This window comes from Rissa tridactyla, chromosome 9 (genome assembly GCF_028500815.1).
Source record: "Rissa tridactyla isolate bRisTri1 chromosome 9, bRisTri1.patW.cur.20221130, whole genome shotgun sequence".
NCBI classification, from domain to species: Eukaryota; Metazoa; Chordata; class Aves; order Charadriiformes; family Laridae; genus Rissa; species Rissa tridactyla.
The window spans coordinates 21756364-21811765 of record NC_071474.1 but is presented as its reverse complement, the minus strand read 5'-3'; the positions used below and the strand labels follow the sequence as shown (position 1 = coordinate 21811765).

The following is a 55402-nucleotide window of genomic DNA, read 5'->3' as shown; positions in this document are numbered from 1 at the left end:
TTGTTATTATTGTTGCTGTTATTGTTTTTCCTTCCTTTTCTGTCCTACTAAGCTGTCGTTATCTCAGCCTACAACTTTTTACCTTTTTTTTCCAAGTCTTTCCCCTGTCCCGATGCGGGGCAGCGAGCGAACAGCTGTGTGGTGTTTAGCTGCCTGCCAGGTTAAACCACGACACCGAGAGCCTCTCTTAACCACATCCACAATGACCCCGCGCACTGATGCGTTACAAGGCTCTCACCACGCCTACTGTGAGGACATCCTGCATTAGCCATACACCGTCACACCCCCCAACCCTCCCCTGTGTCCTCAGAGGAAAGTCTCAAGGCCCACCACACAGGAGGCTCCAACAGCACTGGCTTTGGAGAGGCAGTAGCCAGCACGTCTTGGTGGGATGGCAGTGTTGGCTGCTCTCACATGCCTGAGAGGAAAACTGAGTTCCCCTCCAGAAGAGGGGCTCCCTTTGCCTGTAATTGTGATGCTGCCCTGGCAAGAGGTACTTCTTGGGCCTAGGCATTGGGGCCCTGACCCGGACATCAGGGCCTTCAAGGTGCCCTTGGTGGTGGGTGGTGTTTCAGTCTGTTGTGCTGAAGATCCTTCTTTAAGGCGCCTCAGACCTGTGCCCTCATTGTGGGTCCAGCCAGAGCAACCCTCAGCACGCTCTGCGCAGGGAGAAAGCTCTCAGGATTTGGGTCTCTCAGCTCTCAGGCTGAGTTCATTTTCCAGCAAGAGGAAAGGTCAGTTTCTGGGCAGGCAGGCAGGCTGGCCAGCCCTTTGGCTCCAAGGCAGGTGTGACTTGGATCCTGAGGCACCCGCGACTTTCAAATCCCTTCTGTCAGCATTTAGTCCCAGTGCAGTGTGTGCAAGCAAAGCCCTGGGGCTCACGCATCTGCTGCACCAGCCCGGTCAGGTCCTGAGAGCTCGTGTTCTAGGGGGTTTGAGGTTCTTGTTCACAAAATGCTTGCAAAGCTTTGTGCTGCCACATCAGTCCCACTTCACTGCTTGCCCTGGAGAAGCTATCGAGTCCAGCAAAGGGCCAGCACACGTGCCTGTGCTCCTGGCTTCCTCTGAAAGGTGGTGCAGATGGCAAGATGTGCCCTGATCTTCCAGACTACGCACTATGTTTTTCATTCGGAGCTCAGCTGCTTACCCTTTGTGCTGACAACTGCCAATGTCTTGGCTGGGCCGCTGTGGAGCAGGGGATGCCTGCTTCCTCCTTTCCTTCAGCATGTGCGCAAAAGGTGTGCATGTGGGTTCAGGGAATAGTACCTGACTTGTTACCACGTGTGTGTTTTGCTTCCATCTGGGTTTTGAAAAGTCCCTTCTGGGCAGTAAATGGAGTATCTGTCTCCCATTGAGTTTCCTTTAAGTATACTGAAGGCCAAATTCGTTCCTTATCCTGGTACATAACCTCCAGCTGTACGTGTTCCCCTAAGGGCCTGCAGTGCTGCAGTCTTTACGGCTGTCTTCTGCACGTGGTTCGGATGCGCATCGTGGTGCCCGAGCCACTCAGCTGGGAGAGTGCCAGCTCCTAAATGTGGACGTTCAGGAGGCAGCTGGGCAGGGTGTAGGTGGCAGGAACCTTCTAAACCTCCCCCAACTCCACCCGCTGATGGGGGTCCCCAGGGAGCCGGCCGCTCTTCAGGGCTGCTGATGCAGAGACATTGCGTCACGCACACAGACAGGGCTGAGGGCGGGGGGAGATTCAGTGCTAGCGGACACAGGCTTCTGGGCAAGATGTATGCCTGGCCTGAGGCATAATGACAATGCCGAGCTCAGTCTGTGTAGAACAGGCAACTGGATAGAGAGATGTGCAGTCTGACACATTACCCCAGTGGCTTCCAAGAAGGGAACATGGAACCGCCACCCCAGGCGGTCAAGTCCACCCATTTCATCTGACAAGGGGAAAACTCCATGTGCCCACACGTTCTGAGGGCACCTCCTTCCCCAGATGATCAAGTGGAATAAAGCAAGGAAATAAAGCTACATGTTCTCATTTGCCTCTTCCACCAGACAAAGGCTCTATGCCTTTCCCCAGGGGCCTCGCCGCTTCCATGCTCCGCTCACCAGGGACGCTTGGTGGGAGACCAAGTGAAATCCCGTCTCAAAGCGACTGGCCTGCACGTGGCCAGGGACGGGGCAAGGGCAGCGTGGAACGGCTGGGCAGGTGTCTGTGCATCGACGCGTAGAGAAAATCAGCAGCCCCACAGCGCGCGTGGCCCAGGGGCAGCTGCAGTGTCAGGAGAAAGGAAGACGAGGGCACTCGGGCTGGGATGCAGCATTTCTTTAATGAGAAGAGCAAGTGCGCATTTCTTCAGTGAGAACAGGAGGGGGAAGAGCACTGAGCGTGAGAGGTCGAGGGCTCCACAGGGCACGAGGACGTCGCCCCTCGCAGTGGGATACCAAGCGCCTGCAAGGCACTCCTTTCTCCCCGTTGCAGCTGCAGCCGGTGAGAGTCCTCTCCCATCTGCAGCACGGGCGAGTGAAGTGTGTTGCCTCGGTCAGCAGCAAAAGCTACGAAGCACGGGAGGGAGGATGAGGGGGCTACCTGGCGGTAGCAAGGAAAGCACAGGAAGAATAAGAGCAAGACGGCACGCTGTCAAGGGGTGACACACAGTTCCCTTCCATTCAGGGGGAGAGGCAGGCGTCCCACGCACTGGGAAACCACTGGCGTCTCCCCGGTCCTGGATCCAGACGTCCTTTCTCCGTTCCTGGTGGTCCTCTCCAACGTGAGCCATGCCCTGGCCCTACAAGCACACGTTGCATGAACGCAGGGGCCCGCACAGACCGCTCCCGAGGCCTGTGAACCTCCCAAGGCCAAGGGAGCCCCCAGAGGAGACGGGGACCCCCCCGGCGCTGAGGGAGCTCCCCACAGCAGCCGACAGAGAGGATCCCACGGCTGTGCTCTGGGGGAAAGAGGTGAGGATGGGGCCCGGCAGGGTCACCACCACCGGGGAGGGCTCGATGACGGTGGTGGAGTCAGCGCAGCGCAGAACACAAGGCTCGTTGCAGCTGTTTGCAAGGGGGGCTGGTCCGCAGGAGAAAGGCAGGCAGGGTCTGGAGCAAGACATCTTGTGGCGAGGGAGGCAGGGCTGAAACACAGAGCAGGGCATGAGTACGAGGCGGACGCCCAGGGAGAGGACGGGTGAGAACCACAAGCGCGCCTGCAGAAAGAGTGAACCCGGCTGGGTTCAGACTTACCCAGCTGACTGAGGAGACGGCAGCGAGGGCAGCGCATGGCAGGCCTGGGGATGCACGGACTTTTATACCCTGTCCCCAAGCCTCGGGGAACCCGAAGCGTTCTTTACGCATGAAGCGCTTTGCTAACTGCCACTATTTGCTGGCAAAGCGCTCCTGGATGGTTACACCTTTTCCCCTTTCATCTCAGAGGTTTTGCTCCCATCCAACACGTGCCCAAGACTGAAATGGGCCCTTTGAGGCGCAGCAGTCATTACGCTGCTCCCTAAGGCCACAGGACGCTCTTGGCCGTCTCCTCTCAGCTGCTCACAGAGATGCTCCAGTGGCTTGCTGGCCACGCACATTCCTGGCGCGCAGCCGCTACCACCGCCCCTCCGCACCGCACACTGCCCTTCAGGCACTGAGGAATGCAGCACCTGGAGTCACCTCGCCATTGGTTCCAGCTCAGAGCCTTGGCCTGAACAGCAGAGACTCACACGCTTAGCAGCAATGGTTAGACATTCGGGCAACAGCTGGCAAACCTCTTTTGGGCTCCTCCTCTGCCCAGCTCTTGCAGTCCTCCACTTTCCTGGACCCAGGAACGGAATAATTCACTCTGACCCTGACCCCACCAAAGCACCTGGGAGCTCTCCTTCCCTGCCTTTACCATGTCCCACAGAGGCTGTTGGCCTCCAGGATGAGCAGGAGGAGAAAAACAAATGCATTTTGTCTTGGATCACCCTTGGGCAAGGAGTCATAAGGCTCTTCTTTGAACATCTTTGAACACAGACTTGTTTTTCAGTAAACAGTAAACCCTCCGAGCTGAACTCATCTGCCCGGAGGGAAGAAGAAAAGCAGAGGTGAGGTGCTCTAGGAACCACACCATCCACACCCAGGAGAGAAACAGCTGGACCTTCCTGATGAGAGTGGCCAGCTCAGCTCTTTGGCCTCCCCTTTGATGTAGGGCTGACGTCTGGATGACTTGGACAGAGGGTGAGCCACAAGGACTGCTGAACAGTGTCATCCCACAGGCTTCACTGATTGCATGTGTCCATAGGTGCACGTTTGTGCTGCACGCCCGGGGGGACACACAGAGCCCATTGTCTTTCTTGGAATCCAAGCCCAACCTAACCAAACCTGACCCAACTCAGCTGCCTCCAACACAGCTCAGCGCAACCCAACCCAACGTTCCCCAACACAAACTCAAACACCGCCATTCCAAATTAAACGAGATCAAATCAAGACATTAAGACAAACTGCATCTCCCCTTCGTAACTCTTCGCTGGCAGGAGGTATTCTGCATTTTGATGTAAAACTGCCAGGGTTTGAGTCCTGGGCGAGCCTCTGCCTTCCCCTGGGCTGTACGTATCATGCCCCAGTAGAATTCTCAGTCTCGATGGTTTCAGGACACGTGAAAAGGAGAGTCCAGACCCTCTACCTCAGAAAGGCAACTTTTGGCTGCTTATGGTGCTAGGTCTCGGATCCCCTTCCAGACAGAGCAGTTGTGTGGGATGAAACCTGGGTGTCTAGCCGGCTGTTGCCCGAATGTCTAACCATTGCTGCTAAGCGTGTGAGTCTCTGCTGTTCAGGCCAAGGCTCTGAGCTGGAACCAATGGCGAGGTGACTCCAGGTGCTGCATTCCTCAGTGCCTGAAGGGCAGTGTGCGGTGCGGAGGGGCGGTGGTAGCGGCTGCGCGCCAGGAATGTGCGTGGCCAGCAAGCCACTGGAGCATCTCTGTGAGCAGCTGAGAGGAGACGGCCAAGAGCGTCCTGTGGCCTTAGGGAGCAGCGTAATGACTGCTGCGCCTCAAAGGGCCCATTTCAGTCTTGGGCACGTGTTGGATGGGAGCAAAACCTCTGAGATGAAAGGGGAAAAGGTGTAACCATCCAGGAGCGCTTTGCCAGCAAATAGTGGCAGTTAGCAAAGCGCTTCATGCGTAAAGAACGCTTCGGGTTCCCCGAGGCTTGGGGACAGGGTATAAAAGTCCGTGCATCCCCAGGCCTGCCATGCGCTGCCCTCGCTGCCGTCTCCTCAGTCAGCTGGGTAAGTCTGAACCCAGCCGGGTTCACTCTTTCTGCAGGCGCGCTTGTGGTTCTCACCCGTCCTCTCCCTGGGCGTCCGCCTCGTACTCATGCCCTGCTCTGTGTTTCAGCCCTGCCTCCCTCGCCACAAGATGTCTTGCTCCAGACCCTGCCTGCCTTTCTCCTGCGGACCAGCCCCCCTTGCAAACAGCTGCAACGAGCCTTGTGTTCTGCGCTGCGCTGACTCCACCACCGTCATCGAGCCCTCCCCGGTGGTGGTGACCCTGCCGGGCCCCATCCTCACCTCTTTCCCCCAGAGCACAGCCGTGGGATCCTCTCTGTCGGCTGCTGTGGGGAGCTCCCTCAGCGCCGGGGGGGTCCCCGTCTCCTCTGGGGGCTCCCTTGGCCTTGGGAGGTTCACAGGCCTCGGGAGCGGTCTGTGCGGGCCCCTGCGTTCATGCAACGTGTGCTTGTAGGGCCAGGGCATGGCTCACGTTGGAGAGGACCACCAGGAACGGAGAAAGGACGTCTGGATCCAGGACCGGGGAGACGCCAGTGGTTTCCCAGTGCGTGGGACGCCTGCCTCTCCCCCTGAATGGAAGGGAACCGTGTGTCACCCCTTGACAGCGTGCCGTCTTGCTCTTATTCTTCCTGTGCTTTCCTTGCTACCGCCAGGTAGCCCCCTCATCCTCCCTCCCGTGCTTCGTAGCTTTTGCTGCTGACCGAGGCAACACACTTCACTCGCCCGTGCTGCAGATGGGAGAGGACTCTCACCGGCTGCAGCTGCAACGGGGAGAAAGGAGTGCCTTGCAGGCGCTTGGTATCCCACTGCGAGGGGCGACGTCCTCGTGCCCTGTGGAGCCCTCGACCTCTCATGCTCAGTGCTCTTCCCCCTCCTGTTCTCACTGAAGAAATGCGCACTTGCTCTTCTCATTAAAGAAATGCTGCATCCCAGCCCGAGTGCCCTCGTCTTCCTTTCTCCTGACACTGCAGCTGCCCCTGGGCCACGCGCGCTGTGGGGCTGCTGATTTTCTCTACGCGTCGATGCACAGACACCTGCCCAGCCGTTCCACGCTGCCCTTGCCTCGTCCCTGGCCACGTGCAGGCCAGTCGCTTTGAGACGGGATTTCACTTGGTCTCCCACCAAGCGTCCCTGGTGAGCAGAGCATGGAAGCGGCGAGGCCCCTGGGGAAAGGCATAGAGCCTTTGTCTGGTGGAAGAGGCAAATGAGAACATGTAGCTTTATTTCCTTGCTTTATTCCACTTGATCATCTGGGGAAGGAGGTGCCCTCAGAACGTGTGGGCACATGGAGTTTTCCCCTTGTCAGATGAAATGGGTGGACTTGACCGCCTGGGGTGGCGGTTCCATGTTCCCTTCTTGGAAGCCACTGGGGTAATGTGTCAGACTGCACATCTCTCTATCCAGTTGCCTGTTCTACACAGACTGAGCTCGGCATTGTCATTATGCCTCAGGCCAGGCATACATCTTGCCCAGAAGCCTGTGTCCGCTAGCACTGAATCTCCCCCCGCCCTCAGCCCTGTCTGTGTGCGTGACGCAATGTCTCTGCATCAGCAGCCCTGAAGAGCGGCCGGCTCCCTGGGGACCCCCATCAGCGGGTGGAGTTGGGGGAGGTTTAGAAGGTTCCTGCCACCTACACCCTGCCCAGCTGCCTCCTGAACGTCCACATTTAGGAGCTGACACTCTCCCAGCTGAGTGGCTCGGGCACCACGATGCGCATCCGAACCACGTGCAGAAGACAGCCGTAAAGACTGCAGCACTGCAGGCCCTTAGGGGAACACGTACAGCTGGAGGTTATGTACCAGGATAAGGAACGAATTTGGCCTTCAGTATACTTAAAGGAAACTCAATGGGAGACAGATACTCCATTTACTGCCCAGAAGGGACTTTTCAAAACCCAGATGGAAGCAAAACACACACGTGGTAACAAGTCAGGTACTATTCCCTGAACCCACATGCACACCTTTTGCGCACATGCTGAAGGAAAGGAGGAAGCAGGCATCCCCTGCTCCACAGCGGCCCAGCCAAGACATTGGCAGTTGTCAGCACAAAGGGTAAGCAGCTGAGCTCCGAATGAAAAACATAGTGCGTAGTCTGGAAGATCAGGGCACATCTTGCCATCTGCACCACCTTTCAGAGGAAGCCAGGAGCACAGGCACGTGTGCTGGCCCTTTGCTGGACTCGATAGCTTCTCCAGGGCAAGCAGTGAAGTGGGACTGATGTGGCAGCACAAAGCTTTGCAAGCATTTTGTGAACAAGAACCTCAAACCCCCTAGAACACGAGCTCTCAGGACCTGACCGGGCTGGTGCAGCAGATGCGTGAGCCCCAGGGCTTTGCTTGCACACACTGCACTGGGACTAAATGCTGACAGAAGGGATTTGAAAGTCGCGGGTGCCTCAGGATCCAAGTCACACCTGCCTTGGAGCCAAAGGGCTGGCCAGCCTGCCTGCCTGCCCAGAAACTGACCTTTCCTCTTGCTGGAAAATGAACTCAGCCTGAGAGCTGAGAGACCCAAATCCTGAGAGCTTTCTCCCTGCGCAGAGCGTGCTGAGGGTTGCTCTGGCTGGACCCACAATGAGGGCACAGGTCTGAGGCGCCTTAAAGAAGGATCTTCAGCACAACAGACTGAAACACCACCCACCACCAAGGGCACCTTGAAGGCCCTGATGTCCGGGTCAGGGCCCCAATGCCTAGGCCCAAGAAGTACCTCTTGCCAGGGCAGCATCACAATTACAGGCAAAGGGAGCCCCTCTTCTGGAGGGGAACTCAGTTTTCCTCTCAGGCATGTGAGAGCAGCCAACACTGCCATCCCACCAAGACGTGCTGGCTACTGCCTCTCCAAAGCCAGTGCTGTTGGAGCCTCCTGTGTGGTGGGCCTTGAGACTTTCCTCTGAGGACACAGGGGAGGGTTGGGGGGTGTGACGGTGTATGGCTAATGCAGGATGTCCTCACAGTAGGCGTGGTGAGAGCCTTGTAACGCATCAGTGCGCGGGGTCATTGTGGATGTGGTTAAGAGAGGCTCTCGGTGTCGTGGTTTAACCTGGCAGGCAGCTAAACACCACACAGCTGTTCGCTCGCTGCCCCGCATCGGGACAGGGGAAAGACTTGGAAAAAAAAGGTAAAAAGTTGTAGGCTGAGATAACGACAGCTTAGTAGGACAGAAAAGGAAGGAAAAACAATAACAGCAACAATAATAACAACAACAACAACAATAATAATGATTAAAGAACATACAAAACAAGTGATGCACAGTGCAATTGCTCACCGTCTGCCGACCAATGCCCAGCCAATCCCTGAGCAGCGGCTGCTGCACCCCCCCAGACAACTCCCTCCAGTTCTATTGGTGTGCGATGCCATATGGTATGGAGTATCTTTTGGGCCAGTTTGGGTCAGCTGGCCTGTCTGTGTCTCCTCCCAGCTTCTCGTGCACCCCCCGCCTCCTCACTGCCAAGGCAGCACGAGAAGCTGAAGAGTCCTTGACTTAGTGTAAACACCGCTAGCAACAACTAAAACATCAGTTGTTATCAGCATTATTCTCGCCCTAAATCCAAAACACAGCACTATACCAGCGACCGGGAAGGAAATTAACTCTATGCCAGCTGAAACCAGGGCACTCAGGCTCTGCAAGATCCTGGTTAAAGCACCGGTTATGGGGGATAGCACAAGAAGGAGAAAGGGATAGCGCAGGTAGTCACGCGTTTTCTCACGTTCTTGTGCAGCCTCATCAGTGGCACACCGTGCGTGAACACCTTTCAAGTGACAGAAACGCGGGCCCATTTTGTCAGGGGTGAAAGTGTTTCTGCCAACGGAAGCAGGAAGGAAGAAGCAGCAGGGCCAGTGTCCAGACCAGGGAACTCAATGCCTTCTTCACTTTAGTCTTCACTGGTAAGTTTTGCTTTAGGGAAACACAGGCTCCTAAGCACAATGGGAAAGTGTGGAGCAATGAAGACATACCCTCGGTAGAGGAAGATCACATTGGGGAACATTTTAAAATAGTGGGTATATCCAAGCCTCTTGAAACTCATGGGGTGCATCCATGAATGCTGAGGGAGCTCACCAGTGTCAGTGCCAGGCCACTCTCAATGGTCTTTGAACAGTGGTAGGAATCAGGTGAGGTTCCTGAGCACTGGAGGAAAGCAAGCACTACTCCTGTCTTCCAGAAGGGCTAGAAGGAGGACTCAGGGAACTTGAAGTAACCTCACCTCAGTCCCTGGAAAGCTGATCGAACATATAATACCACAAACCATTTCCAATCACATGAAGCATAGAAAGGTGATTTGGAGTAGTCCATATGGATTTATGATGGGGAATTCATCTCTGATGTGTATATCTAAACCTTCAATGAAGAGACGACTACCCTGGGGACAAGTGGAGATCAAATGATATTGATTTTCTGGACTTGAACAAGACTTTCACAGCTTACCCCTATGATAGCCTCACAGAAAAATTTTAATGAAGTGTGAACCAGATAAGTGGACAGAGCTATGACTGAAAACTGGCTGAAGTCCTAGGCCCAGAGGGTTCTGATTAGTGGCACAAACTCCAGTTGGAGGTCAGGCACTCAAGCTGTACACTAATGGTGACTGATACTGTATTCTATACTGTTTAACATTTTCCATTAATGGCCTGGACAATGGGGCAGAGTGAATCCGTAACAAGTTTACAGATGATACAAATCTTAGAGGAGTGGGTGACACAGTTCAAAATGCAGACAGACGATGCTAACTGAGAGGAACATGAGGCTTGTGAGGTAGCTGGGGGGGTATCTGAGAGCGTTTCTGGGCCCCTGACACCCTTGGGTTGTGTGTGCAGGAGGGACAGGTCGGAAACAGGGGGTCTCCTGGAAGGAGAGGAGGGGGAGAGAGCTGGGCAATGCTGGCTGTCCTCCTGACCAGTTCGAGCCCCACAAAGGCGTATGTAACTGGCCCCTAGGGAGCACCAGTGACCAGGGTGTGCACACAGGGAGCGCATCAGTTGGGAGCAGTGTCCACACGTAGGCGGAAGGGTGCCGGGTACTGGGCTGCTGCCTGCTCAGCTCACCCACAGGCTTAGGCTGCAGCCTCGATGGTCCCCCCAACTAACTGGTGACTGTGCAAGCCTACCCAGAAGCTTGAGATCTCCATTAGAATTAGAAAGACAACACACCTTTCAAAAGAATTAGGGTCCTGAGGGAACTGGCAGATGCAGTTGCTAAGCCACTCTCCATCATGTTTGAAAAGCCACAGCAGACAAACAAAGCTCCCAGTGACTGGAGAAAAGGGAATATTGCACCAATTTTTAAAAGGGTAATAAGGAGGACCCTGGGAATTACCAACAAGTCAGTCTCACCTCAGTGCCCGTTCAGATCATAACTTCCAGCAGGAAGATTTTCAGCCTTGAGAAGAGAAGTCTCCAGGGAGACCTTCTTGTGGCCCTCCAATACTTAAAGGAGGCTTATAAGGAAGATGGAGACAGACTTTTTACCAAGGCCTGCAGTGACAGGACAAGGGGCAATGGTTTTAAAGTGAAAGAGTGTGGGTTTATATTGGACACAAGGAAGAAATGCTTTATGATGAGGGTTGTGAGACACCGGAACAGGTCATCCGGAGAAGTTGTGGATGCCCCATGATGGATGGGGCTTTGAGTAACCTGACCTAGTGAAAGATGCCCCTGGTCATGGCAGGGGGGGCGAACTAGATGAGCTTCGACAATCCCTTCTAACCCAAACCATTCTACGATTCTATGATTTTATTATACAGCAGGCAGTCGTGATGCCATTCAAGAGGACCTTGACAGACTGGAGAAATAAGTTGACAGGAATCTCATGATACTCACTAAAGAGAAATACATAGTCCTGTATTGAGGAAGAAGATCCCCATGCACTTCAGTGGGAAGGGGAAGATTCCTCCTCCTGCCTGAAGCAGAGACCAGAGTCCAGTCTCCTTTGACTTGTGAGTTTGTTGGGTCTGTCAGCTCGGAGTTGGAAGCAAGCCCACCTTCCCTTTGCAAAGTCTTAAGGCAGGGCTGTCTCTCAGCTTGTGGCAGTGCACAATACGACGCATCAGTCTCTCACTTAGGTTGCTGATACTGTGCTGCCTGTTAGGTGCCTCTTGAAACATGGCTACTGGCTTGAAGAGTTCATCCAGCTGGGCACACTTGCACCTGTGACATCCACCTCTGCCTTCAGACCCTAGTGGAACTTCCAGGTTCTGGAGTTCTGTGCGACTTTGGGTCTCAGCAGCTATCTCAGTTCTAGGGAGGTTACTCTGGGTGTAGGTGCCCACATAGAGAGGTTTTGTCACTTCCATCTCGGCTTCAGCCACAGCTTTGCAGTTGTGGCAGGTGGACACCATTTTGTTTCAGCAGGAACCTGTCTCCGTTCAGCCCCTAGGAGAAGATAGACCGCTTTCCAAAGGTGGCCCTCCCTGTCTGTCCTGCTGCACTGTCTGCCACACAAACTGCTGAGCCACATTCTGCTGGAAGCACCGTGCCCTGTTTGCCTCCCTATTTGCAGCTCTCCTGCTTGCTGGCACTCCCTGAGGGCTGCCTTTGCTGGGTGCGGGGGCTGGCCACGGTTGCTCCTGGCAATGCCACCCAGCTCCATGTTGTGAAAAGCACTGAGAGCAATTCCCACCCCCAGAAAAAAACCCAAACCCACCAAGTTAAGCTTAACGCAACACAATCCAATTCAACTGCATCCAACCCAGCGCTGTACAATGCAACCCAACCAATGCCGAGGTCAGTATGTGTAGAACAGGCAACTGCATATGTGCGGTCTGACACATTACCCAGTGGCTTCCAAGAAGGGAACATGCCTCACCCCAGACGGTCAAGTCCACCCGTTTCACCTGACAAGGGGAAAACTCCATGTGCCCACACGTTCTGAGGGCACCTCCTTCCCCAGATGATCAAGTGGAATAAAGCAAGGAAATAAAGCTACATGTTCTCATTTGCCTCTTCCACCAGACAAAGGCTCTATGCCTTTCCCCAGGGGCCTCGCCGCTTCCATGCTCCGCTCACCAGGGACGCTTGGTGGGAGACCAAGTGAAATCCCGTCTCAAAGCGACTGGCCTGCACGTGGCCAGGGACGAGGCAAGGGCAGCGTGGAACGGCTGGGCAGGTGTCAGTGCATCGACGCGTAGAGAAAATCAGCAGCCCCACAGCGCGCGTGGCCCAGGGGCAGCTGCAGTGTCAGGAGAAAGGAAGACGAGGGCACTCGGGCTGGGATGCAGCATTTCTTTAATGAGAAGAGCAAGTGCGCATTTCTTCAGTGAGAACAGGAGGGGGAAGAGCACTGAGCGTGAGAGGTCGAGGGCTCCACAGGGCACGAGGACGTCGCCCCTCGCAGTGGGATACCAAGCGCCTGCAAGGCACTCCTTTCTCCCCGTTGCAGCTGCAGCCGGTGAGAGTCCTCTCCCATCTGCAGCACGGGCGAGTGAAGTGTGTTGCCTCGGTCAGCAGCAAAAGCTACGAAGCACGGGAGGGAGGATGAGGGGGCTACCTGGCGGTAGCAAGGAAAGCACAGGAAGAATAAGAGCAAGACGGCACGCTGTCAAGGGGTGACACACGGTTCCCTTCCATTCAGGGGGAGAGGCAGGCGTCCCACGCACTGGGAAACCACTGGCGTCTCCCCGGTCCTGGATCCAGACGTCCTTTCTCCGTTCCTGGTGGTCCTCTCCAACGTGAGCCATGCCCTGGCCCTACAAGCACACGTTGCATGAACGCAGGGGCCCGCACAGACCGCTCCCGAGGCCTGTGAACCTCCCAAGGCCAAGGGAGCCCCCAGAGGAGACGGGGACCCCCCCGGCGCTGAGGGAGCTCCCCACAGCAGCCGACAGAGAGGATCCCACGGCTGTGCTCTGGGGGAAAGAGGTGAGGATGGGGCCCGGCAGGGTCACCACCACCGGGGAGGGCTCGATGACGGTGGTGGAGTCAGCGCAGCGCAGAACACAAGGCTCGTTGCAGCTGTTTGCAAGGGGGGCTGGTCCGCAGGAGAAAGGCAGGCAGGGTCTGGAGCAAGACATCTTGTGGCGAGGGAGGCAGGGCTGAAACACAGAGCAGGGCATGAGTACGAGGCGGACGCCCAGGGAGAGGACGGGTGAGAACCACAAGCGCGCCTGCAGAAAGAGTGAACCCGGCTGGGTTCAGACTTACCCAGCTGACTGAGGAGACGGCAGCGAGGGCAGCGCATGGCAGGCCTGGGGATGCACGGACTTTTATACCCTGTCCCCAAGCCTCGGGGAACCCGAAGCGTTCTTTACGCATGAAGCGCTTTGCTAACTGCCACTATTTGCTGGCAAAGCGCTCCTGGATGGTTACACCTTTTCCCCTTTCATCTCAGAGGTTTTGCTCCCATCCAACACGTGCCCAAGACTGAAATGGGCCCTTTGAGGCGCAGCAGTCATTACGCTGCTCCCTAAGGCCACAGGACGCTCTTGGCCGTCTCCTCTCAGCTGCTCACAGAGATGCTCCAGTGGCTTGCTGGCCACGCACATTCCTGGCGCGCAGCCGCTACCACCGCCCCTCCGCACCGCACACTGCCCTTCAGGCACTGAGGAATGCAGCACCTGGAGTCACCTCGCCATTGGTTCCAGCTCAGAGCCTTGGCCTGAACAGCAGAGACTCACACGCTTAGCAGCAATGGTTAGACATTTGGGCAACAGCTGGCAAACCTCTTTTGGGCTCCTCCTCTGCCCAGCTCTTGCAGTCCTCCACTTTCCTGGACCCAGGAACGGAATAATTCACTCTGACCCTGACCCCACCAAAGCACCTGGGAGCTCTCCTTCCCTGCCTTTACCATGTCCCACAGAGGCTGTTGGCCTCCAGGATGAGCAGGAGGAGAAAAACAAATGCATTTTGTCTTGGATCACCCTTGGGCAAGGAGTCATAAGGCTCTTCTTTGAACATCTTTGAACACAGACTTGTTTTTCAGTAAACAGTAAACCCTCCGAGCTGAACTCATCTGCCCGGAGGGAAGAAGAAAAGCAGAGGTGAGGTGCTCTAGGAACCACACCATCCACACCCAGGAGAGAAACAGCTGGACCTTCCTGATGAGAGTGGCCAGCTCAGCTCTTTGGCCTCCCCTTTGATGTAGGGCTGACGTCTGGATGACTTGGACAGAGGGTGAGCCACAAGGACTGCTGAACAGTGTCATCCCACAGGCTTCACTGATTGCATGTGTCCATAGGTGCACGTTCGTGCTGCACGCCTGGGGGGACACACAGAGCCCATTGTCTTTCTTGGAATCCAAGCCCAACCTAACCAAACCTGACCCAACTCAGCTGCCTCCAACACAGCTCAGCGCAACCCAACCCAACGTTCCCCAACACAAACTCAAACACCGCCATTCCAAATTAAACGAGATCAAATCAAGACATTAAGACAAACTGCATCTCCCCTTCGTAACTCTTCGCTGGCAGGAGGTATTCTGCATTTTGATGTAAAACTGCCAGGGTTTGAGTCCTGGGCGAGCCTCTGCCTTCCCCTGGGCTGTACGTATCATGCCCCAGTAGAATTCTCAGTCTCGATGGTTTCAGGACACGTGAAAAGGAGAGTCCAGACCCTCTACCTCAGAAAGGCAACTTTTGGCTGCTTATGGTGCTAGGTCTCGGATCCCCTTCCAGACAGAGCAGTTGTGTGGGATGAAACCTGGGTGTCTAGCCGGCTGTTGCCCGAATGTCTAACCATTGCTGCTAAGCGTGTGAGTCTCTGCTGTTCAGGCCAAGGCTCTGAGCTGGAACCAATGGCGAGGTGACTCCAGGTGCTGCATTCCTCAGTGCCTGAAGGGCAGTGTGCGGTGCGGAGGGGCGGTGGTAGCGGCTGCGCGCCAGGAATGTGCGTGGCCAGCAAGCCACTGGAGCATCTCTGTGAGCAGCTGAGAGGAGACGGCCAAGAGCGTCCTGTGGCCTTAGGGAGCAGCGTAATGACTGCTGCGCCTCAAAGGGCCCATTTCAGTCTTGGGCACGTGTTGGATGGGAGCAAAACCTCTGAGATGAAAGGGGAAAAGGTGTAACCATCCAGGAGCGCTTTGCCAGCAAATAGTGGCAGTTAGCAAAGCGCTTCATGCGTAAAGAACGCTTCGGGTTCCCCGAGGCTTGGGGACAGGGTATAAAAGTCCGTGCATCCCCAGGCCTGCCATGCGCTGCCCTCGCTGCCGTCTCCTCAGTCAGCTGGGTAAGTCTGAACCCAGCCGGGTTCACTCTTTCTGCAGGCGCGCTTGTGGTTCTCACCCGTCCTCTCCCTGGGCGTCCGCCTCGTACTCATGCCCTGCTCTGTGTTTCAGCCCTGCCTCCCTCGCCACAAGATGTCTTGCTCCAGACCCTGCCTGCCTTTCTCCTGCGGACCAGCCCCCCTTGCAAACAGCTGCAACGAGCCTTGTGTTCTGCGCTGCGCTGACTCCACCACCGTCATCGAGCCCTCCCCGGTGGTGGTGACCCTGCCGGGCCCCATCCTCACCTCTTTCCCCCAGAGCACAGCCGTGGGATCCTCTCTGTCGGCTGCTGTGGGGAGCTCCCTCAGCGCCGGGGGGGTCCCCGTCTCCTCTGGGGGCTCCCTTGGCCTTGGGAGGTTCACAGGCCTCGGGAGCGGTCTGTGCGGGCCCCTGCGTTCATGCAACGTGTGCTTGTAGGGCCAGGGCATGGCTCACGTTGGAGAGGACCACCAGGAACGGAGAAAGGACGTCTGGATCCAGGACCGGGGAGACGCCAGTGGTTTCCCAGTGCGTGGGACGCCTGCCTCTCCCCCTGAATGGAAGGGAACCGTGTGTCACCCCTTGACAGCGTGCCGTCTTGCTCTTATTCTTCCTGTGCTTTCCTTGCTACCGCCAGGTAGCCCCCTCATCCTCCCTCCCGTGCTTCGTAGCTTTTGCTGCTGACCGAGGCAACACACTTCACTCGCCCGTGCTGCAGATGGGAGAGGACTCTCACCGGCTGCAGCTGCAACGGGGAGAAAGGAGTGCCTTGCAGGCGCTTGGTATCCCACTGCGAGGGGCGACGTCCTCGTGCCCTGTGGAGCCCTCGACCTCTCACGCTCAGTGCTCTTCCCCCTCCTGTTCTCACTGAAGAAATGCGCACTTGCTCTTCTCATTAAAGAAATGCTGCATCCCAGCCCGAGTGCCCTCGTCTTCCTTTCTCCTGACACTGCAGCTGCCCCTGGGCCACGCGCGCTGTGGGGCTGCTGATTTTCTCTACGCGTCGATGCACAGACACCTGCCCAGCCGTTCCACGCTGCCCTTGCCTCGTCCCTGGCCACGTGCAGGCCAGTCGCTTTGAGACGGGATTTCACTTGGTCTCCCACCAAGCGTCCCTGGTGAGCGGAGCATGGAAGCGGCAAGGCCACTGGGGAAAGGCAGAGCGGGGCGTTTGGAGGCATGCTGATGGAGAGGGTGGCACCTCTGTCTCCGTCCACCCGCCCTGTGCCCAGCTCTGAGTTCACTGGGCACAGAACCCGTGCAGACAGTTTTGATTGAGCCAGCAAAGGGACAGACGGGCCCGGGAAACAGCCCATCTCAGCGATGCCGCTGTGACCGTCTGAGGAAGGTGATGCCCACTCACAGGTGTCACTGTCACTGATCTGTCCCGAGAGCATCATGCAGGCTGCAGGCACGCGGTGAGCTGAATGGCAGCTCATGCAATGCCCAGAAGGCTGCTCTGGGTCCTCCTGCCAGCTCGTACCTCTGCTGGACCTCGTTCCCTGTACCCTCTCCTGTGGGAGGTCAGGGCTGAGCAAGGACTCGGCGTGTGTTTAATCCTAAGCAAGCGTGCACTGTTTCCTTCTGTCCACTTGAAATACGATTGTGCCGTTCTGCACCAGGCGGATGGGGGAGGGATGTGACAGAGAAAGAAATGGCGCAGGCTTCTTTTCTGGGCCTCAGGAAGAAAGGCCCAACAAGAAGCCGGCCAATAGAAAGCAGTTTTAATAAGATCGGGTAAGAAGAGGAATATAGATAGCAAGTAAATCTTGCGTCCCTTCAGATGCTGGGCACCCTGCTGCCATGCAGCATGGGACGGACCCCGGGGGGATCTTGCCACGGCATGCTGCGTGGATCCTGTCCGTGGAGAGGTTCCTCCTGCCTACCATGCCATGGGGCCTTTGGTTTTGTGTAGCAAATAGAATCACGTGTCTTCTCCTGGCAGGCTGGGTGCTCTCCCTGCCATAGCATCCCCCAGCGCACGGCACCGGCCAGCACGGGGCACTGCAGCTGCTTCCCTTACGGCAGCCGCTTCGCTGACGCGTTGGGCCTGAAGCATAAGGGCCGACCGCGCAGACGTGGCCTGTTAAGTCACAAACTCCACCAACACAATGTCTGCTGCAAGGCTCCCCAGACGAGGGCTTCTAGCACCGGCTCTGTGCGCTAGGAGCTCTAGCTTTCTTAGTACGTTAAGAATATTAGGATCTGTCACCCACGGGAGCCTTGAAAGCAAAGTCCGCATTCCAGGCACGATTGCTATCAGCAACTGATAGCATACTGAAGTTGTACTGTAAGGAAGGCTCCGCAGGAGCGCAAGTGAATGCAGAGCTGGTGAACGTCCCCACAGGCGGCACCTGCGCAGCATGCCCTGCCCTGACCCATGGCTGCACCATCCTGGGCTTCCCAGCATCAGATGGGATGAAGGATTCTACGACTGGCTCTCACCGCTTCTGTGCTAGTCAGAAGAAAACTATCTCCCTTGAAAGCGTTCAAGCCTTTCTCACCGGCCTCCCAAAAGAGCCGGCACTTTGTGTACGCGGAAGGCTGCTGGGTCAAACACCTCAGGGATTGTGTCCTCTTGCCAGTGGGGCTGGGAGGAGGTGAAGCGCTCTGCAGCTGTGTCTCATCCTCTCCAACAGAGAACTCGTTCGCGAAGGCCCAGTCCTCATTTCCGTCCCGAGTCTGGACACTGGCCCTGCTGCTTCTTCCTTCCTGCTTCCGTTGGCAGAAACACTTTCACCCCTGACAAAATGGGCCCGCGTTTCTGTCACTTGAAAGGTGTTCACGCACGGTGTGCCACTGATGAGGCTGCACAAGAACGTGAGAAAACGCGTGACTACCTGCGCTATCCCTTTCTCCTTCTTGTGCTATCCCCCATAACCGGTGTTTTAACCAGGATCTTGCAGAGCCTGAGTGCCCTGGTTTCAGCTGGCATAGAGTTAATTTCCTTCCCGGTCGCTGGTATAGTGCTGTGTTTTGGATTTAGGGCGAGAATAATGCTGATAACAACTGATGTTTTAGTTGTTGCTAGCGGTGTTTACACTAAGTCAAGGACTCTTCAGCTTCTCGTGCTGCCTTGGCAGTGAGGAGGCGGGGGGTGCACGAGAAGCTGGGAGGAGACACAGACAGGCCAGCTGACCCAAACTGGCCCAAAAGATACTCCATACCATATGGCATCGCACACCAATAGAACTGGAGGGAGTTGTCTGGGGGGGTGCAGCAGCCGCTGCTCGGGGATTGGCTGGGCATTGGTCGGCAGATGGTGAGCAATTGCACTGTGCATCACTTGTTTTGTATGTTCTTTAATCATTATTATTGTTGTTGTTGTTATTATTGTTGCTGTTGTTATTGTTATTGTTGTTGCTGTTGTTGTTTTCCCTTCCTTTTCTGTCTTACTAAACTCTCATTATCTCAACCCACAAGTTTTTCCTTTACAAGACTCTCACCACCCCTACTTTGAGGGCCATCCTGATGCCTGAAGCAGAAAACCACTTCCTTGCTCTTCTCCCACCCACCCCACAAAACCGAAGCAAAGCAAACGACGCCAAACCAAGCCAAGCCAAAAGCCCCTAAAAGCACCATGGGAAAATAGTTTCTAAAGCGTTTCTATTTCATTGTGATGTTCTGCTCGTTTTCTGAGTAAACCAGGCTGAAGTCCTTAGCCCTGGGGAACGTGCAAAGTTGGCGTGCGTTCCAGAAACAGCACCTGCCTTGCACCTTCCCGTATGTCTGATTTTCCAGTTGAATGCTCAAAACCCCATCCTGTGCCAAAATAGCGTAAATACAAGTGAGAGCGAAACGCCTTTGGCCATCCAGGGAGGCCTTTTCTTTCCCTCTGAGAGCATCCTGCCAGCCTGTAGCTTGTCTCTGGGAACTGCTGACCATGGGCTGCGCCAGGGGCACCTGCCTGCGGGTAAGAGACATACAGAGGCGTATACATGTGCATCTGCATATGCCCAGCCGTGTGTCTGCATACATATGTGTCTCTACACAAATCCTTATGGAATTCATTGAACAAAACACATGTGAAAAGATTTAGATTCTCAGAAAATAATAGCCTTCCTTCAAAAAAGAAAACTGAAAATATTTGTATTTTGAAAATTTACTGGTTGTATAATGAAAATTTACTGGTTGACATCCTGTGTTTTCATTTTTATACATTATGTACGACATATACGGAAAGACTGAAATCTGTAGATTGAACTGCTCCACTGTTTTGAAGTTTTATACTTTTAATAGAACGAAAGATCCTCTTTTGTCTTAAAAATCTGAAATGTTTCTCAAGTAGTTACAGCTAAATCATAGAGACGGAGGAGTGTGGAAATACACAATATTCAAAGGCAGTCAGCCAAACAAGTTTTGTTTGTTACACTTTTTCACTGATACTAATTTGCAAAAGTTATTTGGAAAAAAAATAAAATCCAGACAATTAAAACACCTTTAAATCATCAAGATTATTATTATTGCATAAGAGCACACTGAAAATGTAAATAAGCCACAATTCAAATGCATGTCTTTAGAATTGCTTATCAACTCTGAAACAATTCTGTTGACGTCTGTAACAAAAATGTTAGCTGTATAAAACAGGAAGGAAACGTCGTCTTTCCTCTTTCGATTCCTTCGTCCTTTAAAGCAGTCTTTAAAATGTTATGCAGGCACAAGACATGGTAGCCATCTCCGTAAAAATTTTGGTGGAGACCAACGCTGTCTATAGTTATGTCACACAACACTTACATAACATTTTTAAACAAGAACGGCATTGACAGAGGAACTCTCACCAGAAGGTGAGATTGGTGAGGTGGAGTCTGATGGCATGAAATGTTGCCTTGAAGGTGGGTTTAGTGTCCCTGTCACACGGGTGGAGTTCATTTCATCTGCATGTAAGTCTCTACAATGCGAGGGTGGGATTTGATATGTCGGTCACTGGTCTTTCCTATCCCTCTGGCAACGTGCAGGTGCAAGAGGTGAGGTATTTGTGGGTGGTTGTTCAGCCAAGGGGAACTGGCCTAGGAGCTGGGGTGAAATAGCTTCCTTCTCATTTTAAAGAGAGCCCCTTTCACCTCCCTGTTCCTGAGGCTGTAGATAATAGGGTTCAATATAGGGGTCAATACAGAATAGAACAGAGAGAGCACCTTGTCCACATCCAGTGAATAGCTGGATTTGGGACGTATATAGATGAACACAGCTGTCCCATAAAACAACGTCACTACAGTCAGATGTGAGAAGCAAGTGGAGAATGCTTTATACCTTCCTCTGGCAGACCTGATTTTGAGGATGGAGGAAATGATGAGGCTGTAGGACACCAAAATGAGCAGAAAAGGCATCAGGATGACAAAGGCAGCAGCCAGAATGATCTGTAGCTCGTTCCAATAAGTGTCTCCACACACCAGCATCAGCACTGGCTGGATCTCACAGAAGAAATGGTTGATCACGTTGGAGCCACAGAAGGGCAAAGAGAAGATAAATGTAGTGTGCCCAAGGGCCACGAGGTTGCCACATATCCATGAGGAAGCAGCCAGCTGCATGCATACCTTCTTATTCATGATATCCATGTAATGCAGGGGGCTGCATATGGCTAGGTAGCGGTCATATGCCATAGCAGCTAAGAGGCAGCACTCAGTTGCCCCAAAGAACAGAAAGAAATACATCTGTGCAGCACAACCTGCAAAAGAGATGGACGTATCACTTGAAAGAAGACTGACCAGCACTCTGGGCAGGGTCACAGAGGTGTAGCAGATCTCCAGGAATGACAAGTTTGTGAGGAAGAAGTACATGGGAGTGTGCAGGACAGGGTCCATGTTAATTACAAGAAGAATAATCAGGTTTCCCAGCACCGTGATGATGTAAATACATAGAAATAGGATGAAGAAGATGACTTTCATATCTGGGCGATGAGAAAAACCCAGGATAACAAATATGATTGCAGAAGTTTTATTTCCAGTGGTCCCTTCTTCATAGGATTTCATCTTGGAACAATAAAAACACAGTGACAACAATGAAACAGCATGGTACATTTCTTAAGTCAAGCCAAATAGCCCTCTGTTGTTAGCAGCCGCTTACATGAAATTCAGCGTCAATTCCAGTCCTAAAGTGAGGCATCTGCTGCTCTCGGAGAAGACGTGGTGCACACCCTGGCCACCATCTGCCATGCAGGGAAGGCATGGTGCGCTCCTGTGGATCTCGTGTCACGTTTGTGAGCCCCATGTGGATATGCTGGACAGCCCATGACATCTAAATCTAGAGAGCTGTGCTTAGGCTTCTCAATCATTTCTGAGATGCCTGTGTTTCAGATGCTGAAAGCTTAGATGTCTTGATAAACTGTGAGGATAAATCCCACCCAATGCGTCCAGCAGCCTATAAGTCTGTTTTTCCACCCTCCCACCTATTTCATGTTAACGTGCTATGATGTCTGTGTTAGTTATGTGCATGTTCTGTTAGAACAATAGTTGACCTCCAGAGGATTTTAGTTTAAATTAATAGTTTCATTCTACTCTCAGTCACCTCGCATTGGAGCTTGGACACATATGATAATTACAAATCTCAAAATGGAAGAGATGACCTGTCATGGTGCACTCTCTTTGTTGAGAGCTTAGGAAGCGTTGCATGACAAATGTATGCATGGACATTTAGGTGCTTATACATAGGTGTCCCATGCTGTTTTGTATGACTCAGTTATCCAAGCACAGGGTTTGCAGATTTTCATTAGGATTGAGAGCCAGTCTCACTCTACTCTCCTGGAAGTCATCTGCCAAGAACCTCATGGATCTGTACAATGAAACCGAGTATCTGCATTTAGACACCTCCTAACTCCAAGCCACAGAATTCAGGGTAAACCTGATTACCAGTCACAACCAGATAAAATGGCTCAAGAAAGACGCTGTAACCTCTCAGGGCACTTCATCATGATCATGCCTATAGGCCTTTACATTAGTCTGTCCTCAGTAGAGGAAAGAGAGGCTTCATACCAGCCTCCAGAGTTGAAAGAGAAAATTGCCCAAAGAATGTGTCGCTTTTTAAAAGCTTGTTCAGGATTGGAGATTGCCTCAACTGATTTACGCAGAGGTAAATCGAGGAGAAAATGATTCTCCAGTGGTGGAGATAGGAACTGCCAGAAGACAAATTTGCCTTGTTCTGAGGTAAAAGCCTAAAATGGACCTGAGAAGTTGCCCATTAAAAGAATGTATTTCTCTCCATCAACCGCCACAGGTGTTTCAATAGTCAGTTCAGGTACATATGCTTATCAGTGGCTAAAATGAGGTAAAAGCAGTTGTATCAGATGTCTCCTGGAATATGCATGTTGAAAAGAAAGCACAAATGCCATGGTTGTGTGATTTTGTGTATGTGCATTATCAGAAGTAGAATTATTAGACAGTTATCGCTAATACTGAGTCAGTTACTTTACAGTACAGCACAGTATGGTACAACCTGTACTTTAAGGTGGGACCTGGCTTACTCAGGGAAGCAAGACCTCTAGAAGAAGCGAATATAGTCTTCGGGAAGGCAGGAAAGACAGATAAGGCCTTTAGAAAGGAAAAGGCAACCCTTTATCTTTGGTACCCAAACTTAGGTAGCCAAGGTCTCCTTCAGGAGGCTTTGAAAGGCACGTTCCTCTTTCCACTGACCATAAAGGAAACCTCGATGACTGTCTGAGACAGAATGATTAGCTTTCAGGTGATCCCATTTGGTAAGATGGATCCCACTCTTAGGTGAGCTCGCAGAGGTAAGGTACATCCAAGGCATGATTCAGACTACTGTGCAGATAGGTTTCTGGTTTATCACTTCTGATTTGGCCTCTCTGGTGACTCTTTACTCCATTTTTCTTCATTGTTTATAGAGGGAGGCCACAGAGCTCAGGATCCCAATATAAGTCCTCAGGTTGAGTGCTGCGGGAATCATCCCTTCCTCATTGCCTCTGATCCCTTCACCTTTACTTTTCCAAACTCTTTTCCAGAGCTTCCATTCTACCCTTTGGCACACCTCTGTCTTGCCTCTACTCCCTCTGGTAATTTCTTTTCAAGTGAGCACTCCTTCACTTCTAGGTTATATTTCTAACAAAAATATGGATTGCTGTTAGTATGCATTTTCAAAAGAATCTCTGCATTCTGCATTCATGTTTCATGTTTTTACAATTGATGGGTAAGCACTCTCTAATTCATGTCAGTTGTACATTTTCTTTTTAACTTCCCTCAAAATTCTGCCTTGAGAATGCAGATGGCCATTTCTAAAACATCCTATCAAATTTTATCATGCAGGATGTCTTCTTTTTCTCTTAAACTGAAGTAACTATGAAAACATTTTCCATACGTAAAAAAAAAATCACTATAAATGACAACACTGCCCCCCCCACTAACCAATAAGAAAAAGCACTTTAACATAACATAGCATATCACAAGTTCTCAGGCATGACTGTAATTTCTTATAATAAATAAGATTAAACTGACCTTAATGATATTTTCTGAAGGGAACATGCTGTATCTGAGAAAAATAAAAACAACGTTGACATTAGCTTGTGATGCTGAATGGTAAACTCGTGTACTAAGCCCTTAACAGAAATTTGGTGATATTTGAGTTCAAGGAACAACAGAAACTGTTCAGACTCAGTTGAACTCAGCTTGCTTACGGTAACTCAATGACTATGGGAGAAATTCCAGTCAAGCCAAGACATTTTTTACCTACCTCTGCAGTCCTTCTCTTGTTTCTGTGCTCCATCTACTAAATCAGGGGGGAACTGTAGTATTTGATGTTTCCTCAGCAGCCCTAGAGACATGGTCCTTGTTGCCTTACAGGTGCTCTCTAAGATGAAATCACAGAAAAGGCACATGGTCAACACCTGAGCTCTGCAGCAACCTCTCCTGAGACCTGTGTGATTAAGCTGAGATGGGAGATAAACTGGGATTTACTGCCCATCTCAGAACACAATTTGTCTCTCCATTGTTTGGCTGTTGAAAGCATGGATCTCCAGGTACTCCAAACTCCTGAACTCCAGAACACTGGGGTAGTGAAGTCTGTTAATGAGAAGCATTTCTGTGTCAAACTGTCAAATCCCATAGCATTTTTAGGTTGAAGGCTCTGTGGAGGATAAGAGGAAAGAAGGATACGCAAAGAGCAAAGCCCTCAGTGTGTCCTTTTGACTTATAGTCTGCCAAGGATGTAAAAAATCTTTCAACATGGCCTGGAACAATCCACAGCTCCATGCTTGGAATGAAGGAAAAAGAGGCTTAGGAATTACATGGTTGGTTCCTCTGTGGCCAGAAAAATAATGGTTTGATTTTTTTTTCAGTCCAAGTGTGTAGGCTCAAGGCCATTGTTCACTCTGGGCCATCACTCATTTGCACCCAAACGCTGCTCCCTACTGAGAAAAAAAGTGCTTATGCTACACAGGTAGCAGCCCCAGCTGTGTGTTGGAGAAGGCTTCTTGAGAGGGTGTGGCAAAATGACTCCCTCTGGTCACTCCATCCTGACTTACAGCTCTTCATTCCTCAAACAGCGTGGGGAAATGGGTCCTTCTGAGTTCCTCTTGCCATTTGTCATCCTCTGCTCTACGCCACTTGCCTTTCTGGACACGTGACAGACATAAGGCATCTTGGTTCCTAGCTCCCCATTATCACCTTCTGAGGCTGAGAAGATGACAGGTGCTTTGAGATGAGAAAAGCAGTAAAGACCCAAGGCCAGCATGACCTTTTGCATCCTACCCATCCCAGGGCAGGAATGTCTCCATCAGCAGGTCATGGGAAAAACAGGGAGACCCTTGGACTCTGAGTCAGGCTGTCTGACTGGAAGCGTCAACAGTCTTTCAGGCATAGAAGCCATTTCAAACTTTTTTGTTTGGTTTGTTGATTTGGTTTGTTTTTTTTTTTTGTCTTAGGCATGTTTCCTCACTTCCATCTTGGAATCATAGAATTATCTAGGTTGGAAGGGACCTTTCAGATCATCGAGTCCAACCATCAACCTAACACTGACAAAGCCACCACTAAACCTTGTCCCTATCAGTCTTAGAAGGCATTAGATTGACTTCTCTTCATACAAACACACTTGTCTTCCCTGATCTTACCTCTTCTGTCTCAGCTTCTGTTGTCTTCATTATCAGAGGAGAAAGTGCAACTAAGGCATGCCAATGCATCTTCTCCCCCTTCTCACGTCACACTAGCGCATAGGACAAGCCCTTCTTGAGCAACAACACAAACAAGCAACACAAACTGGGTAGGGGCTACAACGAGGACGGAGGCAGGAGACAGGAGTATTTCCTCTTTCCCACTATTGCCCGATGAGCTGGTACTTCTCTGATCACCTTTCTTCAGTGTTGGCACCTGAGTTGTTTGCCTCTGTCCCCGAGCTATAGATCATCAGCACAATTTCCACATAGTCTTCTACGAAGGAGACTGGCTTCCCTTGTGCTCTTGTTTGACTCCTGGAAGAAGCCAGTAGTACGAGGCTCTGTTCCTGGCCTGAAATTGTTCCTGTAGAAATGAACTGTGCCTCTATTCAAGGGTGAGTTTACACCGCCAACATGACCAGGGATGTGAGAAATGTGTATTTCCTGTGGCCCTATCTCCCTGTGAAGCATTTAGTTACCACAGCACCTTGGACACCCCTGCTGTGCTGTTCACAGAGACAGGAAACGGGGGGAAGACTGTCCCTTTTTCTTTTTGAATCCAGGTCACCTTGAAACTGAACACAGAATCCTTCCTCCAGATCAACGAGCCAGGTGGGGACCTCTGCTCTTGGGGGTATTCTTGAGCAGGCTGGAGGGCAAACACTGCAATTTCTGCCCTGAGAATGGGAACCCTAGAGGAAAAGGTAAGCCAAGGAGCTCTGCATTACTTGACTTAACAGGGGAGCCCCACAAAGATGGATAGAAATCTCCTTCCCTGAGGCACTGGAGTGGGAATTAGAGGCTTTCTTTTAGAACATGAAAGAGACAAGACTCGAGCCTTGGCTGGGCTCCAAGGGGTCTGGCGGGACCTGGGAGTGTGGGGTGACATTGGGATGCGCTGGGTGTTTGCAGTGTGCTTCAAGCTGGACCAGCTGGTGTATGGGGCACCCATGGGGTGGGGAAGAGGGCTGGTGCCCAGGCAGGGGTCCTGGCCAGCAGAGGGGCTATGCCGATGCAAAGGGGACCTGTGAATGTGTGTGAGCTTGTGCCTGCGCTAGTGACCTCCTGTCTCTGCCAGCCTCAGAGGAGGAGGGGACGTTAGCTGAAAGTTCTATAATGTTTTTTGGTGAAATTTGGATGCAGGTTTTCCAGACAGTTTCTTCTCTTATGAAGAAGCTCTTCCTTGCAGATATGTCATCAGTTCATGTTGCTAGGGTGCCCCATGGTGAGTCTCCACCCATGGGATTACTCCCCAGAGATCCTCAACAACGATTGAAATCAATGCTTGGTACAGTTCAGGCTTTATCTTTATCCATTTTTATGAAAGTCAAGACTGACCAGGTGGTAGTTCAGTCTAAAAGGGTTTCTATCCAATATGATGTTGTAGTCACTGCAATAGTTTAGTAATGAGACTCAAACTACAGAGTAAAGGATGATTAAATTCACCAGGTAACTGTTTTTCTGATACTGACATTAACTGCGCCTCAACCAGAAAAACGTAAGTGGCTGAAGTATCCAGTCCGAGACAAGGACCTGAATGCAGACTGAAACCTCGCACTACCTAGTGTGCTCACAGCTTGGAAAACAGAGCTGTAAAAATTGGGCATATACTCAATATTATGCATACTGGTTCGTATGTAAGTAACTAGATACCATTGCTGTGTGCATCAGCTCTATTATGGATGTTGGAAATGGAGTTTATTCTTATGAACTACATTGCTCTTAATCAATTTCTAGTAACAGATTATTCTCTATGGTTTCCATTCTTGGGGTAGAAATTATATTTTTACTCACGGTATTTAACAAGAAATTATAAGATTGATGGTGAATCAGTGTGCAAGTTTGTACTCCTCCATGACAGAGCATTTTGAGAGAGTTCTTACGTGTGCCCTTGTATGTGTATGTTCAGGACCATGCAAATGAGTATTACACTTTTATAAAAAAATCACATGTGTATTAACAAGTGGGATTCTTCAATGCAATAATCACTGTTGATTATGTATATAATTTTTTATATTTCTTTCAATGAAAAGCAGATCTTTGGTGTGTTTGTGTCTGAGTTCATGTGCTATATACATGTAAGTTTATGTATACATTTTTACTATGGATTAGTGTAAGTGATACCTTTATATATTTACATACTTTCTTACACTTATCCCTGTGTGCAAGCATGGAGAGTGGCTGTCTACTGGACTATTTGCAATTCATTCTATAATTGTTTATGTGAATTTCATGAAATACATGTTAAAACTTACATTTCAGGAGGGAGAAAGAGCAAGATGGGAGGCAGGGAAGAGGGAAAGAGGGAGGAACGGAGATAGGGAGGGAGGGAGGGAGAGAAGAAAGACAGACTGGTAGGGACTTTGATGCTGCTCCCAAAGGTTTATTTGTGAGCCATAATCTTTATAGATAGTGCTTTCACCCCTGAAAGTTAACATATTCTGATATTGATTATTTCCTTAGCAGACAATTCCTAGCTCTTTCCAAGAGATGACAAATGTCACAGCAGTACTGGAATTCAGGCTACTGGGCTTCAGTAGCAACCCACGCTGCCAGATCCTGCTATTCACCCTGTTTTTGGTTATTTATATTCTCACCATCCTGGGAAACATGATTATTATTTCAGTGGTGACATTTGAGCCACAACTTCATTCGCCCATGTACAAATTTCTCAAGAACCTCTCTTTCCTAGAAGTCTGTTACACCACCACAATTGTACCCAAGATGTTGGCCGATCTACTGGCACAGAGGAAGACCATCTCTTTCTCAGGATGCATGGCACAGCTTTATTACTTCATTTCCCTGGGAGCCACTGAGTGCTACCTCTTGTCGGCGATGGCATATGACCGATTCCTTGCGGTCTGTGAACCCCTGCACTATGGTGTAGCCATGACTGCTGAGTCTTACACCTGTCTGGCTGTGGGCTCCTGGGTCACTGGTGGTTTTACTGGTTTTCTGCCCTGTCTGATGGTCTCCAGATTGCATTTCTGCCGTTACAACCTCATTGATCACTTTTTCTGTGATATCTCTCCACTGTTGAAGCTCTCATGCTCAGACACCACTGTCACAGAAGCTGTCATCTTCATCCTCTCTCTCCTGGTCCTTTCCAGCTGCTTTCTGTTGACTCTTGTCTCATACCTACTTATAATTCTCAACATCCTGAAGATACCCTCTGCTTCTGGAAAAAGAGTTACCTTCTCCACCTGCAGCTCACATCTCATGGTAGTGACTATATACTATGGTACAATGATTTCCATGTATGTCCGTCCCACCTACAACCTGTCCTCAGAGCTCAACAAGGCTGCATCTGTGCTCTACACAGTGGTCACACCCCTCCTGAACCCAGTGATCTACAGCTTGAGAAACAAGGCATTCAAGAAGGCCCTGGGACAAGTTGTCATCAGACACCATCGTCTTCATTCTTTGTAGCTGGGAACACTTCAAGACTGACTGTTGTTGATGTTCAGGTTCTTTGTTGTATTTTGACTACAGAACAGTTATTACTGTAAACTGAAATGTCTCCCAGACTATACAATGTTTTACTTTCCTCTTTTTCTTCTTTTTCCTCTTCCCTTCTTTCTTTGCACACCATTTCATTTACTTTTCGTTACTATTATAATTACTATCTGAATTGCCCTTTTCTTCTTGTTAGTGCACAGACACAAATACACATGAACATTCAAAGGCTAATATTTAATTTTAAATTTACAAAATATTTATATGTTTCCTTCCTTGTAGATTTCTGTCTTGGTTTGCCTGGTCAGTTTTCTGAATTCACTGATTCAGATTAAACGCCATTCCGTTTTTCTTATACTTCACTCGGGGCATGTGAAACTAATGCCTTGACAAAAAGTGTATTTGCCTTTTATGAAGAAAATGTATCCCCAAACCACATTTTATTGTTACTTTACAATAATTTAACACTATGAGAAGTCATCTAAATCAGGATTCATGATAGCTAGGTGAGGAGACCAACTCCGGTGCATACAGAGAAACCAGCTTAGACTTTGGGTGCGTCTCCATTGCTAAATAACTTAACCCCGGGGTTTCTCTGAGGTTATTGTATTATAGCCATTGAAATCACAAAAATGCTAGTCCGTTTTTGATTGCCCTGATAGATAGAAAGAATGAAATATTATCCTCTGAAATGAAATCTGGGTGTGATTCTACAAATAGCTCACTTAAAGAACTACTTATGAGTTAGCAGAGTGGATGACATCAGGCCAGATTTCACTCTTTTCACTAAAACCAGTCTTTCACAACTACTTCATCAGTCATTTGCCCTCCAACACCTGCACAAAACCCCCTGGCATGGCCTTGGGAATGACACACACATCCTCAGCATCAGATTATATATAAAAACGGTACTTTGATGGGCTGCAGTCTACCATTCATTTTCTTTTCAGCATTTTGAATGAAAAATAAGTACAGGCAGAAGCATTATGCCTGAGAAGCAGAAATATCACACAGTGCCTAAATGACACTTGGGCCAAGAGCTATGCAGCGTGGACACAACATTAGGAGGTTAGCCGTCAGCACGGGTAGACATGAGTGACTGTACACCAGGACGGGGAGCAAGGGATCATGCTCCAAAGCAGATCCTTGCTTTTAGTTGTGTAGGATCTGTTAACTTCTGCATTGGGGCTAATCACCAAGGTACACCATGGTCCAAAACAGGTAAATTGAATTGCCTTACAGAAATTACTGTTTCTTTCTGTTGATTATAACAGAAACGCTGGTGACTGGCTTTGTTGTAAAGACCTAATTTTCTTTCATGCTCTGTAAGATATATCATGATCTGAGATTTTATTGGTTCTTTAAGTTGTCATTGAGGAAGATACACCTTTCTGAGCTTGACTCATCTGTGAGGGTGACATGAAACGCATGACAGATATTCTTATCCTTCTGTACTGACTATAAGAGGGATCTGAAGTGTTCAACTGAGACTACACTTCTGGCTCATAAGTAACTGCTGTTAGGCAAAAGGTATCTTCTCCTAGGTGATATATAAAGCAAATTTATGTATTATACATTTATTTATAGGATAGTTCGGGTTGAAAGGCACCTCAGACGGTCTCTAGTCCAATACCACACTAGAAGTACCTGATCTCTGCCTAGGACATCAGAGCAGATTGCCCAGAGCTTTTCCAGTCCAGTCTTGAGAACCTCCCAGGATGGAGATGGCCACTCTGAGCAACCCCTGCTTGACTGTCCTTGTCATGAAAAACTTCTCCCTTGTAGCCAGCCTGAACCACTTTGCTTCAACTTATGCCTGTTGTGCCTTGCCCGTTGTGAAGAACCTGGCCCTATGATCTTAATGACTGCTAGGAACTTCGGGGCCTTTCATCTGACATGTTCTGCAGCCACTCAGTCCCCAACATGTATCACTGCATGGGTGTTCTTCCCCCTGTAGTGCATGACTTTCCATTTGTCCTTGTTGAATTCATGAGGCTCCTGTTGGCCCATTGTTCCAGTTTGTCTAGATCCTAATGACTGACAGTCCTGTTGTTGTGGTTTAACCCCGGCAGGCAGTTCAGCCCCACACAGCCACTTGCTCACTCTCCGCTGGTGGGATGTGGGAGAGAATTGGAAGGGTAAAAGTGTAAAAGCTCGTGGGTTGTGTAAGAGACTCGTAATTTCCCCTAAACAAAGACTGAGAGAAGCAGCTGGAGGGAAGCATGAAACAGATGGTGAGAGATGAAGGGGAGGGGGAGGAGGCCCTTGAGCCTTCCTGAGGAATGTCTCAAACACTAGCAAGTCTAGATGGATAATGTGGAGTCTGGACAATGCAGGCCTTCTGCTCGAAGAACTGATAAGGCTAAAACCTGCTTATCTCTTGTATGACTCATGGGGAGGCCTGAGAGCGCAGGATGGGCCCAGAGGTGTGACAGGACAGCCCTGCTTTTAGGACAAGCCCTTGCTTTTAGGCAAGGACAATATAACAGGGATCTGTGTAGTTTGTTGTTTCTGTAGTGCTTTGTTTCTTCAAAAGGCTACTGTGCCCGATGAATGACCTTTGCCTCATTATTCGTGAAATGCATATTAAAGTTGACACCCCTGTATATGCTAATGAAAGTTATCGAAATCATGCTAAACATATATGACTACAGCACTCGTTTCTCCACCCAAATCATGCTACATGTCACCTGGGGGGGAAGCAGAAACCTGAGCTGAAACTGCCCCGTAGTGGTGAACATAAAAGGGGAAAATAAGTGCCACTGGGGGATACACAGAAGAGTGCTTTTACCCCGCCATTGGCAGGAACAGCCCTGGAACCAGGACCGGTGATCTCCTTATCTCTCTGTCTCGCTCTCTCCCTCCTTCTCTATCCTTCTGGTTCTCTTTCTTTTCTCTTTTCTTTTAAAGTTGTTAAGTATGTAATGCAAGGCATACCTTACCACTCGCCATAATTCATGGTATATCTGTTGTTAAGTACCACTCGCCATAAATTCTTGTATACCTAACCAATTATCATTAGTTAGACTTAGTCAAGACATATATTAATCACTATGGGAATTTAATAAATGTTTGTATATGGACCTTGAGAGTTGTCTCACCTTAGCCCGCGCTGCTGCGGGTTTGCGAATCTGAGTCACTTGCCTCCTCTCTTTTCTGAGTGGGGCATGACAGGTTGGTAAAGCACAGCTGTGCACACAAGCAAAGGATTTTATTCACTACTTCCCATCAGCAGGCAGACGTTTAGTCATTTCCAGGAAAGCAGGGCTTCATCACGTGTAATGGTTACTTGGGAAGACAAACACGGCGACACTGAATGGCCCTCCTTCCTCCTGCCGCCAGCTTTTATTACTGAGCGTGGTGTCATAGGGTATGGGATATCCCTGTGGTCACTGGGGGTAAGCTGTCCTGGCTGTCCCCCCTCCCAACGTCTTCTGCACCCCAGCCCAGCCTACATGTTGCGGGAGGGACAGAGTGAGAAACAGAAAAAGGCTTTGATGCCGCGCAAGCACTGTTCAGCAATAGCTCAAACATCCCTGTGCTACCGACAGTTTTGATCACAAGTCCAAAACATAGCACCATACAAGCTACTGTGAAGAAAATTAACTCTATCCCAGGCAAAACCAGTAAACCTGTCCTCAAGTATACTGACTGGTCCCTGCGGCATGGTGTCATCAGTAGCCTTGAGAAAAGTGAACCACCTCTCGTTCATTGATAAAGGTGTTGTACACAACAGGTCCCAAGATGCGTCCCTGAGGTGTTCCACTTGTCACCAGCCTCCCGGCACAATATCACCCATTAACAACTACCCTCTGACCCCAGTCTTCCAAGCAGGTTTTTTGACGTGTCTTATTATCCACCCAGCCAGATCATAATGTCCTTATGTAGATAAATAGCCATGATCTTGTCTCCCACAGCCAGGCTAGTCTATCGCAGAAAAATCCAGAAATGTGTCTGTCAGATTCTTACCCTCTCAATAGGCCAGCAATGATTCTCTCCGTCATTTTCTTACGAATGTTATCAGGATATCTGTGTTCAGTTGATTCCATAATACCACGGTATCTTGTCCGTGAAAGACTAATTTGCTAGCAAAAAATTAATGGGTGACTACGAACCTCTGTCAGTGTCAAATATTCTTCTGTCCTGTCCAGGTTTGATATCGTGGATGTGTGCTCTGTGAAGGGAAGTGTGCCATGAAAGCACAAAGCGTTGAGGTATAATACCAGAAGATAAAACCAAGATGGGAAAGACGGCGTCTGGTCCCACCCTTGCTGATCAAAAGAGGTCACAAGAATTATGATACCACTAAAATATATTCAAATCTTATTTGGGAAGGGGCCAGACAGGATCCTTGAAGAGATCTGTCATTCCCGTGCTGCTAAAACAAGGGGTGCATGTTGCAGTAAAAGAAGGAACCACGCACATATTGAATCCTGAACTTCATCTTGGCAGTGAGACTGCTATGAACGACGAAATGAGCTGCACCTCAGATGTGTCTCTTTTTCCCCCTTGCAGGAGTGGGAGCATAGAACATTATCTCACATGTAGGTAAATGAACTCCATCCCAGTTGAAGACCTTATTCCCAGAGGGACCAGGGGAGTCCCGTCCAGCTGCCAGAGGGACTGCAGGGTCTGGGAGTCTCTAGGGGTGGACCTGTGTGTGTGTGGGCATCTGTGCAAGTGAAGTGGTGTCGGGAGGGACAGTGTTGGATGACAGACTTTAAACACAGTAAAGGGAAAAAAAAAAATCTCCCATTTCCCTCTTCTGTCTATCCACCTACATATTTGAATATTTGTTTACCTAAAGTTTATTCAAAGTCCAGTGAAGTAATATTTAAGATTTCTTCTAATTTAGGAATTCTAATTCTTCTAATTTAGGAATGAAGATTTTTTTTTTTCCTGTTTACTGAAATTTTTGAATTTTTGAATCAGGTTAAGGCTGACAATAAAGATAAATACAGGATGACAGAGAATCTTGTTGATTTCTTTGGTCACATAGTAGTGGCATCATAGGACCTACATGGAAATGAAAAATTTCAGAGAAAACCATGGTTGAATGGGTGCTCATGCACCAAGTTTCTTCTTCTGGCTAGGATGCTCATGATGCAAATTCTTTTTTTTGCAGCGTGCTTAATAGGAGATGAAGACTACTGAACAACATCAGTCCTGAATGTCCACCACAAACGTCATCTCAGTTGTATTTTTGTAAAACTGTGGTAAACCCACGGATGACTGCCACGCCACAGCTGCAAAGATGCCGAAGGGGGATAAATCATTAATAGCTTCTTTCTTTGGCACACTAGGCAAAATGCACACAATTACAGAAAGTCAAGCTCAGGCAAAAAGGCTTTCAGTAAACTGCAAAGAAAGGATGCACAGGAAAAAAAAAGAGAAGCTATGTCATCCCTTTGTACTGATGGTGTGTGGTAGTTCTTTCAGATGGGATGCATCTGCTCCCATTTAGACATCCAGATTACAGACACCATATTTCTATATGAGCTATAGGGACATTAAGGTACGGGTCCATTAAGTAGCTATCTATCTCAGTTGTTATTCGCATCGTAGGCACCAAAGATTAGTAGAATAAAGTCCATCATTTAGACAAGAGATAAGCAATCCACAACGTGAAGCTTCTCTCAGAAGATTTTGGGAGGGAGGGAGGGAGGAAGGGAGGGATGCCTGTAATATTAAGAATCACTGCTTTGAATTAATCTCTTCATTTCAACCAACATATCCAAGCTATGATGATTTATTTTACTTGGTCTTAGCATTACTTAGTAGACAGTTTGTGTTTGCAGTATCACAGAGGCCAGAGTTACACAGCAGTCTTCAAAACAGAATGGCTAATGAAAGGAATTATAAGGTGCAGCACTGGGAATATAAGAAACTAACTAATAGCTTTATTTATTTATTTATTTATTTTTCTTATTAGCTCCTGGCTCAAAATATTCAGGGTTTCATACACAGAAGATAATTGTCCCAGAGGCAGCCAGGAAATATTTAGGCCTCAAAAGTAAGGCTGAGAATTTAGAGTTAGGAATATGAAAAGAGATGAGCCGCAAAGGAAGCGGTGTGCTGTAGACTCTTCCCCTGTACATCACCAGGACAAACACAGAGAAGCATCTCTTTTCCTTGGGTAAACTGTATTGAATGCTGTTACATATAATGTTTGACTAAAAGATGCAGAGATTGAGAGTGAGGATGAAAAAGACAAGAGATGTAGATGACAAATGAGAGAACTTCAAGAAAGCTTTATCTTGTATTTCGGGAAACGTTGACTTATATTTTCTGTCAGTTCACTGTTATTTTGCTCTCTTCTAGGGATTTGAGAGTATGCATGCATGAATGTTAGTTTATTATTATTTCATGACAGTATTTTCTACTAACAAACTCATTCAATACATTTTAGTACCTTTTTTCAGGAAGAGGATACAAGAATTGCAAATAGGTAAATGACATCTCAAGAAAAGAAGCAGATTTTTTTCTTTGATGAGTACACAAATACCAGACCAAGTAATTCAGTGAATGTATGGGGTTTTTTTGAAGTATCATGAGTTAGTGTTCATGCTCATGTTCATGATCTAGGCTCTTTGAATGGCCAAAGGAAACAATTTGGCCACATGTGTCTGAGACAGGCAGAATGAATCTGCAATTAATGGTGCTAGTCTCCACTAATTATCTTATCTGCTATCTGCTACAACTGAGCTCTGGGCTCATTTTAAAAATTCATGGGGAAAAAAAAATCGAAACTTTCATAGTACTATGATTTTTGTTGCATTCCTTCATAAATGTGGGTATAATACAAATGTAAGAATAATGCTATTAAATTCATTATAAGACTAGTGAAGAGCACTAAAAATCTTCTCCCAATGGGTTTAGAATGTCAGTCTGCAAAGACTAGTGTCATCAGTGGTGTAGGAGACTAAAAGGGTAAAAGGCATTCCACCCTCAATATCAAATTCCACGATCAATTGCACTCTAATGACTCGAGTCTCTATCTCAGCCCATCTTCTTATCTATTTTTTCATTTTGGCTTCCCAAACTAGAATTGTTGAGCAAAATATAGTTTTAATTTGACATTTGAAAAAAAATAATGATTCTTTAATAACTGCTGGATGTTTTTCCCTCCACAAAACTAGTTTGTATTCATTTAAATGCATAGTACAGTTTTTAGAAGTCATCATAAAATCTTCTCCATTGAGGATTTTTTTTTACGTCACTTTCTTTTAAACATCAAGGAGTCTTTCTTCTGTAAATGGAAAGGGGAGAAAAGTTATAAAACGTGTACTTATTTCTCATTCTTAAGTATCATCTTCTAGACATTCCTTTTTTTTTTTTCCTGATGAAATAATGGAGGGATCTAAGCAACTAGTTTTGATTTTTGTGAATATCTTTTAGATAAATCCAATAGTGAGACAGTTTCCCACCAGTTGTTACCTAAGAACTTGTTGATAACAAGAATTTTCTGAGAAGTAATGAGTTTCCCATTTCCAGAGTCAAGTGCCTAAATGAAAGAAAACAAGATGTTGGTAATGATTTAAGCCAAAGAATTCATTGCTGTGTTGTAGGACATTGTGTGACACACCATTAAGGCCTTTGAGCTTCTCATAGCGTCATGATAGCTCGGAGATCAAACTCACGCTTGCATCTAATCTCCCTGAGTGCCAAAAGTATGGCTTGGTTCTGCTGGAGCTCAGGAGTGGACCAGCTGGCTCTTATGAGAGGCAACCAAAGGAAAGGGTGGGGGAGGAAGACGTGCGAGCTGCCTCATAGTGTAGATCTGTTTCTTGAGATGCTGAAGGTGCAAACTGGGTGGAGATACTTGGTTCTGAGAACTCGAGCCTGAACTCTACAAACTACCAAAGGAAAGGTGAATATGATCCATCTCAATTATTGGCCAAGACAGCCGTCTACACTGCTTTCTGAGTTGGAAACACCTACTTAGATGAGATGCATCGTATGTTTGTGCATCTTGTGACACCTCTCAGTTATGTGACTAACACCACAACAATGAGGAAAATATTATATTTTGGACTACTACTTTTCCTGATTAATCCCCACTCATGTATTGGAGAGTGTAACAGGAAACTTTTTCTAGGAAAGTGTATGTGTGTGGGAAATATTCCTTGGAAGTTCTCTGCTTTACAATACAATTATCTGTTATGTGGTCAACCTGCTGTCAGTAAACATCGGAATGTGTAATTCCCCAAAATTCCACTTATCCCTGGCTTAGAGCGGAGACCTTAAACACGTTTGTGTCTATATGTCCAGAACACGGAGCCTGTGGGGGTGTTCTGCAGTCACAGCCTGTGGATATATCACATTTTGGTCCTGAGCCAAACCAGAAACACACAGAAGAGACTTCCTAACAACTGGGGCAACCTGGCACCAGGCATCTAGTTCAAGGTTAAGGTCATAAGTGCAGAGGGACAGACCAGTCCTGGCAGAATTGCTGTCATCCTCCCATGTTTGGTGATGGGCACTTCTGGGACTTAAGCCTGTTTGTCAGGAAAAAAGGTATTTTAGAGAAGTCAGAGGATTGTAAGGACTTCTTTCCCAGGCCTCCCCCTTGTGTGGAGTTTGAAAGGCATTTGTAAGAGGAGATGAAGGAGGAGGAGGAGATGCCTGTTGGGCTCTGTGGGGAGCACAGCTCACATCTAATGCTGTCTCCGCAGCATTTGCTTTGTTGCAAAACCTGCTTCTCAGCTAGGACTGAAATTGACTGCACCCCAGCCCTTGCTCCTGACTTCGAATGCTGCACAAGGCTGGTTGCTTGCCTGTCTCTGGTACCTGGGAGTCAGCTACTGCAACTTCAGTACGTCCCCATGCCACTTGCCGACATGATGTTTTTTCCTCCTCTTACAGGTATGGTACTGTGAATGGAAAACCAAACAAGTGCAAGTGAGTTTGTTCTCTTGGGACTTACAAGTGACCCACACCTTCAAAGCTTCCTCTTCTTTGTGTTTTCAGTTATTTATTTCATCACTCTGTTTGGAAATATGGTGATCATGATTGTTATAAGTACTGATACCCACCTTCACTCCCCTATGTACTTCTTCCTTTTTCACTTAGCCCTCACAGACATCTGTTATGCCACCACCATTGTTCCTTATATGCTGGTGAATTTCCTAGTGAAGCAGAAAACCATTGAATTCAGTACCTGTATTATCCAGATGTCCTTAATCCTTCTCTCAGCTGGGAGTGAAATTTTCATGCTCTCAGCAATGGCATACGACCGATACGTTGCCATCTGCAAACCACTGCACTACCAAGAAGTTATGAACAGACTTGTCTGTAGCCAGCTGGTGGGGGGCGCGTGGGCAATGGGGGTCTTACACTCCATCATAAACACACTGCCAATGCTAAACGTTCAATTCTGCGAGTACACAGAAATTAAGCACTTCAGCTGTGAGTTGCCCCCTCTCTTAGCTGCAGCTTGCGGTGGGACCTTCCTCAATAAACTTGTTCTTCTGTCTTCTGCTGCGATCTTTGGGTCAAGCTCCTTTCTGCTCACTCTCATCTCCTATATCTACATCATCTCTACTGTCCTGAAGATACAGTCTGCAAAGGGGAGGCACAAAGCTTTCTCCACTTGCAGCTCCCATCTCATCATAGTGGTTTTGCTATACGCAACTGCTCTGTTCCAGTACACAAAACCCAGTTCAGTCTCGTCATTCGTTCTAGATCAACTGTTTTCCATCCAGTACAGCATTTTAACCCCCATGCTAAACCCCATCATCTACAGCCTGAAAAATAATGATGTGAAAACGGCTTTGGGCAGAATGTTAGGGAAAATTCAAGTTTCGCAATCCGTGTAACTACCTCTAAACTGTACTTTTCAAATAAATGCAACTTAAAGCATGGAGCTATAAAAGAGCAACCTGTCCTATATGTTAAGGGATGTTAAGAGTGGCTGTCACTTGCCACAGCTTTGGACCCAAGACTCCCTCCTGCCTGGCTGCTGGAGTCCTGCACACACACACACTCTTGCAGGTCCCCTGAGCAGCAGCACGGCTGGTCTGCCGCCCAGTACCCCTCCTCTAACCTTCTTACCTGCCCCATGGGTCCCCTACTCACTGACTGGTCCAGCTTGATGCTTGCCGCAAAGAGGAAATGCTCACGCACTGCTCCCAGAGGTTCTCCACACTCACGGGTCCTCCTGGGGACCAGCACGGACCCTCTGTCCGCCTGATACAGAATCACAGAATCACAGAATGGTGGGGTTGGAAGGGACCTCTGGAGATCATGTAGTCCAACCCCCTGCCACAGCAGGGTCACCCAGAGCAGGTGGCACAGGAACGCGTCCAGGCGGGTTTGGAACGTCTCCAGAGACGGAGACCCCACCACCTCCCTGGGCAGCCTGTGCCAGGGCTCTGACACCCTCACAGGAAAGGAGTTCCTCCTCCTGTGAAGACCCAGGTCCTTCTACGCACCACCTGGTCCAACCTGAAGCTTGCTGGTGAATACACATGCACACCCCACGCATGGCTGGCTCGGGGAAGATATAGACACTCACCCCCCCCCACAGCAGGTAGCACCAGGCACATGGGCTGTGGCCAGCCACCAGCTTGGAGTCCCCCCTCACCTCCCTCACCCCAGTCACCCCCAGTAGATGTTTTTTGGGTTCCTGCCCCATCAGCTGGTGGCCGAGACCCCTACTCACACCAGTAGCTGACACCACAGGCTGGGGGTGCCTACACCCCTGGTCTGATGCCAGTAACTGGCACCCAGTCCACTCATGCTGGTCCCCCAGTAGGTGACACTCAGTCCTTGCAGCACCCCCACACATGGGTCAGAGGGTGAGATTACGCAGACAGATAGTTAAGAAGAGATGTAATAAGAAAATAGGACAGACTGCAATGATCAGGTGGAGGCCTTGGTCATAGAATCATAGAATCATAGAATGGTTAGAAGGGACCTTAAAGATCACCTAGTTCCAACCTCCCTGCCATGGGCAGGGACACCTCCCACCAGACCAGGTTGTTCAAAGTCCCATCCAGCCACCTCCAGGGATGGGGCAGCCACAGCTTCTCTGGGCAACCTGGGCCGGGGTCTCACCGCCCTCACAGCAAAGAATTTTTTCCTGATTTCTCATCTAAATCTCCCCTCTTGCAGTGTAAAACTGTCCCCCTTCCCCCTACATCCTATGGCTCCCCTCCCTGATCCAGAGTCCCTCCCCAGCTTCCCTGGAGCCCTTTTAGGGGCTGGAGGGGGCTCTAAGGTCTCCCCGGAGCCTTCTCTTCTCCAGGCTGAACCCCCCCAGCTCTCTCAGCCTGTCCTCATGGCCACACAAGCATACTGATCGGTTCCATTCTACACGCAACTTACAACACTCATTTACACCTGTTTCTGTCTATTTCTCCTTTGTTCCCCCTCAGTTTCCTGCCCCTGCACATTCCCTCCTCAGTTTGCACAGTCCCACCAACCACCTCCAACATCCTGCACCCTCAGGTTTGAATCTTTATGGGTTGCAAACTCCATGTTTGCCTGCAATTTCTTGATAGCCCATCAATTAGTGTGACTGACAAGATTTCTTATGTATCTTTTTCCTCATTATGTTTAACTGTCAGGTTTGTTTCTCTGTCTAATTTGTTTACGGCTGCATCCTTTTCCTTAGTATCACATGTGACAAAGTTCTTTCTTTCTTAGATAATTTCGCTGAATGTATCAATTAGCGTGACTGACGACATTCTTTCTCATCACTCCCTCCCTTACGGTTTCTTCGTCTAGTCCGTATCTCTTTATGTTCTTGTTTATAGCTTCCTCCTTTTCTTATTATTCATTTTTGCATTGAAAATGTCCTTGACCAGATACCCTTAAAGGAGCAGGTACCCCTTTCCACAACCCTCACACTGTAGAAATCAGTTGTGTCTGTAGGAGCAGGCAGTATTGCTTGTTTTTTCACTTCATGCTCTCATTCCCATGCTGTCTTTATTGCATCCCTACTCCTTTGCAGCTGGGATCTTTCCAGGGGGCAATGACTAAGTTGGCAGATGAAATCCAGGGACAGCTCAGTGCTTATCTCAGCTGCTCTGCTAGGCTTGTTCTAGGTCCAGACACATCATGCAGGGGCAGCCCCTGTTCCAGCCACTGCGTTGCTTTCACAGCCATGGCAGTCATCTCCTTGCTGCAGTCAGGACTCCTGCTTTCCTGGGCCTGCGTTCGCTGAAACCTGGTCTCTTCAGAAATGATCTCTTTTCACTTCTTTGCTGTCCTGTTGTGCCCTTCTCATGTATATGGTCTAACTGCCCTTGTAAGCTGGTGCTGGCACTGAGGTGCCTGCATGAGTGCTCCCGTGACTACACACATGTCCTACCAATGCTAAAGAAAGCCTGGCCTCTTCTGCCCTCCCTATTACAGCATCTCCACAGTAACTGGGTTTCAGCGTAGTGCCTGAAGCCTTAGCTTTTCTTACAACACTGCTGGCAAGAACATGCTTCAAAGCATTGCACCCTAAAGGACCCGCTGCTTTCCTTGGGTTCTCCATGAGCTCAGGGTGACAAGCACAGAGTCCTAGCACTCCCTGGGAATGCAGAATGGAGACCAATTCATACCATTTTCAGTTAAACACCTTAGGCTGGATCTAGCAGCATACCTGAGTGCATCTCATGCCATTGGAAATGCCTCATGATTCCTCAGAGCATGTTTCATGGCCACAGACACCTAAAAATGAGCGATAATAGGCAGTGGCTCTATCTGGCTAGGTCCACTTCCCTCCCTGACCAACATGACCAGTGTGGAGTCACCCCACAGTCCCAGAGAAATGCAACTCTGGACCTGGAGCAGGGGAGAGAATTGGACCGCAACCCCATTCACTCTGCTGAGCACCATTGCCAACTTGGGGTCCTGCACAGAAGAGGGGATCCAGAAACATGGTTTCGTTTTTACCTGCAAAAAGACTCTCTGGGGAGCAGGAGTGTCACTAAAGAAGAGCACATCCTAGATTTCTGGGCCCCTATGATTACCATTTTTTGCGATTACGGGTCCCTATGGTTACAGGCCCTAGAGTTATTGACTCCTATAAGTATGAGCCTCTGAGGTTCTCAGCCCCTACAATTATGAATCCTCCAACCACATTTCTGTGTGCCCAAGGGGCCACTGACTATGTTTCTGCATAGCCCAGTCACCTCTGGGTGACTTTCTGTGCAGCTCAGACCTCTCTGAGTGCCTTCCTGTGTGCCTCAGAGGCCTCCAGGTTCCCATAGACCCCAGGAGCTTCAAAGGAGCTAGGGTCCCTAAGCCTCAAGTCCCATAACCCTTGTAGCGCTATCAACCTAGGGGCTGCTAACCAGAGGGACCCATAACCTAAGAGGGCCATAACCCTAAGGCTTGCATCGATAACTAGGGGCCCATAACACCTGGGGGTACTTTCCCTAGGGGGAGGCTAACCTAAGGGGACCATAATCATGGGAGCATATAGCCATACAGGCCAATAAACCTAAGGGTCATTAAGCCAACATGGTTCTAACTCTAGGGGACACTAACCATGAGGGCCCATAGGCCTAGGGGCCCATAACCCTTTGTGGTATTAACCCCAGGGGCCCATAACCCTAGCGGTCACTAAAACCAAGGGTCCATAAGTACGCAAGGAGGGGAGGCTGTTGAATGGCAGAGAAGCGACATGGGCAGAAGGTGCTGAGCCAGAGCATTGCAGGGGTTGCTTTTCTGCACAGGGACATTAGTAAGGCTGACATGGGGGTGGTCAGTGTCCTGCAGAGCCATCCTGGTGGAGGTGGAGGCCAGCTGCTCAGGACTAGTTTAAGAAACATCTAGATGTGGCACTTCAGGGCATGCTCTAGTGGCAGAGATTGTAGGTTGTTTGGTTGGACTCGATGATCTCAAAGGTCCTTTCCAACCATGACGATTCTATGATTCTATGATTCTATGACCACAATTGCTTTGGGGCTGCCACATCTTCCTCCTGACACAAGCACGCTGAAGAGTAGCATCTCTTTGCTTTGCCAGGCCCATTGTCCTGCACTCCTTGATAAAGAGGCCTCCCTGGGTCCCATACTGCCTGTATTCTCAATGGTGGTTTTCTTCAGTTCTCCAGGCCAAAAAGGTCTTTCTCCACTGTGGCAAAGCTCTCTTCCTCCTCCTGAAGGAACAGCTTCCCAAAGAGCTGTCTCTCACCAACCCCATCATGGCATCCTGGGGCACTTCCTAGAGAAGGTTGCCCTTTTCCTTGCTCAGACAGGCTTTAACATGACAGTTGGGCACGGGAGGACTCCCCTTTCACACTGCCCTGGGACACTGGGGCTGTGTTGCTGGGGGTAATACCGTGACACGTAGGCCTGGGGCCACACCACAGCCCCCGCTGCCACCCCTCTACCCAGCATCGGTGGGAGGAAGAAGGTCTTTGGGGTGGTGGCCCTGATGCAGTCCCTTTGTCCAGGAGTCTGGACTGTCCCTGCTGTTTGTAGCCATGTACTGGGCAGAGCTGGGAAAGCCTGCTGGGCTCCCTGCCCGGTGACCAAGTGTTGGAGTGGGAGACGGACCTGGAGTAACGATGGAGTCTCAATATGAGTATGATCGTTCTCCCTTTATTCAAGTTTTCACAGAGTATATATAGACAGGCAATAAGAGCACGCGCTAGCGGCAGCTATATGATTGGCTTACAGTCTCTGTTCACGCACTGTCCATGCAGTTCATTCACAGATCAGATTGGTTACAAGAATTCACATAGTAAATTACTTAGTCATTAGCACAACATGTTTTCTACCTTCTCAGTTCCCATTTTTCCCATGTACTAATTCCATCTTCTACCACCTGTTTTGCTCTTAATCTAATCTCTCATAGTAGGGAGGCTGGCTCACATGACCATTTTCTCTCAGACACATTCCTACAATACCCCCTTTTTCTTCTTGAGCCAGCCAGACCTTATGCGTGGCATTTTCTAGCATGTCAGTCACTTTGCGGAGAACACATGAGGCTACCATAATCAATAATAATATAACCAACAATAGCATGAGCCCTTGTTTTAGTAAGTCTGATAACCATCCCCTTATACCCCATGAGCTTAACCAATCATCGAAACCGTTTTTAACGGCTTTTAATTTGGACATGTTATCCTTCAGATCCCGTAACTGCTTATGAATGGATGATTAGTGGTCAGAAAGGTTCATACAACACATACCTTCAAAATCTTCACATCCATGACCCTGAGCTAACAGCAAAAATTCAATAGCCGCTCGATTTTGCAACATAGCATGCCGAATGCTATCAGCATCAGTAAGCAAGCTAGATATGATTTCAGTTGTAAGGTTTATCTGTTTACTTGCCCAACACCCTATCTTATTCAATGTATTTAATGCCATTGCTGTTCCTAGCGAAGGAAGAATACTTAGCCCTATTCTTTGTCCGAGATTCAAAAATGTTATATGGTCGTCACAGGATGGAGTGAAGGTATGAACTGTTCTCTTGGCTCTGTGGTTACTGTGTGCTCTGCTCACTGTGTCTTTGGCCGTATGCAGGCCTCTGCTCGTAGATCTGCCACATCTCCCCCTTTTTTGTTTAACACCAGACCATTTATTAACAAGGTCGCCACGGCTTGTGCTTCTACTCGTTGTGACGCTCTTAGCCGGTTATATACTAAACACAATTAAAAACAGAATCAAAAAGAACCCTGCTAAGGCAATAAATACCCAGATTCCTAAATTTAGCCCAGAAAGCCAATTTCTTTGGATTTACCCACGAGAAATCCTTTTGTAATATTTGAAATACATTGTGGTTGCTGACAGCACAAGCGACCCTGGAAAAACAATCGTGGTAACATTTCGATCATCATAGTTACTGGTTTTGAAAAGGTATGTGGCAAAAATACCCACTCTAATGCAGTCAGGCTCTTTGCGAGTGCATCATCCCACTGTCCTATCAGGACATAAAGTTGAAATTCTTGTAGGAAGGTGTTCAATGCGTCTTGCAGCAGTAGTAGACTATATCTTATCTTTCAACATGCTGTGATGCCTTCTGAGCTGTTGGGGTTAATGAACATAGAATTTATGGGGGGGGGGCGGGGGCAGACACAGTGCTTCCGGGCATCCCCTGTGTCTTCAAAGTGTGCTCATGTCTCTCTCCCCCTCTCTGACCCAAGACAGCCTCCTTATATCCTGCACTGGATTGAGTGGAGAAGTACAGGCTAGAGTCGCTGCATGCATGGCCAGTGCACGCAGCGAGTCCCACCAGACTCTCCTGCACTGGATCGAGTAGAAAAGTACAGGCTAGAGTCGCTGCACACGTGGCCAGTGTATGCAGCGAGTCTCACCAAACTCATGATCCAGCTTTGCTAACAGCAGCTGTCTGATACGTGTCTACATTGTTGTAATCCCTTCTTGTTATCTTTTTCTGTGAAGGTCAGGTTCTCATGGATACACACATAGTTTTTAGAGCAACATATTCTACAACTTGTTCAAGGGTACGATGCAAAGCGGCATTTACAGCTGATCGTATAATGCTTATTAAACACAGCAAACAGCATACTAAACATAACAGACAAATTCCTTCCACACAGGCGATGAGTATAATTTGCTTCAACCAACCCCACCCCCAAGTCCATCCAGCAAAGAGATTTCACCCAGTGGTCTCCACAAGTTGCTGGTTCGGTCGGTGCAGTTCCTGCAACTGGGCATGGATGGATTTGGAGTGGTCACTTAGATTCATACAATACAGTCCTTTAAAATCTTGACAACCATGTCTGTGAGCTGAAAGCAAAAACTCAGTAGCAGTTCTGTTTTGCAACATCGCATATCGAATACTATCTACATCTAGCAATAACTCAGAAATAGCGGTACTAGTAGCATTGTTAAACTTATCCTTGGCAGCAAGAGAGTCCTTGTTATCACAAATCCTTGGCAGCAAAAGAGTCCTCGTTAGCAAGAGCGCATGCGGACTCCCTGTTCTTGCTGGTACTGTGCTTTGATCTTCTTCCACAACAGGCCAAGATTCTCAAGCAGCTAGATAAGGTGTCTGTGAGTCCATTACAGGCTTATGTCATCCAAATGTTTTTCTTGCAAGCACCCGAGACTGAATAACAATTGGTGTGATATCTGTGTTTTCCAGCACCCAGGTGCGAGTCCCTTGCGTGTATTTACAGTCCTCCTCGCCGATTTTCCGTTGCTTTCCCATATTCCACCCCCTTGCTCAAGAGACCACTTCTGCTGGGTTCATTTTAGTCTCGCAGGGTATAACACAGAGCAATCTACTAAGGCATGCAATAACATATACACATATAGGAAAAAACCAAAAACATATCTCTATGGTACTACTTTGAATCAGGTGTCCTATTTCTCTTTTTCTGATGCTTTCTCATAATGCTTATGGCATACTTTTGTGCTAACCTGGCACATTTCCCATCTAATTGTTCCTGTTTGGTTTCTTTTTTTTTTTTTTTCCCTCTTTTTTTTTTTTCTTTTTTTTTTCTTTTTTTTTTCTTTTTTTCATTTTTTTTTCTTTTTTTCTTTTCTTTTTTTCTTTTCTTTTTTTCTTTTTCTTCTTTTTTTTTTTTTTTTTTTTCCCCATCACTTACGACTGACATAAAAGTCTGCCTTTGCAACAAGAGCTCAGTTTCTCATTTTTCCTTAAGTTTCTCATTTTCATACAGAGCATCCTATAGATTTTGGCTCAACTCCTTTTCCCAATCAACCATGACAACCATGACAACCATGACCATAACAAACAACAAACAACCAGCGATACGCCCTGCACGGGCGAGCCGTTCCCGAGAGTGTAAACGTGTCGGCTCATGAAAACTCCCCCAATATTTCAGGACTTCCATCGGTTCTACAGCCCATCCTGGTGTATCTACTTGGGGTGCGCTCGCCTTACGTCTAAACACTGTGTATATACAAACTTCTTCACTTGACGGAGTGTCAGCCCTAGATGCATACGAGAACAGTACCACACCGGGCAGAACACCTGCTCAAGTGGAGTCACCTAACGACACTGCACACAACAAAAAGCAAACAGTAGCACACATGCTGATCAGCAGGTACAAGCTGGCGCCCACACACACTTACACAGCAGACATACAAAACCAGCACTTTTATCTCAGGGAGACGACTGGGGAGGGGAGGGGGTGAGGCGGGCAATGTCAGGAGCAAACAGCTCCGGCTCTGTCCGTCTCTGCTGACATTCTGCCTCCTCCATCAGCCTCAGGTGGAGCAGAGGGGATCAGCAGGGGATCATCCCAGACCTTCGGACCTGGCCTGTTCGATCCCCCTCCCATGGATTGTAACGCTGCAAAAGCCCCGGCTGCTGTGGCTCGCTCTGCGTTCATATCTTGTAAGGTCGATAACACCAACCACCATGTCGTCGCTAACGGTGATGCCTCTTTGTCTCCTTTACTTATCACTTCTCACAGTTTTTTCCCAACAGCCTCCCATATTTCTGGTTTAAAAGCTGTCTGGGGCTCTGGTGCAAATCCGTTCTCTCTGCACCAGGTTAACAACCTTCGGAGCATACGCTCATCGTATTTCACCCCTCTCTTAGAGAGGATATGCAGGAGAAGTCTTAATATAGCCCCTTCTTCTTTTGTTACTTGTTGCCCCATCTCCTGCCCCGGCTTAATCAGTTTGAGCAACAGTTTCGCTGGTGTTTCAATCCCTCTCTTAGAGAGGATCCCAGCGAGTAGCGTGGCCGCAGCTTCTGTTTCCATAGCTGCGCCTGGGAGGTGAGGAGCGACCTCACGCCGTTGTCTGCTCCCGCTGATGCGCCCAAGCAGCACGTCTCCCAGCCGAAGTTTCCCACTCCCCTCCTCTAGCTGCTTACCGCAGTCTCGGAGAACTCAGTCGCGCTGAACCATCCTCTGCTACCAGATGTTGGAGTGGGAGAACGATCATACTCATATTGGGACTCCATCGTTACTTCGGGTCCGTCTCCCACTCCAACAACCAAGTGTTCCAGGGTCCCTCCATCACCACAGAATGGTGGTGTCCACAGAATGGACAAGAGTCAGGTCACAGCCTGGTGTTGGGAAGTGTGTTCTCCTTCTGCCCTACATGCAGTCAGGTGGCAGAGCAGAGCTGGGGCAATGCCAGGAGCTGGGCACTGGTGACCATTGGAAGAGGTGGGGTCTGGAGTGGTGGGAAATCTGGTTTTGGGCACCAGACATGGTCCCTGGCATGTGTGTGGGATTCTTTGTCTCCACTCTCCCCACACCCCACCTGACAGCATCAATTCCAGGGTTCTGGCCTGCCTTGTCAGGCACAGGACAACCTCAGGCCCCAGAAATAAGGGTTGTCTCTTCTAAAGACATATTCATGGTAAGCACCAACCCTGGAAGGTGACAGGGTGGGTACAGCGGCTCACAGCAGCAATACCATCACCTGAGATTGCCACTCCCAGGCCTTGAGTCATGTGGTGTGGTGTATGAGGGCACGGACTCAGGCTGTGATACGCACGAAATCATTTATTGCTTCTCGAGCCTTGGCTTTTACACCCAAGCCCTAAAACTTTCCATGCACCTGCTAGGCAAGTAGACACATATTTCAGATCACTAAGCCAGTCACCTTATTCAGTTCCCACTAAGATAAGCACATTAAGCTGTTTTCTTGTTCCACGTTTACGTCGCAAAGCTGTTTTCTGTTCCGTGTTTATATTGGACAAGTTCCTCTTCGTTCCATCTGTATCGACAGCTGCGTTCCTGTTTCTGTGTGCTCTGCTCACTGTGCCTTTGGCCGTACGCAGGCCTCTGCTCATAGATCTGCCGCAATGTGGCTTGAATCTCATGTGCCTAGGATTTTCTAAAAGGTGTCTAAAGAGCAGCTTTTCCACGGATTGATAAGCATGTGGTTTCTGACTGACAAGTTTGGATCCATTTTGCTGAAGACCATGAGCTCCTGCAGTAAGGGGATGTGCAGATGTGTGCAGCTGCCTGTGTGGATTATAACGCAAGGTCACTGTACCCATGGCACTCTGACAGCTGTGCAGGGGACCACAGCTCCAGAAGCTGTTGTGTCAGTGCGCTTGGGGATACGTGGATGAGGAGGTTCACCTAGCTGATGGAGAAAGCCTTTGTGAATCCCACCACTTTGCTGGGTTTTTTGTTTGATAGTGTCAGTCACAGGAAGCAGCAGTGAGGGAGGCTTTGTAAGTGCAAGGGCTTGCACACCCAGTGGAGCTTGATTTTGTGGGGATGTTTCAGGCTCCACAATCTTTTGAGCAGTTTTGGGAGTTGTAGGTCTAAGCATGGTTTACTGCAGTCAGCCTCTGCACTAAGCCCAGCAGCTAGCTCCTCTCCCAGCTCTGCAGGAGTATTCTGAGGTCTTGGCTGTATACACTCAAGACCCTTGTCTTCTTATGTCCACATCATCTTGTACAGCAGCTGTTTGAAAAATGCCCCAACAATCGGACAAGACACCTTCATATGTACCACAGGAGGCGCAACGTATAAAAACAAGGCCAAGAAAGGCCTTTAATCTGGACGAAAATGCACTGAGCACTATTAGAAGGACTTTACACAGTTCAAAGTTAGTTGTGATCCTGAAGAAAAGCATGAGTCACGCCAACAGAAGGAAATCACCACATCTCCTCCCCCGGAGGGGGCAGTTCCAGATCGATTGGAGGTTTGAGGTGTGGCAAAACTGCATCATCCCAGGTAACAGTGCACTTGAATCCAGCTTCAGGATCAAACAGGTGTGCCTCATAGCTGCCTTGGTCTAAAAGGTATGTGAGCTTTAACTTTCTTGGGTTTAGATTCCATGCCTTTTTATTTTATTGAAATAGTCGCTTTAGCCTTGTAGTTTTGGGGTTGGAAACTGAACCATGGATTCTCATTTTCTAGGCTGTTGTTATATAATTGGTGCTAAAACTTAGTGCAGTGCTTGTATTAAGTTATTGAGTTTCAGCAACTATCCCTTCTGAGAGCTGACAATATGCTTGCCCAGACACAGGGCCCTAAAGAGAATATTACTCTCCCCTGAAAAGAGCTGTTACTTAGAAAAAAAAAAAAAAAAAAAAAAACAAACAAAAAACTGAAGAAACCTGGCTCAATAAAACCCCCAAACCAAAAAAAATGAGGTAACAGGAAGTGCACTTGTTCACTAACAGCAATAAAACCAGCATTCTGATTACCTTCATTTTGCCTGGGGCTGGATTAGTCAGGTTCCAGCTTTTGGAGGTAAAGTCCATTGCTAAGCAATACCAGTAAGAAGAAGCTTTTGTTTTCCTTGTGAAAAGGCCACTTGGTGATCACAATCCTGATAAATCTAAAGTTTCCATCTTCATAGAATTATAGAATCATAAAATCAAAGATTCATAGAATCATAGAATGGTTTGGGTTGGAAGGGACTGTCAAAGATCATCTTGTTCCACCCCTCTGCTATGGGCATGGGCATAGATCAGACCACTCAAAGGCCCATCCAACCTGAACTTGAGTGCTTCCAATGATGGGGCATCCCCAACTTCTCTGGGCATCTCTTCCAGTGTCTCATCACCCTCATCGTAAAACATTTCTTCCTTATGTCCAATCTAAATCAACTGTCTTCCAGTTTAAAACCATTGCCCCTTGTCTTGTTACTACAGGCCCTGGTAAAAAAATCTTTCTCTGTTGTTCTTACAAGCCTCCTTTAAGTATTAACATGCTGTAATAAGGTCTCCCCAGTGCCTTCTCTTCTCCAGTCTGAGCAACCCCAACTCTCTCAGCCCTTTTTCACAGAAGAGGTGTTCCAACCCTCTGACCATTTTGGCGTGCTCCTCTGGACCCCATCCGTCAGGTCCATGTCTTTCTTGTGCTAGGGACCCCAGAACTGGATGCAGTTCTCCAGGTGGATTCTCACAAGAGTGGAGAGAATCATCTTCCTTGACCCACTGGCCATCCTTCTTTTTATGCAGCCCAGCATACAACTGGCTTTCTCAGCTGCAAGTGAACATTGCCAGCTCATGTCCAATTTTTCACCCACCAGTTTCCCCAGGTCTTTTTCTGATGGTTTGCCCTCAATCCCTTCATCCCCCAGTCTGTATTGATACTGGGGATTGCCCCAACCCAGGTGCAGGATCTTGCACTTGGTCCTGTTGAACTTGTTCACATGGGCCTGCTTCTCAAGCCTGTCAAGGTCCCTCTGGATGGCATCCTGTCCCTCAGGCATGTCAACCACGCCACTCAGCTTGATGTCATCCGCAAGCTTGCTGAGAGTGCACTCAATCATGCTATGTCAATGATGAAGATATTAAGTAGTACTGATCCCAGGACGGATCCGTGAGGGACACCACTCATCAGAGGTTATCACTTGGACATTAAGCCATTGACTGTAACTCTTTGGATTCAGCCATCCAGACAGTTCCTTATCCATCAAAGCCATATCTCTCCAATTTAGTAGCCAGAATGTTGCGGGGGTTCAAAATTTCCACTGGAAAGATTTGGATTAGGCTAATTCAACATCCTGTAAACAGAGATGAAACATCCTGAAAAACAGCAAACTCAGAGGCAGAATTTCAAAAGGAATATCAACAAAGCTCTGCTTCCTCCTTCCCTTCTCTGCTGCACCTTGCGATTATGCTGCTTTTTGGAGAGAGCCAGAACAATTACTCCTCAACCAAGGATCAGAAGGTGGTAAAGGACATGTGGAAACCAATGATGTGGTTTGGAAAATTCTGCAAAGGTGTTTCTCTTACCCACAGCATATAAAGGTGTGCCTCTGAAGAAACATGACAATCCAATGACATGTCTCTGTCTCTTTTGATGTAGAATTGGCATGATTGGGGTGGCTGCCTGCAAACAGGCAAAACCACAGCTTTCCAGGACAAAGGCTCACAGTTGAGATGAGCAGGATGCACTGCAGTTCTATGCCGCTGATCACTGGGGCTGGTCATGGCCCCTGGTGTGCAGAGGGGGTAAAGCAAATGAGGAGAAAAACCCTCCTGCCCTTTTCTTTCCAACATAGATGATGAGGAACTTGTGTGCAGACATTTTTAGATAACTGCTAGAGAGAAGGCGAAGGTGTCAGGGACTGGAGCCAAGACTGTGGAAGAATACCAGTGGAACCATTGCCCTGGAATAGCTGAGGACAGCTTTACAGGGGAATGAATCCTACAGATTGGTATTGGCCCGTGATGCCTTCCAACAGGGTCCAGTAGGATCCTGCGATAACCCCATGGCATGCTTCCGCATAGCCCAAAAGAAATGAGTTCCCTACTCTCCCTTGTTTTTCAGAGAGTTAAGGCAAACTTCCAATGAGGGCCAGTGCCAGAGAAGCCCTGGGCTGGGTGTTTACACCCAGGTATGGAGCTTCCTCATTTCTTCTCCTCTCTCAGGCATTCTCCAAAATGCCAAACAGCATCAGCAGGGAGGAGTATGTGAAGCCAGGACTACTGAAGACGTACAAGCTATGGGTCATGTTGCTGGCTATAGCTGTAATCTCACTCGCTTCCATGTGCTTTCTGGCGTTGAATGACAGGTGAGTGAGGGACAGGGTGGAGGAACTGTGTCCCCTCAGTCCTGGAAAGGAAATGGGAACATGGAGGATCGCTCCAGAAGGTCTCCAGGGCAGGAATTAATAGGGTAGGAATGGAGATAGCATAGAGAATGGATGCAATGAGTTTCAGGTGGAAAGCCCAGGGTGGGAGTGGTTGCAGGCTAGGCCATGAGATGGCCAAGGGGAGACACTGGGGTATGGGATTGCTGGGGTGGAGTGATGGAGGAAAGCTGTGGGAGGACATCATATTCTGTCTCAGTTTAACCCTTTGGGTTTTTTCGCAGACCTGACATCAAGGTTCCAGAAGCAGAAGTGTGTCAAGAACTGTTGAGCAACATAACGCAACCTCAGATGTGAGAGTCATGGCCACAATTGTGCTGGGCGGGGAAGACAGGCAACTGGCTACACTGGGTCACCTGGTGGCCTCAGTGAAGGTCCAAGGGGTAGGAAGGGATGCAACAGAGAGTCATTTGTTTACAGTAAGTGTTTGTGAGAGCATTCAAGCTGCTTAAGAGCTCTTTCTGCCCTAGGGTGAATGCAGTCTGGAGCCTGACACATGTGAAGTTAATGCAAAGCTGCCGCTGGAAGTTCAGCGCTACTGCCTTGGCCCAGTACAGGTGATGTCCACAATTCACAGGGGAAAACTACTCAGTTCACCTATTTCCAATAAAATCTCAACCAAAATGGTTTATTAATTTATTGATGACACACGTTTAATCCACATTGGGTGAACTAGACATTCAGGATCAAATATCAATAACAAAGCAGATAAACCAGAATTTTAGACACTTACAAAATGTCAATACGCAACTATACATTTCTAAACACCTCCTACAAATAAGCCCAAGAAATTCTAATCACGCAGAGCCACACACCGTTACACGCACAGGCTTCTCCTCACAGGATGTGCATGTGCTCTAGATTTGTGGGAACCCCTTATGACTTGCTGAGCCCCAAGCCTGCGAAGAAGTACCCCATGAATCCACATAAGCACGCCACCCGTGCTGGGGGTCCCTGCCTGCTGCACCCAGTACTGACAGCCCACTGGCTGGATGCAGACTCCGCGCAGCGTCTGACAGGGGTACTGCTCCGCCTGGCCTTGGCAGAGGTGGTGATGCTGGTGGAGCAACTTCTTGTGGCAGGGTCAGATCAAGTTTAGACTGCTGCTCTTCCTGCTCCATAGTCATTCACCCCTCATGAAAAATGTTCATGTTCCTTTCGTACTTTGTTTCAAGTCACTACTCCTTTATTCCAAGAGTCTCTTGGCCATCTTCCTCTTTCACATGATGAGGTTTGGGTGAATGCCTGCCAGGGTTTGTTTATTGGGTCGATCCTCACACACACTCTACACTCAGAATCATATCTAAAGAAATGTTATTCTCCAGGTCAGGTTGTATGGGTGGGACACGCAGGCACACCCACACTCACCACCCTCGCATAACATCTGTTCGCGTTGCCCTGCGGCATCCCTTGTGCTGACCTGTGATCTCACCCGTTGGTGAGTTTATGTGGGGAGGGATGAAGGCGCACATGGGTCAGGGGTGAAGCTGAGGCTGAAGCAAGCAGGAAGGGCTTTGGAGTAGTGGCTAGGCTAAAGAGTGAAGAACACATAGAAAATGGCTGGAAATGCGTGTGGATGAGGAAGAAGAAAATGAAGAATGTGTGGAGATGGATGAACAGTGTATGACATGTGCATGATGAGTGCATACTCCAACCTGACACAATGCTTTCTTTGTGTTCCCTGTGCTTTCCCAAGCTCACTTTCCCTTTACGCTGCGATACTTGCTTACCTAATCCTTCACTTCTGCTTCTAAGGTAGCACCTTGCCAAGCTCTCTCTTCTCATTCTCATCCCTCCCTCCTTTGTTGTTCCGTTACAGATCCCCTCCGCCCCGTCCTCAGGACTCTGCTCACTCTCTTCCCCCCTCTCCCCTTTACAGGGAAAAGCTCGGGAGCTGCTGCAATGCCTCAGCCTGGCTGGTTGCAACACGAGACAACACGCCGTTGGGATCTGAGCTTGTCTATGATGGGCAGCTTTCAAAGAGATTGACAGTCCAGAGAAACTTGCTGGAGATGCTACCAGAGGTCAGAGGGCTCTTTGATGGGGAATACAACTCACAGCCTGCATGTTTTCTCTCATATGCCCTGGAATATGTCTAGCTGAACGATCTATGGTAGCTCTTTACTATAATTCTCTAAAGGTGAGTGAATTTCTACATGTTGTTCTTTATAGAAATCCCCCTTTCGGGACCCTCTCTACAAAACCTGTGCTGTAGTGGGAAATGGAGGAATCCTCAGGAACAGCAGCTGTGGCTCTGAAATTGATAGGCACCAGTTTGTAATCAGGTAATTGCTGCCAGCCTGTCCAGGAGAGATGTAGGGGACCAGCAGGAGGAGGGGGTCTTGATGGCAGTAGGGTGAGGACAGAGAAAATGGAGACAGAGGAAATGTTCTGGGGTTGAAGGTGAGGGGCTGGGGAAATGAGGGGTGTCACAGAGGGATGGGTAAGCTCTGAGGATATCATGGAGCATTATTTCTCATAGACTTCATTTGTTTATCACTTCAATCAGATTTAACCTGCCTTCTGTGGACTTCCCTGACGATGTGGGCAGAAAGTCAAGCATCGTCACTGTGAATCCTAGTATCCTTCAGCATAGGTAATAGATGTGGTAATGAAAATGGAAAGAAATGCTTCTGACTTGTTTCTCCCCCATTATTGTGTTCTTGAAGAGGCAATCTCTTTTGCCTCTGCTCTGGGCCCCAGGAAACAGACAGGCCTTTGCTACCAAAGGCACATCCAAAAAAAAAGCTATTGGCACTTACTGCCCTCTGTGCAGAGGTACACAGGGGAAGACTGCAAGTCTTAGAGTTGTTTGGGGCAGAATTTGTACAAGACTTGGTTGCTGGGGTTTTTTTTATCTTACCACTAGAAATTCATAGCATTTTCAGTCTTTCCAGTGGCCTGATCCTCTCAAGGGTCATATTAAGACAGGCAGGGAGGCTCAGCTGTACTCGTACTGCTGCTGTCAGGAGGAGCTCTGATGGGAACTATTTGATCTCATT

General features: G+C 48.8%; 4 protein-coding genes across 4 annotated transcripts in view; 3 read left to right on the top strand and 1 right to left on the bottom strand.

The window, feature by feature from the left end:
• Positions 1-13126: 13126 nt before the first annotated feature.
• On the bottom strand, positions 13127-21349 carry LOC128914949 (olfactory receptor 10C1-like). Its single transcript, XM_054214680.1, has 2 exons — positions 20444-21349; positions 13127-13159 (listed from the first exon to the last, which is right to left on the bottom strand). Exons 1-2 carry the CDS (start codon positions 21347-21349, stop codon positions 13127-13129), a joined length of 939 nt encoding a protein of 312 aa, XP_054070655.1.
• A 4483-nt stretch (positions 21350-25832) lies between these two features.
• On the top strand, positions 25833-28905 carry LOC128914732 (olfactory receptor 11L1-like). The gene is made up of 3 exons (XM_054214195.1): positions 25833-25871; positions 26040-26180; positions 27940-28905. The coding sequence occupies exons 2-3, from the start codon at positions 26160-26162 to the stop codon at positions 28903-28905; spliced, it is 987 nt and encodes a 328-aa protein (XP_054070170.1). The 5' UTR covers positions 25833-25871; positions 26040-26159.
• An 8906-nt stretch (positions 28906-37811) lies between these two features.
• LOC128914948 (olfactory receptor 5V1-like) lies at positions 37812-38750 on the top strand. Its single transcript, XM_054214678.1, has one exon. It carries the CDS (start codon positions 37812-37814, stop codon positions 38748-38750), a length of 939 nt encoding a protein of 312 aa, XP_054070653.1.
• A 13441-nt stretch (positions 38751-52191) lies between these two features.
• The window catches only part of LOC128914803 (alpha-2,8-sialyltransferase 8F-like), a 4208-nt gene continuing 997 nt past the window's right edge, over positions 52192-55402 (top strand). The window contains exons 1-6 of the mRNA XM_054214405.1: positions 52192-52322; positions 52625-52693; positions 52871-52957; positions 54280-54424; positions 54573-54685; positions 54910-54996. Coding sequence (XP_054070380.1) covers positions 52192-52322; positions 52625-52693; positions 52871-52957; positions 54280-54424; positions 54573-54685; positions 54910-54996 — 632 coding nt within the window. The remainder of the gene's footprint in view (positions 52323-52624; positions 52694-52870; positions 52958-54279; positions 54425-54572; positions 54686-54909; positions 54997-55402) is intronic.

Bases quoted from the DNA above. Each gene is read 5' to 3' on its own strand.
- LOC128914732 (XM_054214195.1), top strand. From the start codon at position 26,160: ATGGGAACCCTAGAGGAAAAG. The intron at 26,181-27,939 runs GTAAGCCAAGGA...TTATTTCCTTAG, and splicing joins TGGGAACCCTAGAGGAAAAG to CAGACAATTCCTAGCTCTTT.
- LOC128914949 (XM_054214680.1), bottom strand. From the start codon at position 21,349: ATGAAATCCTATGAAGAAGGGACCACTGGAAATAAAACTTCTGCAATC. The intron at 13,160-20,443 runs GTGAAAGGGGCT...CCTTGCAAACAG, and splicing joins ACAGCCTCAGGAACAGGGAG to CTGCAACGAGCCTTGTGTTC.
- LOC128914948 (XM_054214678.1), top strand. From the start codon at position 37,812: ATGGAAAACCAAACAAGTGCAAGTGAGTTTGTTCTCTTGGGACTTACA.